The sequence below is a fragment of the Homalodisca vitripennis genome, chromosome 2 (assembly GCF_021130785.1).
Source record: "Homalodisca vitripennis isolate AUS2020 chromosome 2, UT_GWSS_2.1, whole genome shotgun sequence".
Taxonomy (NCBI): domain Eukaryota; kingdom Metazoa; phylum Arthropoda; class Insecta; order Hemiptera; family Cicadellidae; genus Homalodisca; species Homalodisca vitripennis.
Genome location: NC_060208.1, coordinates 229,080,423 through 229,152,511, shown reverse-complemented (window position 1 = coordinate 229,152,511; position 72,089 = coordinate 229,080,423).

The window sequence follows — 72,089 nt, the reverse complement described above, 5'->3', positions numbered from 1 at the left end:
AAAATTTTTTTAAATTATTTCTTGACATAACACCCCGAGTTATAGGCTTTCCTAACGCTCAGAAAATCCCATTAAGGATTATGCGCTATTATCGATCTATATCTTATTTATATACAAATAAAATAATACAAACTCCTTTTTCTCGTTGGTATCATGGTTACACCTGTGACCGATGCAGAATATTTGTTAACACACAGCCAAATTCCATGAAATGATAGGCACTATCATCGAACTCAATGTTGACATTGAACTGAATTTTGTTTACATAAAAATCAACCTTGATGCACAATTTTAAAATCTACAGCAACTCTCATAATATAAAATTACACGAAATGGTAATTACGTAATTACCTATTCTACATAATTGCATATTCTGAGCTAACGCTCAGGTAATTAAAAAATTGGTTTTATTTATTGTCAGCATTTATCTTTTATGTCCACTTCGTTTTATATTAATATGGCAGTCATTTAAGTTCCAAATTAAAACCAACTGATTTGTTTCGTATCAAAAAAGCTGTTTCACAGGATATATTCATCATTTATTACGATATTACGCAATCTTTACCTCAAGTAAAATGTATTTGTGGGATATAATTTTAACTCCAATGAATACTTAATTGAAAGCCATAATTACTGTATGCTTCTCGGTACAACATAGTAGCCAATATTGTACAACATGGAATATTCAATTATATTAGCTTAACGTGCCGCATTAAGATTAAGATTTATCTCGTGAAGCGTCATGTGACACGTCATCTCATAATCTAATTTCGTTAATCAGTGTAACAGTGTGGAAGTTTAACGTAAAATATTTTAAATAAAACTACAAACGAAGTCTAAAATATTGAATGCAAAAATCAGATTAACAGTTGGGAAATATCGAACCTTAAGTCAAGACTTCGATTTTCAAGCCTTATTCCGAGAACTATTGAATAAGAGATTTATAAACTACAGATGGGTTTCTTGTTCTAATTGAAGCTACATATTGGGTTGTATTCAATCCTGATAATATAACAAAGATTCAGGTACTCAACAAACAAGACTGAATTGTCGGTCAGGAAACGTCTCCGAGGTGGGATATAAACCCCGACTGAACCAGATTTACACCCCCACATTCAACTGGGATTTATCTCTCTAATACCTTTCCTTCTGTAGGTGGAAGACAAATAACGTTCATTATAAAGAAATATCTAGATTATTGATTTGTTTAAAAACCTTCAGATTTTTTAAATGTCAGCTTCACTAGCACTTGATAGTTGTATTAGTATAAATTTTACATGTCAATAATTCGTTTGATGGAATATAACTGGATACATAATTTTTTGTTTGTAAAAAGCCAAAGAAAAAAGCTACTCCCACTTATTGAGTGATACTGGTTTACGAAGACAAATAGTGTCAGAAACAATCTTCTAGAATTCACCATAAATAGTCAGTAAATTCCAGATCTATAATATGAAGATATATAATCCTGTAGCGGAATTATATTATGAATTGATGGAATAATATTCAGTGTCTTATATGTGATATTAATAAATACTATAAACCTTTTTCTGAATAAAATTAGTCACGTTAATCGCTACGTAAAATATAAAACTTGTCAGTATCATATAACACTACGGTGACTCTTATCTTTATTAGACTCTTTTTGTACTACCATCAACTGTGGAATGACCTTAAATGCCACTATATTAAATGAATCTACGCTATAAAATTTACATTACATTATGTAGTACGCTATTGTTGATACTACCATGTTATACACACAACAGATTGTACAAAATGTTGTCGCACCAGCTCACTATTCAGGATATAAACTTTAATTAAAGCAAACTAATTATTTCGCTGTAATTAGTAACAAATTATAATCTACTACGTAATATTAAGTAGAACCAATTACTGCACAAATGCATTACGTTTCACAGCATTTGGCTGTCGTCGACGCTAACTACCAGGGCGACAGGCGATTTAGGATAATCGTTGCTAAGGGCAGTCAGAAAGTACTTTTTATTCTATTATTCATTGGATTAGTAAGCGGATTCAAATTTCAAATTTTTCTAAATTAACTACTAATTTATCATTATTGGATGCGCATTAGTCAAGTCCATCACACGAGGGTTTGGAAAAAATCATTTCTGTCTGTATGTCTGTCTGTCTACACGATATATTGAGAACAAACTGATTTGTGGTCTTGAAAGTTTGCTCGATGCTTAATTTTAATATAATATCTTTACTGAATGATGGTATTTGATAGAGCGTTAGTAAATATTTTAATATTGGCCATTTGGATAATCATAATGGCAACAAAAATATGGTAGGCTAAAATAAATGCGTAAAAACTGACTACAGTAAAACTATATGACATTTTAACCTATCATGACACATAATAACACATTCACACTTTAATTTTTACATGAAACCTCAGAAAAGCCTGTTATTATGTGCTTTACGTACTTCTAACTATTTATGATGAATAAAGAAGCTTAATATTAAACATGTTTTCTGACTTTAGCGAAGTGGAATGATGAGATAGACTCATTGGGCTGGAAAGATTTTATTTCTGTCTGTCTGTCTATCTGTCTATATGACATCTCTAGGTGCATGTCACCCCACTGGATTTGATTTATAAACAAACTCACTACACCCATAAGTGATTCAAACATAAGACATATTTACCCATGTAGTCTAACTATCCAAACACACACAACATTACTTTATTGTTTCTTTATGGGTAGACTTTTTTATAGAAAAGGCTTACATTAAACCCAATTTAATTTTAAAGATTCTGAACGTATTATGTGACAAGATATGGCAAGAATGATTTCATATGTAAACTCGAAATTTTAAACGGAACTTTATTTCTATAAGAATGGGTTATATGATGCTTCATTTTCGTGTTAATTTCATTTTAGTATTATTGTCTGTCTCATCTGTCTGTACGCCGGACTATCGAGGATAAAATGAGCTATGGAGTTGAAATTTTGTATGCAACCTCAGAGAAACCTGACGTACGTGGTGTGGCGTACATCTAATTAGTATTTATTTATGAGATTTTAATCTTGGATTTATCATAAACAAAAAAATTTTATAATTGAGAACGTACCTTTATTTATTTACTTGCCGTTCGTTAAGTAATGAACTCACGGTGGACGCAGTCTATAGAGAGAAGTATATACTGAGTAGAAAAATCAATAATATATATGATCAGTATAATAAAAAAAACAAAAACAGTTTTGGACTCTAAGCTACTTTGATATTGTTCTACTGAATTACTATATTGGAAAAGCCACAGTACAAGTTATCAGAGGTACATAAATGCCCTAACCACCATTGATATGATTTATTAGTACTAGTAATAGCCATATCATTTATAATTTATTGTGTCTCAGATGACTCTCAACTTTGATATGCATGAACCTCCTGGTAGTGACAAATAGGCAACATATTGTTTTTACAAATGTTGGGAAACATGTTAGTTCAAAAGAGTAAAAAGAAAAATGTTCGTTTCATACCTTTGCTGCTATTGAATTATAATTCCCTTATTAATTTCATTTTTACTATAAGATTAAAAAAAAATTTAAGTTTGTAACTAAAGGGAGTTTATCGTCTTAAAGAATAATGTACAAAGTTCAAAAATAAAAATCGTATAACTTATTATATACTTATATAATTTATATTACTAAAAGACTCTAATTAAGCATTTTAAAATAATGCTTAGCAGTAAATTACAATACTTATTAATTATTAATCTACATATAAGGCTACTTGTTATTAAGATCAAAATTAGAAGGCTAAGTTAATATTTCATCAATTATTTTCTCAATTAAGAAAGATAAGGCTGTCGCTTTATTAAATTCCTCACTATATCCTAAATATCAGCTACCAGGATTCTAGTAGTGGTCTAAATGGCCAGGGTTTTGATGGAACCCTTATTTATGGGTATTTGATGGTATTTATTTAAGTTTGCTTAGTAACACACGTTTTCAAAGATATGAACGTAATAACAAAACTCACTACTCCTTTAAAGTTCTGGGATGATTATTCAAGTATTAAATTAATGATTATTACATTTTCTAAAATAAATTACATTACAATTGTTATTAACTTTGCGTAATTTTTACATAACCTGGTGTGAATAATTTATATAAAAATTACGTATCATGTATACAAAAATTACTACACAGTAATTACTAAACAGAAATTTATAAACCAAAAACTAGTATAGACCCATACTGGTTAATGTACCAATAATTAATAAGTACAAACAACAAAACTTACAGCAACAGATGTGGTTCTCCACGTTAAGTAGAATAGACATTAAGTTGGATTGCATCGATTTGGAAATAATCATAAAAGAAGTTTTAGTGGCATTTATTTGAAAGAAAATAAGTTTCTTAGGGCCCCTGAGTTTGAACCGGAAAATCGATTACTTTTCAATACTGAAAACGAAATGTCAGAGGATATTGAGGACAATCTCGTACTATAGCTCTAAAAACGTGTTTCCCTACTTAAAAATGTTTAATCTTTTTCAAGACAATTGCAAGTCATGATATACTGAAGGCTTATAACCTTTTATCATGTATAATTTGATAACTAGTGTTTATTTTTTACGAAACATTCTGTATAATTTAATCCCACTGTATATATTTATTAAGTGTAAACAAGACCTTTCAAATTATAATTGCTTAAAAAGGTGTAAGAGCAAAATTTACTATATTTGTTACTTTAACTTGTAATAGTAATGAATAATGAATGGCTCTTAAAGTTTCATTCGTTTTAAAAGTATATTTAAGCTTTTGTTCTTCACCTTGGCAACAATTTCATCTTATAAATAACAATGAATCGCAAAATCTGTTGCTAAGCGCTAATATTGATAACGGCTGGAAGAATTTGGGTGATTCTTTTTGTGTAACACAAGTCCAAGGAAGGTTTATAAAAAGAGAAAGATTAGACAATTTGCCAGGAATATTTTGCATATCTGCAGTGTTTATATTTTATAGTCCAAACTTAACTGACACTAAACAGGTGTTAGCAGTTTCATCTGAAGTTGGGAGAAAACTTAGTTTACATTTAAATGTTATAAAATATTAAATGCACAGTGCTTCATCAGTAGTGCAATTAGTATAGCAAAATTATTCAATATATAACGTTCAATACAGATTGCAATACCTGTTATAACACTAACCTTAATGAACAAAGCTGTGAATGTTTTGATATAAGACACCCCAAACTGCTTGTTACTTCATAACTTTGTGATATGGCATTTTGATAGTAACTTTCTTTCTTTCTTTCTTTATTCTTTATTCACGAAACAAGAGTTATTATATCGTCATAATAACATAGTACATCACAACATTTATATTAAAGTCATAATCGTTTTAGTTGCCTTCATGATGTAGATCCTCTTGCAGTAAGTATAAAGGTCTCTGTGGTAGCCAGTCGTTGAGGTTTCTGTTGAGCATCTTCTCTGTGAGGTTTCTTATTTCAGCTGGTTTGACAGTTTTAGGCCAATATAGGATGGCTTCTTTTAGTGTAGCGAAAAGTGCGCAGTAAGGGTGTACTGGGTTCTATGCCGGGTGTTATAGCCGTGCAGATCATGGTGCCGGGGCAATTCTTTACTATCAGTATATAGGACTCGTGAGGTTGTTGATCTAGCTCATGAAAGGATAATACTGCACCCGGGGTCGTGCCGGTGCGAGTTGAAGTTTTAGTCTCTGTTAGGTGCTAGTAATGCTTCACCATGTGGTCCTTACAAAACATTATATTTTTAGAGATAAACTCCTCTAAAAATAACTGTGTTGGCGTAAGAGCATTTAAACAGTCAAAAGTAGGCACTTATTAACCGATGTATGCTTCTCTGACCTACGTATATACATATTTTTTCTTCGTCGGGGTGATAAGAAAAACACTCTACTATGAAACTTAAACATTTTACACCAGAAGTACATGTCAAGGACTGAAGAAAGCGCTTTTTGCCCGAAATGGGTTTCAATGATATATTTATTTGTATTATTGATCGGGGTAGCAAGGCAGACTGAGCCTTGGCTTTAGAAATATAATTAATTCGAAAGAGAAATGCTCCTAAACCTTGAAAACATGATATAAGATGCAGATTAAACTTTATTGATAATCTTAAGCATAAACGCTGAAATAATATTTATGTGATGTTGTCTGTTTAAGTGTTAAAAATTTCACAGAACTCCATCATATTATACCATAAGTGTTTTACTATGTATTATAATGACTTTGATTTGGAAAATTGCGCGGGTAACAGTATAAATTAAAAATGTTATAAAATTTCTATTATAACGTACTTTGAGGAGATTATTAGAAATTTATAACACAGATTCAGAGGTGGGGGAGATAACAGATGTGTCAAAGGCTTTCCAGCAAAAGGTTAGGATTCTTAGAGGGAGAGATACAGCTATAATTAATACAATAAAAGTATATTCTATTTGTAGCTATTTAAAAATTATTTTCTTTGTGATAAACTCAACTAAGACGAAAGTACAAAATTAAAATAAGGAGGTAATAAACAGTTTTCCCGAAATACACATAAGGAAAATAATTATGCTAGCTGCAATCGACGATGTAAAAAATGAGAAGTCAGGGTTCTCAGTATTCTTGCTAAAAATTGGTTATTCCTCTTTGCTTCACTGCATTTGGTACACCTAATTAATTTTTTACCGTGCAAGAAAGTATATTTTCAAAGTCCTAATAAATTAAACTTAGTTGACCCTACAGTATATTAGTTGACTTGAGTTATTAGACTAAATTGGCGGTAGTTAACTGCAGTGCTGAAAGTAATCCAAACTCTTAAGACTTTTCTATAACAAATAGAAAAACTTTTAATGGTTAAAGTTTGTGAACACACTAGGAGCCTTTGGAAAACCTCAAATGTTATCGTGTTTTAAGTAGTGTAGTATTCTATTCTACACTTTAAGCCCATAGGACAAAAATAATGAAATTAGAATAATCAAATATGGACGAACGTATCTAAATCACACAAATTTTAATTTATTGAATACCATGCAGTACTCATCTTCATTGTTAAAGCAAAATTGGAATATCGTAACCAGTAATCAAAATATATCTTCGTCGTAGAAATAATACCAGTGACTTTCAACATGTTTGCAATTCAGGAGAATGGCTCACGTTCCGATTGTTATGTGGATCTCTTAACAATGCTACGTGCTACAGGCCACACCACAATACCTGAACAGAACGTCTCTTCTTAGTTAATACATTCTGATGGAATTTTGTTTAGTTGAGACTGTCTCTCTATTTCAGTAATGACGCTAATCCAATAAATATAAAGAATGTTCAATCCAACATCAATACTGGTTATATTTGTATATTTTCAAAAGCCATAATCTTGAAACTGTTGACTTGGAATAATCTTGAGTTTGTCAAGACGACTTGGGATGCTATTTTGTTACCGTGAATCAATAAAGAATGATTGTTTTTTTGGCTGAGCGTTAGCGAAGTCTATTACTCGAGGGGCTAGAAAATTTTAATTTATGTATGTATGTCCCTCCGCGTGATATATTTAAACGAACTGACTTTTAAATCTTTACATTTTGCAGGAAGGTTTATTTCAATGTAGGTAACATCGAGTTCTATGATGGGGTACTTCGTGGTGAATTTCTATGTATGTGGGTACTTCTGTGATGGTAACTTCGTTGGATTTGGCGAAGAGTTAAGGAACGGGTTTGTTTACACTGTTCTTAAGGGTTACCACGATTGCAACAGAGAAATCTTTGTATGAATACATTTGTAAACCGGTTATTGTCCATTTCCCCCCTTTTACTCAAATAAAACCTTATATAAAATTAGATAGTTTTTAAAATTTTAAATGGACAAAATCATATAAACTTATGTTTGCAATTCTATCGTAACAAAAATATGCATAAAATTTTTAAACCCGTTAGTTTAAAATAGTAATATATATATGTTAACTTAACTTTGATTTATTCAGATGAGGGTGTACAATCTCATGTACACATAAAAAATGATATTGCTACTGTGGGCACAGTAAGGCACACTTTTAAGGTGGTTTTACAATTTCTGGGTGTTGCGTTTCAACTTCTGGGTGTTATTTCGAAGCTTCTGGTTATCGTATAATAACCAGTTTAAGGAAACAGGATTTTCTCGGACATTTTCCATCGTTCAGTGAAACAATAAATCAGTAACACTACGTTTCGAGATCTGCAATCTGATCTCTTCTTCAGGTAATAAATAACCTAATACATAATTAACAACCAACAAGACAAACAAACAAAGAACCAGTTTAAACATCAATGAACGCTTGTTTTTTGAATGAATGATCGGTGACTGAATCTAACGTACAATATACACCTCTGAAATTTAATTATTGCAGGAAATATAATACCATTTGATTTTATATTGACTGAACACTGAAGACAAAGCACAATAAAGTTACAAATTTATTTTCGTTAGTTACTTTGTAATCTAAGCAGCAACAGCAACTCAAATAGCCTATGTTAGTCTCTCGAATATACATATTACAGAAAGCTGATCGATGGGCACTCAAGACAAATCTTCAGGGAGGTTGAAACTTTTAACAAGTCCACTTTATCAACGCCCTACATACGAATTTCAACTTAGACTTTTCTTGTTCTTAAGCATAAACAGGTTTGAATGATTGCCAGTGTTTATCAAAAAAAGTTTTATCTCTCTTTATCAACAAAAAAAGATATTGCATATATACATTTATTTTCCTAGCATTATTATATCTTCGTTGCCGATATTTTCTTACCATCCTTTAAATGTGTTGCACAAAATTGAAAACATGACATTATTACTCAGACTAAGCAAACGTGACAGTGAAATAACTATTATGTCATCTGAAGTTCTGTATGAATGGTTGAATAAGACCTTGATTGCAAATAAATCCTTTTGGACAATCAAAATAATCAATAATCCTTTGGACCGTAGATGGTAGGCTCCAATTTCACTATTAAGGAACATCGCCATTATTCCCAGATGCAGAAGAGAGTTGCATAAACCAAATTAAAAGTTCTTTTTATATTTTCAGGCAAATTGAAATTAGAAAGCAATTACAGACAGCTAGAATTAAATATATTTACGTTGCAACAGCTGAATTTGCTATGCTGCCCCGACTAAGAAAGTACAAATAAATAGGTTTTAGATACCTATTTCGGTCAAAAAGCCTTTAACTCTAGCCTTGAGAAATTTGGAAGGTCTAAAATATTTAGGTGCCATAGTAGAATTTGATTTCTATTTGTAGTCGTGATGGAGAATATATTCATACCACGTAGGACTGAGAAGCTTATTACGATCTAGGGGAAAATTCAATTTTCTCCGGCATACGAGGGAAGGCATTTTTCAGTTCATGCAAAATTTCAAAATAATCTTACAAATTATTAAAATCTACTTTTTCGCACTGTATTCTGTTAATGAGTTGATCATTGACGTATGTTATTGTTTATTATCTGCTTTTCCTTAACCACTGTCTAAATCCCATATCGCAGTATGAAGGAAGCCCACCAGTTTCGAGTATATAATGTGAAAAAATTCAGAGCTTTATTCATTAGGCTGGTTTTATAACAGCGTTCATACAATATTTCCAATAGATTTAATAGTTTAAATGCGTCACTAGCGCAATCTGTAGTAAAAGTTAGAAATAACCTTTATCATCGCTATATGCATCATTATTGACGAAGGCCAGTTCTAAATTGTAAAAACATATTGTTCCCTCTTTGATAGACTTCAACTGAAGGTAAAAACAGCTTTTTAGTGCCAATTCAATATGGAATATGAAACAAAATATATTAAAGTTTTTTCTGAATTCTTATATATTCCAGGTAACATAAGATATTTCCAATCATATAAATCTTCATCGGATCATACGAATATTAAAAAAAGAATTAGCCATATTAGTGCAGCCGTTCTCAACATTATTTATTTATTTTAAATTTATTTTTAAAGATAAGATTGACTGTTCTATAGACTATTATTACAACATATTTCACTCCTTTGAGTTTGTGAATTTGAACAAATTCACTGTTAAATTTCTTCTGTTAAGTATACAAAAAGTATTAAAAACATAATCTTCGTCTCAGGAGTGGTATTTTTCTTGGACTTTAAAGCTACTTTCCTGACTTGCTGAATGATTAATAAATTTGTTGTCATGTGTCAAACTTTGGGGTTAGTTTACACCAGGTAGATTAAATATTCAGCGGTAATCTGACAGTCCCGACCGAACAAGGTGTACTTTGCTGTACACCTGGTGGCTGTCATCATTAATACAGTGTACTGTCTATGTAGTAAGAATATGTTACATTGTACAAAATTGTATATTCTAATGACATTTAAGTGAAATTTATTATTCCTCTTACAAGCTTTCCTCTAAAAATCTAAAAAGCTTGTCACAAAATTGTATTATTCTTACACAATCAATGTTGTAAAACTTTACTTATAGGACCAATATAAAACTATTCAACAAAATTCCTTATAGCAACCGATTGAGATATCGTGTATATATACAGACGGAAATAAAGGTTTTAGGCCCCACAAGTCATTGTCATCACTAACGCTCAGAATATTGTATACTATCGTCATTAACTCCCGAATCTCTCTTGGAACAATTGTTTTATTTACGCTTATAATTTAATTTCGAATGTGATTTTCCTACTATAGACTCTTTTATTTGTTTTTTCTTATATTTAAATAAGGCAAGATATGTTGGTAAAACTATAAAGTTAGTCCAAATAATAAGACTGAATTTAGACGTCTTTAATAACCTACTTATTCCTCAAAAGTTAAGACTCCAGGTTTCAAGATGCACAGATAGAGAATTTCCAAAGATATTTGTTTTTATTCCACCAATTAATATACGAACGTAGCCAAATTGCAGACTCAATATTGCGCCAGAGATTCTGGTACTCAACAAACAAGACTGAATTGTCGGTCAGGACGCGTCTCCGAGGTGGGATATAAACCCCGACTGAACCAGATTTACACCCCCACATTCAACTGGGATTTATCTCTCTAATACCTTTCCTGCTGTAGGTAAAAGACACATAACGACTATTCAAAATCAATATCTAGATTATTGATATATCAAAATAGGGTACTTTATTTTTAAATTAGATTACAATAAAACTTCCACACTAATATTTTCAAAATTTGTTTAATCCATATGAAAAAGTGCAAATTTCACTAATATGTCTAACGCAATTAATTATTTAATGTTACCACAATGTATAACTATGTATTTATTACAGTGACGGTATTGTCCATTGATAGTACATTCTACTGGTATTTCTATCAGATTTTGTTTTTAACATTGAACACAAATTCTCCACCATGTCAAAATAACGTAGGTTGTGTGCCTTTTTCAATGCAAATTGGCTTTTGGCTCCTGTACTGTGGAGACTCGTGTCACAATAATGACCTGGCAGTGACGTATACCGGGTGGGATATGGCGCGCCAGACATTTGTTGTAACAACCATCTAACACAACTAAATATACTTATATTGCATATTTAACATTTAATTGCTTATAAAACTAATTATGAGATTACACCTGAAGTTATCCAATTTTTATTGTAGCCTACATGAGTAACATTATAGTAGTTCTGTCACGTCACGCTATTTACAACACTTTGTAATCATTTAAAATACTATTGAATTTCTACTACTAGTAACTATTGAATTTCTAGATATATATTTAAAATTGTACTGATCAAATTGTATACAATATATCTAAGTTATGAATGCTATAAAGTTTTGGGTTAATACGTTTGACACGCCTTAGAAACGTTCCCAGTGATTTTGTTATTTTCAAAAAAAAAGAAGCAAAACAAAACTTAATTCAGCATACACAATAAATTATAAATACTCCATATACGTCTTCTCTGTAATATATATTTTTATATCTAAGCAAGGCTGGTAACTTACATTAAGATTCGGGTATTAATAATACTCATAGGAGAAGAGTAAACAGTTATCAATATATACTATCGATAAGAAATTACCTTAGATATACTTTATTTGTGAATTAGTAAGCAGTATTAAATCTGTAATTGTAGCAAAAATTTTTAAAATAAACGGGAAACTTTTATTTGGATTTGGGAGTCAATACAGTGTTTTAGATCATTTCAATCTCCGTACTCAATCCTGTACTGTCTCCAGAATTTTTTTTTATTTTCCCTCCAGTTGGGACCTCAATCTGAAGCCGAACATGTAAAATTATGATTACTGGTATTTCTGTGATTAGTTCTATTAATTTCATCTCTAGTTAAACAAGTTGTGTTTCTATCTTTTACAAGTAGCTTTATATGTAACAATTTCAAAGTGATTTCCTGATCAGATGCTCGCCCAACCATTAAGAAACTTAAATTTTAACACCTCTGGGGCAGTCCTCTTCCGTTTAATAAAAGTGTCATTACATTCAGTCATTAGTTTCTGTGGACATAAATAAAAAGCATTGTTGGATTGTATAACCTCCAAAATTTGAGGTAATTTACAAAATAAAGCTAGCGTTTTTAGTATAGCAAGATTTACCGAAATAATAGTTATTCCTAATTCTTAAATTAGGAATAACTATTATTTATTTTTATTTCAACATTTGTTTTATTTCCTAATATTTTTTTTATATTAATGTGTGCGTCATTTATTATTATTAGATTGTAGTATCATAGTCAATGCAGTCCCAATTTGGAGCTAGTACGTCTAAATTAACTTCTTTGGGCTTTCATTGGAATAAAAGGAAAATTATCATTTCCTTTAGAAGTAATATCTTTGCCTTCAACAATATTTAGTGTTGAATGTTTTGAGGTAAAACCGACAAAAAATCTGTTCCAAAAATGGGTACGTGATTTCCAGCTGAAAATTAGAAATAAGAATGTAGAAAAAGAATAGTAATAAATAAATCAAACCAGAATAGGCAATATCAAATATGTCACCTGTAAACATGTAGAAGATCTAGAGGAGACACCTGTGGATGTGGGCAGCACCTGCCGTCAGCACCTACGTACTGCATTGTGGGAGTCGAGAGGGAGGTTCACATACTAATATTTAACAGAATATTATTCACAACTATTTAAATAAAAATATGAGTAAAGTAAAATTATTTAACTAATCTAATGTTTCTAATATTAGTTTATAATATTTACATGAGTAATTGTAATGTATTTAAAAATCTATTTTTGTACTAGAGTTTTGAAACCATTGGAGATAGAGACAAACTTTAAATGTACAAAATGTTTATTTTTTAAAGAACGTTCTAATGATGTACAACACAACCTAGGTTGCTATTTGATTTTTTTTAGATTGGGGCGCTTAAGTATTTCAAAATTCTATGTATTTTTAAAATGTGTAAATTTTGGGTTAGGGTGGCATTTGATGATATTTTTCGATAAGCTATCTAATCATTATTTTTCAATAAAAATATCGTCTCTCTACGTTTGTGCGGGTAGTTGCAATAAATTTACCCACAAACCCCTGATTTTTTAACATTTTGGTGTACCCTGTATATAAGCGGCAAGATATGTTCAAAAATTTTGCATCGAAATAATCAGTAAATAAATACCTTTAAAATTAGGTATAACTCAACATACCTTTACATTTGAAAATTTTCCAAAAACCTCCTCTACCCCCCAAAAACTACCCTTTTCGGAAGTTTTAGAGATTTCAAAATAATTTATCCGAATTCTTAGGGGTGGAAATAGGGGGGTTTAAGTTGTTACGAATAATCTACCTCGTTTGGTACTGTACGGGTGGTATGCCTCACCCTGATGATCGATGCTTTACCAGGTTTAGTGCGCATTAGTTATAATTAAGTGGTGCTTCAGTGCTTGGATATCAAATAATTCCTCTCAAATTATAATAAAAGAAAGGCGACAACGAGGAAGAGAAACAATATACTTATAACAATGCTTATAGCATGAGATTCCTCGAGCGTTAATAGCATTGTTTGGTTAAATTAAAAGAAAAACAAGTATCCTTTTTTCTATAAAGGATAAGACTAATGTAATTAATTGTTCTATTTTTTTAGTCATGATATTAAATAACGAGGAATAAGGTTTGTCAAGTGACTGCGGACTAGAGGAAATAAATAATGAGTATGTGTGCTAAGACTGTTTTAAGCAACAAGTATGATAAAAAAGGTATTTGTATATTATGATTAAAGATGAGAAAGCTAGAAAAAGGTTTGGAGGAAGTTATATAGCTTTCCTTTGCTATATACACATACTTTGAATTTTCAAAAATGTTAGAACATTCGAGTACTTGAATATTAAAATTAAACTTGCATTATACGAATAATCGTAGTGTAAATGGAATAATTACCTAAATAATTTCAAAACAAAACTGGAATAACAGGAAAGTTTTAAATTAAGAAAACGACTGGTATGGAGGAAATTTTGTATGAGGACATACAATTTTAACTAGAAAGAATTTTGGGGTAAAAAATTAAAATTGAATCATGTTCATATTAAATTTATCTTATAAAATTTACAAAGGGTTTAGTATAAAATTCTTTTTCAAACTTTTTAAAAAGACATCTGTCAGTTTAAAGTAAAAAATATAACATATTAAATTGCTAAAAAGTATTCTTTGTTACCAAGCCAAACCACTGGGGCTTTATAAAAAGGGACGATGAAATATATACGACGTTACAACATTTATGAAGCAGTAAGGTCTGTGACAGCTTTTACAATAAGATACATCTATTTAAATAAATTTACATGAAAAACGACAAATATTTTTCACACATTTCCAGAAATTTGTTGTTTTTGTTAATGTAACATTCATATGTCTCTCATTATATTAATGTAAGTACTGAGCATGATAACATGTCAATACGAAAAATTCGTTTCAGTTGTATTGATAATATTTATGTAACACATTAAGAACCAACGTTTATAAATAAACACAATATATTTTGTTGTCATATCAAACTCAAAACATTTTCTCTGAGTTCCAAAGGTGGTTAATTAATTTCCTAGTGGTTATTTTTTGACATCAAATAAAAACCCTCACTTACACCGCAAAGTAACTTGTAAAATATGCATGATAGTACTAAACATTAAGTATTTTTATAAAATCTGCGTATATTAATTGTGCGATATAATACATTTACTAGTCTACTAATTATTTCATAAATCTAAAAAGTCTTTTCTCTAAAACAAATAAAAAATAGATAATACTCCGTAATGGTACGTAATGTAGTAATTATACCGCTACTTACAAAAAAGCAAGTATCTAGGTAAATTCAAATATTAAATTTCTTTAAGTCAGTTTAGTCAATAATAAATCAATTTTTCTTTTTTTGTTCTCTTAGGACAATAAAGTTAGAAATTGCACCTATCCCTGTAAGGAAATTATTGGACCTTTGTGCTGCTTCCGGAGTGACAGAATGTTCTGGATTGGTAAGGATGGGGTAGGAGCCGCCTCCTATTGAAATCCATAAGGAAGAATTTAGGGAACTAATCTCAAGTAATGATCCCTCAGAAGAAGGGGAAGCTACCTCTCTCGCGAAAGCATGCAGTGGGCGGCACACCCTTATGACTAGGCTAGCAAGAACCTTTGAAAATTAGGGAATAAACCCCACCAATTCCAACAGTCATCTCTCGCAGAAGACTAGACCTATTTATTTACCCTTGCGCCTCAGAATCTCAACATTTACGGTTAGTGATGTGCCGCTCCTGTACATCCATAAGATTGCCTAGATTTAAGTGACAAATCGGGTTTTGCTGTGCCCCTTGCGGGTTCAACTGACAGGTACAAACCAGCCAGAAGTAGCCCATTCAGGGTTAAATCAGTATTTATTTAAACTTCACGTAACATCACGTAGGCTTAGAACGTTTTAAATGTGTAATAAAGTTAGGAATAAAACTCATAACTTAGATAAAAAAATGAAACGTAGAAAAAACCCTAGTTAAAATATATATTTTGCTTTAATTCTATTTGATGATTACAATAGCGTTTTCTTCCATAAAAGTGAAGTTATCGGAAACAAAAGACAGAAATAAAGCTCTCCAATCCTCAACTAACGAGGATTTGGCAAAGTTTCCTCTCTGTCTGTCTCTAACAGTACAGGTAATAGCAATTACTCTGACTAGTAGTTGTCTGTCCAACAATCCAAAGCTCTCGGTATTGCATTGTTGTTGACTGTAGAATGTTGCAGAACCAAATACACCTCTGCTCGGTTAGTGATTTAACCATAGCATTGAATTTTCCTCTTGGACACATACGATTTTAATCTCTTTCGAGGGCTAATAACGATATGACGTACTCCATTGTTCCGAATATACGCCCGTTGGTATTCAAAACCTTAATGTATTCAAATCTGAAAAGGTAAGGTTCCATGAAGGTGATCAACGTATGTAAATATGTAATTTTTTAACATTTGAGTTTTGTATGTATGTAGAAGCTACAAATTGAAATAATATTCTCATCGGTACAAAAATCACTTATTTCGTCTTTTTAACATTTCATCTAAAATATTTTTGACTTTTTAAATAATATTGATTAATTTTGAGTCTCCCAAACAAAGTAATTATAGTTCCGTCTCTCCAGAGGTAGATTCATAATATTAAAATATCCATGATTTAATTGAATAGTTTATTTCAGAAACCCCCTAACCGACATTTTTTTTTTTAATTTGACTTTTTGTTAGAAAACTATAGTATTAGTATAAACACACAGTTTGGTGTAGAAACCCCTTATCTGTAACCTCTATAACCAACACTAAAATGCAAGTGAATATTCTGTTTAGTGCAGAAACCCCTCAAGTGACAACACTTGAGGGGTTTCTGAAACAAATAGGGGATAATTTAAATTTATGAGAAATGACAGTTGGTTAAACACTGAGCCAGTAGCATTTTCCCACTCATTCAGTTCTGGTCAGCTGTTGTTTGTTTGTTAATACTGCTTATTTAACTAACCTAAACCTAAAACTTGTCAGAAATCTGAGTTAGTGAATAGTGATCACAGTTTTTGTTTATTAACTATACGTGTTTGTCACAATGAGTGAAAGTTCTGATGAGGAGCAACAAACCACCAAGGAAGAAAAGAGGAACAACACGACCAGAAAGTTATAAACGTTATATCATACGTGATGCCAGAGTAAAGGGGGGCAGGTTATGTTTCCTACAAAGGTAAGCAGGTGTCAAGTAAAGTGTTTACCGAGGATATAGTTTGTAAGTGTCCAATCAAATGTCATCGTAAGATAAACAATGAGTCCAAGAAAAACATTTGGATCTTTTTTTACTCCCTGGAAACAAAAAATGCTCAAGATGTCTACCTTCAAACACTTGTTGAGGCCAAAGAAATGGTAGGCGTTCCAAATGTGGACAAAATATTGAATCAATGAGTGAAGAACCAAATGAGCTAATGGAAAACAGGACACTAGAAGTTTCAAGAGAAATCATACTTATGTTTATCATTTAAAAATTAACGGTTGTCTATACCTGTTTGCAAAAGTGTGTTTTTAAAAGTCCATGGAATTTCAAGCTGATCGTATGAAAAGGATTTGTCAGCTTTTGCTCCAGGAGAAAAGTCCACGTGACTTGAGGGGCAAAACCCGAAGTGGAAAACGCCATACCAGGAAATATCTGTATACTTATTGATCAACATATAAAGTCATATGAAAATAAAGGAAACTCATTATGGTGGTAAGCCAAAGAAATACTTAGATGCTCGGCTTACTGTCAAGAAAATGCATGAAATGTTTATAGATAAACATCCTGATCTAGAAAAAGTTGTAAAATACAACTTTTATTACGGCTACTTTAAGGAAAATTTTAATTTCTCATTTGGTCGTCCTCAAGTTGACGTATGCTGTCGTGCGAAAGTTTTTCCAGTAAATTAAAGGATCCCCTTATGTGTGACAATGCTAAAACGTAATGTTGCTGCTGAGCTAATTCTTCACAAAAAGGAGAGCAAAAAAAATTTTATCATTCCTTACAGTTAGCAAGTGAAGATACAAATGATGACACTGTTGCTATATGTTTTGATTTTATGCAGAACCTCCCCCCTGCCCCACATACCCGTACAGGAGGTAATTTTACATGAGGCAATTATGGGTAAACAATTTTTGTATTCATGATTTGAAATCAAATAAGGCCAAGATGTACGTCTATCACGAAGGGGAAGGAAACAAATCTCCCCAATGAGGTGTGTTCTTTTATTTTTTGACTATATAAAAAACGGAGATCCCAGATTCTGTACAACATTTGATCTTATTCAGTGATGGACCTTTCGGCCAAAACAAGAACAACACTGTAATTAGGTTTTTTAATGAATTTGTGTGACAACTGCAACCTAGAGACAATCACTTACAACTTCCCAGTACGAGGGCACTCGTACTCTCCTTGTGATTAGGGATTTTGGTTGTATAAAGCGTCTCATAAGAAAGGTAGACAGGATCTACACCCCTGAAGAATATAGAGAACTTATTTTGAGGGCTAGTAATACAGGCCGCTTTTCAGTTCACATGGTTAAAACAGATGAAATCTTGAATTTCAAGGACTGGTGGCCACTTTCTTATAAAAAAGTCCACTTCCTGCTTCTGATGAAACTTCAGGAAGGAATGTTCCGAAAAAAGACAAGGAGCCCTTCAAACTTTCAACATATAAGCAGTTTTGTTTCAGCTCAAGAACAAAGGGAAAAGTAGTAGTGAAACCGTTTATATTGATGGTATGATTTCATCTACATTTCACCTTCCTGAAATGTGATAAGCCTCCAGAACTACCAAATCAGCCGGCCTATCCCCAAGGAAAGGTAAGCCTAAACTTATTTCTTAAAATTTGTTCCACTAAAATTTAGACTAACTCCATGAGAATAATGTAAAGGAATGATAAAATTAGCAAACAAGTTTTTGTTATTTTATTTCTCATCAGTAAACTGCATTTTTTTTATAAAAGTGGAATGGTTTCAGGTACCCATTAACAAGAAAAAGATTACAGGATTTGAGAAAATTAACTGAGTACACGAGAGGTTATGAACATTTTTATAATGCAATCCTACTGTGGCCTACAACTGACTCTGAAAACCCTGAGGAAGTGGATCAAGGGTGTGAATAAGTTGCACTTCTGTCTTTTTTATTTGCAAATAGATGTTTTCTCTGTAATAAATAATCATTTTTGACACTTGTTCAGTGTGTAATTTATTTTAACTACACCAAAAATACCATAAATAATATAAAGACAATGAAAAGTGTATATGGAACAACCATTTGGTGCAGAAACCCTTCAACTGATTTTTTTTAATAATTTTTTTTCTACAAAAATGTAATATGTAGAGAGATAAAAACACAACTAAGCAATTTCTAAATGTAGGTGGAACCAACGTAAAAAACCTAAGATAAAGAAAAAAAAATGTGTTTGTAGAGGAGAGTTTTTTATTGTTTTCCTAAAAATTTACTTTTTGTTAGTTAGGGGGTTTCTGAAATAAACGATTCAATTATAAAATTATTTTTAGACAGTGATGCTCACAAAGTATTATTTTTAAAACTCAACAAACAGTATTTATTGAAAGAATACCACACTTTCGAAGTCTCTATTTGATTCAAGTATTTTTTTAAACATTTTATTAATTCAAAAAATGACTACTGCTCTAAGAGCAGTCCTTTTCTATAAACCAGCCTTGACGGGACAGGGCATGGAGGGTGACTGCTTTGTTTTTCTTGACTGACTTTGACACGTCGGAAGTCAACAGAGTAGATCCCCATATCCCTGAAACAGTCGATTACACCGACATCCGATTGTTAAGAGGAGACCTATAGTATATGTCCCTTGCAACTGCACACATTGATTCAACTTAAAAGGTTTCTCCTCTAATATATTGAAGTGTTCAGTTTAAAGTAATTTTGTTGAGTAAATTTTGAGAGAACTGCCATTCTGCACAATTTTAGCTCCAAATTGAAGCAGATAAGTTTTTAATGTTTTCCTAAAATAGCGTTTAGCGGGATTTTCAATATAATTTAATATATTATCTACTTATCTATCTATATTTAAAGACATCGCACCCTTTATAACACTTAAATCTACAGAAAATTATTTCTGAGAGAAATTTTAAATTGTAATGTATTTCTTGAATTGAAATACCTTGCCAAGGGACAAATTCACAATCCATTATTTGGCAGTGTGCATTCATTCATATGCCTTAGATTAAAAATTGATGGTAATAAAAAAAATAGTAATATCAACCTCATCACAGGCAATATAAATATAGTAAATATTTAAAATAATTATCTGGGTAATCACAATGAAATTTTTCCTGTAAGGGCTGGGATAACGTTTTTCTAACATGTTTCGTGTTTTGACCCTTATTAATCCAATGAAAATTAAAATAATCTTTCTGGTTGACTTTGTCAATTTTCGTCGCCATGGTAACATTACACACACTCGGATACTGTGAAACATTCGTGCGGTAATTAGTTCCACTTAATATTATTTATTAGAATATAATTTGTTAGCAATTACAACGAAATAATTAGTTTGCTTTAATTAAAGTTTATGTCCTGAATATTTGGCTCGTGCAACAACATTTTGTACAATCAGTTGTGTGTATAACGTGGCAGTAATAGCAATAGCGCACTACATGTATACATTGTATAGCGTAGATAGACTGAAAATAGTGACAATTAATGACATTGCTCAATTTATAATACTATAAAAAATGCCTCCAAATGAAACTTCTCATTATAGAGTGCAAAGACTAAAATTTGTTATATTTTAAGTGATAGTTACGTTTTATGTAACGTGCACTAATTTTTAGAACTTGTATATCAGTGTGTGATTCTGTAAACTGCCGAATATATTTCGACTCCTAACTTTCCTAATTTAATTTCGTAACATACAGGTATTTTGACTATTCCTACTACAACCACATAAATGAATTCTTGCCCAGCAAAAATTTACAATAATTTTTACTGGGTAAAATTTAAATAAATTTACGACTTTCAAAAAAACTATTCTATAATTTATTTTTACTAATATAAATTGCGAATTGGTATATAAATTCGGGTTCCCCCATTTTTTAAATGTGTAATGGACCATCAGAAGCTAATATTGAATAAATATCTGTCTTACAGTTTTTAGAGAATCCTGTATTGCTTATGATAAACTTAAAAAAACATTAAAGGGTTTTAATATTTTATTTTAAATTAATCCTACGCTGTTTACTACAGAGTAAAGAAGGAAAACCCCACATGACATGCCAATATGAATGGGGGTTGGATTTTTCCACCATAAACTTTAAAGCCAACTGTCATAATACATTATGAATGAAATAAACATTAAAAATTGAAATTGGAATGATTATTAAAATTTAAAATTTAAACAGAATGTATATTATGGTCAATATATTTTCCGAATGTTTTGACTACACGTAAAATGTAACAGACATATATATTCCAGAGACTAAGGAGATCCTGACGTCGGTTAGGGCGAGGTTTAGGACTTAATTAACCGACGGGGTATGAGGAATCCACAGCTAAACACTGTTATGTGGACTGCACAATTACAATTCGTAAATATCTGCCTACTCCACAGCCAGGTATGTGATTAACACTGTGCAAATGTTGTAGTCTTATCTGTGAGATATGTTCAGTCGTATTCAGGATTATCAATTATCAACTAATACAATCCCATAAAGTCGATACAGTTTCATTGTGGAATATGCAGATGCAGCTAAATATACTTATATTTTAACTATGTTGGAATCGTATAACACTTTTATTTATTTTTTATTTATTTATTTATTTCCACGGCAATCGCCACTTTTACAATACCATTACATAGTAAAATAACAATATAGAATAAGAATGCAACAAGCGAATACAACAACTGATACAATTTGATAACAATAACTTGATAACGACTAAATCAATAGATAACAATAATTCAATAACAGCAACAGGTAACCATTTGACAATATAACAAGAAAAGTTTGGAGATTTAAGATGCACAGAGAGTCAAGCAAAACAGGGTTGATTAAACAACAAATCAACAAGAACAGGTACATGAAATAATCAATAAACTATAAAATACAACAACAACAATATCGAACAATTTAAATGCAAAGACTATAATATATAACAAAGTACTACTAAAAAAAAGGCGAGTAAAAACAGAAAAAAAAGGTATAGTTTGAAACAGAATTATAGAGTGCCATATAACTAATTTGATGATTTCTTCTCGAAATCTAGCAGGGCTGGTGGCGAAGAAGTCAACAAGATGTCCCATCTCATTTTCGCTGCGTAGAAGTCGAGGTATCGTACTCTGTTGTTGGGTAGGTCGTTGAATAGTACAGTCTTGCAAAGGTGTCTCGCAGTCTCGTATGCCCAGGAACATGGAAGTAGATTATGTTGAGTAGTTGCGGGCAATCAATGCTTTCCGATGATGATCTTGTGGAGAAAGATAAGATCATGTAATCTTTCTACGAGCCTCAAGAGGAGCAAGGCCATGCTGTAGTTGATAACCAGCAATTGGAACATTCATGTAGTGGTGGCCATCTCTGAACCCAGCTGTTCTGACAAGACGATGCTGAACTCTTTCAAGTTGTGTTTTGAGTCCTTCTTGGGAAGGTTGACCAGATGGAAGAGTTGTATTCCAGGAGATGACGAAACAAGTGCTTTGTAGAGGATCAGCAGGGCGTCTACTGAAAGATTACGAGTAGAGCGGAAGATAAATCCAAGAGTTGAGTTTGCTCTATTACAGATGTATTGGATGTGCTCAGCAGGGTGAAGAGTTGGTGTTGTGATGACGCCAAAGTCCTTTATTTTATCTACTCGATGAAGAACGGTGTTGTAAAGAGAGTAGTTGAAGAGACAGGGTGTAAAAGATCTTGAAAAGGTCATCACAGCGCATTTAGATATATTAAGGTCCATAGCGTTCATAAGGCCACCATTTTTCGATATGGAAAAGTGCTGATTGAAGCAGTTGGTGATCAGTAAAAGAGTTTTTTTCTATGAAAATCTTTGCATCATCAGCAAATAGTAGCAGCTCAACTCCAAGGCAGTGGTCGATATCGTTTATTAAAGAGGTTTAAACAGATGAGGCCTGAGGAGAGATCCCTGGGGAACCCCTGATGAAGCACTTAATGACCAAGAAATAGCGCCTCCACATCTAACCTTGAGTGTACGATCTCTGAGATAGGAATGAAAGAACGTCAAAAGAGAGTTTGAGAATCCCCATGGCATCAAGTTTAGCCATAAGGTGCTTGGGGCTCACTCTGTCAAATGCCTTAGAGAAGTCTAAGAATATGCAGTCAACCTGATTTCCGTTTGAGAATGCAGATGTTTATGTAGTGGTGGAATAAGGCAAGATTAGTGGTTGAAGATTTACCACTCATAAAACCGTGTTGTTCAGGAATAATTGTGTGTTTCAGCTCAAACTTCAGGCCATCCATTATGAGAGATTCAAATACTTTTGAGAGAGATAGAGGATAAACTATGGGCCTATAGTTCTTGGCTTCTGTGCGGTCACCGGATTTAAATATAGGTGCAATAAAAACCGGACTTTAAGCAGGAGGGAAATATGCCAGAAGAGAAGAAGCAATTCCAAAAGATGGAGATATGAGGAGCGAGAATTGAGCTGCAGAACTTCAGTACAGAAGGAGGTATGTTGTCAGGACCAGCTCCTTTGTCAGGGGTTGAGATTTTTTAGTTTCCTCTCGACGGTCACAGCAGATGTTTGCCAGATTGATATGTTCTTTGACTTGGTGTAGTTGTAAGTTGGGGCTCACTTCCTGGTTCCTTGAAGATTGTGGAGAAGTAGTCAGCAAAATAGGTTAGAGATAGAATCGGAGTCTTCAGCCGTCCTACCTTCGAAGGTAATCTTGGTGGGGAAAGATGATACATTTTTAAAAGTAGTATTGCATAGTTTCTATAAAATAAAGCATGAGAAATATATTACCAGCTTTAAATGTAAAATCAAAGCAATGCTATATTAATTTCAGTATTTGTTTTGCTTAACTTTTTATTTTAGCGATTATTTAACAGTACGGTAAATTTTATAAGTACTGGACGGTTAATTTAATTCAATTAAATTCAAATGACTTTATTTGTATCATATATACAAAAGGGCGAATTTAGGGTGATAAGGTCCTGTCTTACAATTAACCCTAATAAAAAAAATATTTAAGTCAAATAAAACCACTGCATATAAAATAAAACAAAATTATATAATAAAGGTCTCTTTACGAGTTTAATACACTTTAGCTTCTTAAAAAGTATTATAAGATAGTGACCAACTGCAATGTTCTGATTCTGCGCAATCTAAGACCAAGAAGGAATGTGGAACTAAACGTGATTACATGAATTTATTTCTCTGCTAACAGTTTTCAGTAAGAGTAAACAAATCGTCTTTACTCAGGTTTCTACTTCAGTTCAGACCTCAATGTGACAACTCACAAACAATGAAGATATAGGTCAGAGTAAAGTAGAGGGAGAATGTGGAACTGAATGTGATATAATGAATTTATTTCTCTGCTAACAGTTTCCAGTAAGAGTTATACACAGTGAACAAACCGTCTTTACTCAGGTTTCTACTTTAGTTCAGACATCAATGTGACATCTTTGTTACAAGCAATGGCGATGTAGGTCATACGAGAGTAAAGAGTAAATGGTGGAACCTTTGAAACCTAACGAATACATTCCTATGTAAATAATTTTCTGTAAGAGTCGTCCACACTGAATGATGCTGGAAATTAGTACAAATGACAATTTTAATTCTTTTTGTGAACAAATATGTACATATTTGTGCAAAACAAAGTTAACTAAATCTTTAATTATGACTGATGCGTTATGTACTCTTCTTCTCTAATATGCAGCTGATTGTTTTTAGGATCCGATGAGAATTACTAAATCTCTTCCAAGTGCTTGTAAACAGCGTACTTTAGTACTTCAGGTGCTATTACTTTTCACAGTGTTAAAAGTGTCTTTACTAATCAATTATCTAGATATCGCACTTGAATGGACATTATGTGTCTTCTACCTACAGAAGTATTAGAGAGATAAATCTCAGGTGAATGTGCGGGTGTAAATCTGGTTCACTGGGGTTTATATCCCACTTCGGAGACATTTCCTGACTGTCAATTCAGTCTGGTTGTAGAGTACCAGAATCTCAGGTAAAATATGAGGAATAAACTACTATCCAGCATGTAAAATTCATTGAATAAGAAACGTGTGTGTAGTTTCGAAAACCTGTAAGATAAAAATACTTCTGAATAAATCATGAACATCGTCTTAAGATAACTGTTCATCTGATCGTTGTATTTAATATTGTAGACTTGTTTTTCGTTTAATTATTAATATTGTACCTCAAATTTCCGTATTTGAAAACAAAATAATATAGACACTGGTACACTGATTAGCGGAAATATATTATGAGATTACATGTTAAATGTTTCACGAGAGTTTGTATGTATGTGCTATGTTGAGCTAATTTAATAGAATATTCAATGTAGTAATTTATTGTCCTCTACACAATACCGAGAAGGTCACGATGATTATGATTTTGAGTAAAACATTAAAATTGTACCTCAGTAATAAGTTGTATTTGTGTTGGTTAGGTTTTGCAAAAATTGTAATAAATAAAAAATGAATAATTTAAAACAGTTTTTTACAATTTAAAACTCCGGCATCCCTTCTTTTATTGGTTCCTATAACATCAGATATCTCTTGTGTATTTTGACGTCAAAGATCCAGGTGCCAGCTTCACTTTTTGGCACGGAATATTTGTGGAAATATAAATTGAAATCCATATTGAAATCCATCTTTAGGACAATCAATTAGCATTTATTTATACCTCTATATAAAAAATCCCCACTTATCACTCATTCTTTAATCTCCCAATGTCTCGTAAAGTTGAAATTCGACACACTTATGCCTCATGACGTGAACAGAAGTAGAAATAAATAAAAAGACTTTTTTCAAGCATTAAACATTTATACTTTAGCAAGCCCTAGAAGAAATATATCTAGTTTTCAACTTCCCGTTGGCCTATAACGATGAAATGTCTAAGGCACTTTCTTTATGCGTTATGCTCAATGTCGAAGCTTTGAACTTTCTTAGTAAAAGCATTTACAATCTAAAATGGTGTGTGAAAATAGGAAGCAATGTCCTTCGTCGATTCTATATAATTTAAAAATTGCATTTAGTGTATTATTTATTACTTTGTGATTCCACTTCCAAATACTTACGGTTACACACACAATTTCGTATGATATTCAAGTAAATTATATTTCCGAAGCCAATACTTTTTTCATCCACGGTTCATTTTTACTTCATTTCCGATCAAGAAAAAATATATGCATACAGGTCTGAGAAGCCTACATCTGTCAAAAGACAATTAAATGGGTTTTATAAGAGTCTTTAAATTTTTAGTAAAAGTTAGATAGTAACCCTTTCTGTTTATATCTGCCTTTCAGTACTGACCAAATACTGTATACCTAATATTTGCTTAAGTTTTACAGGTAAAAGTTTATTTAATTTTTAATTTTTAACTGGATATTTTCTTACTCTGTCCTCAGCAGCGTTTGCATAAAAGTTTCAAATAAGAAGTATGTTACTACGGCACCTAATATATTTAAAAAAATTTATTTATGAAATTTATGAATTATATTATATTTATGAAATATACATGTAAAAATGTGAAAGCACTCGTCCAATGAATTAAACATATTTTATACTGTGCACAATATTTTTTGAACAGAACATTTGAATATATTTAACAGGCTCTTACAATTTATCTGTTTGCTGTAATGCAACTTTAGAAACCAGGATGGGGTTTCTCGCTTCTTTTGAGACTAGTAGGGATTTACGAAAAACGTGCGTATATATTCAACAGAAATTGATAATAACCAATAAAATCTATATGCCAAATTTCGTTAAGATTCATAAAAAAGCTCTCAACGTAATACGTTCCGAGAGTGGTGTTTTATCTTGGGACTCTCCCTCAGAGTCCAACTAGGCTACATTCAGAGGCAGGTGCGTGCGAAATAAAGAGTAAGCCGGGCAGGAAACATGACCTCGTTGAGTTTACAGGCTTAACATATTTAACTGCATATTGAGTGTTACGATTCACTTTGATCAGCAAGTAACGTAGCATGTTATACAACTATGGAACCTATCCAATCCATCATATAAAGTGTTTTTTTTTTTTTCAAATAAAAATGTGATTATAACTAACCTAATTATTATGTTCTAATTGTAGGACTGTATATGCATGTTATTATTTTCATTGCATAGTGAATATTCTAAACATGTTATTTTTTTTAATAACTGAGCACCTGTTAAAAATATGCTATAAGTATGACTGTACAACAATCTGTAACATAGCTGGATCCGTAGGTTGTTACGCGTAACATAAGATAGCGGCGTAACAGGATTCGCTGAAGTTGCATGCAAACTTTCATTCTTGAGATGCAAAAGTCAGACAGACTTTTCATGCAGAAAAAAATGCTACATCCCGCCGGTAGAAAAAAGAGAAATTGATCCAACCTACTTAATGATAAGCTTCAATTACACTCAGCCAAATCCCATTGATGAATTCACCATAAATATTATTCAAAGTGTAGAAATAAAATTTAAATCGACGTATCTAACAGAATGGTTATGCGACATGTTTCACTATGCGACATAGTGAAATTTCATATATTTGTAAACATTTTGTTTAAAAAATAATGTCTGTGCTATTTTCTGATTGCCATCATGGTTACCATAAAACAATATAAATATAAATATGCTAGTCCTCATTCCATGAAGTGGCATGTACTATCATTGTACGGAATATTGTTGGTATGAAAATGAAACTTCGTTCAACATTTTGTCTTTAGGTAAAATGTTGAAATACATTTTGTATCTGACAGTAGGCCTACAATGGAATAAAGTATGAAATCAAACATAATATCATTCGGGGTTGAACATTGCTTTGTATTTTTTGTTTCCTTCTCCCTTCAATATGTAAAATAAGTTTCAGTGCTTATTTTAACAAAAGTTTTTTGAGCTATTTCTATAGTGTTTATATGAAGTTGCACATAATTAAAATTAAATATTTTTTTACATAGGTTTGCCTTCTTCAACGCAAAAGCATTACGTAATTGGTTAATAATTTTATACTGGAGTGAAACATAATTTAATTTTCTACTAGGTCCATTTACAGGTTGTTTTTATACTTGATTTTGTTGGAAAGTCAAAATTAAATAAATTAATAAGAAAAAAAACCAATATAATTTAACACTTACTTCCCTCATAACGTAATAATTTAATGGAAGTAATATGATAGTATAATTGCTACATAATATGTCTAGGAGTTGACTTTTTGGCACTATAAAATTTTACGATAGTCCCAGTTAGTAATACAATCCTAAAACAGTGATAGGACACAAAGTACCTCTATTGTAACTGTGCAGTTCTTCGTATTGTAAACGTTGAGGGAAGAATCATTGTGTCATATTGCTGGAAGTTGTTACACTGTTCAGTATAAGTGCTATTGAATGTGACACAATAAAAAGCCGCTATCGGCATCAATGACACTTAATTAGGTGGTTTGTCGACGTAATCAAGGTGTTTATTTGCAGCGTAAAGCTATAAAGCCTACTGAAAGCGTTCCATAACAAAAATTATTCCAGGAACGCTATTCACTTTATTCACAACAGATATGTCCCTTGTGGTACATTTAACCATTTCTGATTAAAGATTTTGAAATTGGACAAACTTGTCAAAACATGTATAGGAAACTAAATTTCCTTAAATTCCTAACAATAATACGAGCAAGTGGTGATAGTGGACTATTATAAGAAATAATTTATTACTTATTGGAGATAACATTTATTTCAGATTGTTCTTATTATCACTAGTTACTCCTGTGGGTCAGGTGTACCAAGTTTGGTCTGAACCTATAGATAACTAATCGTGTTCGCAATGTTTTCCCACAAAGCTGTAAACCAGTTAAAACTTTGCACATCCGCTATCTGGAAACCATACAGGATATAAAAAAACACATAATAATAAACATTGTAAATTACCTGCCAAATCTAAGACTGTTTTTTGGTCTAATGTATTATAATTTATACATACACACACATATAAATACATAACAGAATGGATTAAAACATTTTTCTCAATGTAATTAACAGCCCTGTTGAAAGGTTTTATTGGTTAAGACTGGCTAACGAACTTCTTAAACACTTTTTGGGTTATAATGCATAATACCTGTTGTTTTTATTTTGTTCTAACTGCTGATGCGTAATGAAAGCGTTAATTTTACCATTCATTAGATTTTAACTACCCAAGATCTCAACATTTGATCAATCCTCATTTGAATAGCATTTAAAGATCCAAAAGCCAGGGGGCGGAGTACTAATGATAGAGCTCTTTGGAAATATAGAAAGACGCCCCTTTACAGTGAGATCTATTACATGTCATATAGAACAATACAAGCTGTTAATAAATCCGGGAGTGATAGAAATGAAGTTTCATCCAACATATCCCTGCCCATAAATCCTTAGTTTATTAAATACTAGCTGTTTCCCGCGGCTTCGCACGCTTTTCATAAGCTTTGTCCGTGTAAGAGAATTTCTGGTTCAAGTAAATTATATTTCCATCGCCAATGTAGAGTTTGCCTTGATGTCACGATAATGAAAATCTATCAAAAGTGTATTGTAAAGTACATGTCCTTTATTATAAAGTGGTCTAACACTCAACCTTTAATTTCAAGCAGAAACTTATTTTAAAGACAAATGTACTACATCGTAACTTAGCGCCTTCAAATAGTATTTGGCAGTTAAATATACGTAACTGCCTTGCAGTTGCAGTTTATATTGTGCAGGCGATTTGAAAACTTTTATCTTTTGCAGCGCCGTCTGGTGGCGAGATAGATATTGGCTGGAGGAATGATAATCCAATAGATTTTTCAAATAATACTATTTTTTTTTTTTTTTGAGACCACAGGTGGTCAATCTTTTGTTTTCATCCAGCTTATTACGCTATTCAAATATCGTATATTTTTAGTATGGAAATACCCACTATAGAGGAGGTGCTAAAAATCCAGAGGAAGTGTAATACTCCCGACAACAAAATTGATACAATACATTTACTGTTGTTTGGTCAACATTCTCCTGTAAATCTAAAGTCGCTGTTGGATTTTACGGTTTTCTTACCTAGTACATTACCACGGGAAAAGTTCAAAGATAGTATTTTACTAACTATCAAGGTAGAATATTTCATTGCAAGAGTACATTATGTACGTTAATTGAGATGATATACATTTTGAAGGTTATATGCTTCACGATCTGATTAGATTTGGATGTTGAAGGATGCGAAGATTGGAATTACATACTATTATCATCTTTAACCATGCAGTAAATATTTCATTGTCAAATAATCCTGTTCTGTCACCCTCCTTTTGAAGGCTACCTTCTTTCAGACCTGAAACATTGAGGTTATTACTAACACCAAAGTTTTGCGTTTCACCAAAATTTAAAACTCACGCAAATCTTGTGAGATTGGATTATTTGCGGGTATTGGAACTTAAGAAGATACGTCTCTCAATCCGGAATTACTAAATGACGTTTCTCTGATGGTGACATAGTGGTCGGTGGGGTTAGCATTATGTATCTACATAAATTCTACACCGAAACCTTGAATATTAAGTATACACTAGTGAAATAGCCGCTGACAAATGGTAGACAGGATGCACCCTGTTCTCATAAAACTCGAATTTTTGCTAGCCAAAGTACATAAAAAGTTTTCACACTTCATTGATGTATAGTGTGGTCATTTGTATACCTTTATTTTAGATTGCATTTTTAATAGGTATATATATATATACCTAGGTATATATATAGGTATATATATAATAATAATAATATATATATATATATATATATATATATATATATATATATAATTATTATATTTGTAAACTTGTAACTTGTATTTTATTGTATTACTTGTATTGTAACTTCTCAAATCATTGAATAGCATAAATTAAAATTTTCTGATATTCTGAAACGGTTTTAATTGTTTTCCTTTAAAAAATACAATTAAATCTTCAAAGAATGTTTTTTATTAATTACAGTAATATGCTACTCTTCATTGGCAATATTTTTATTATTTTAAAAATATATTATAATCTGAGAATTACCTTATAACTATTCCTACCTACCTACAATCTATTACTATTTCCACTATAGCCTTGTAATGTTTCTTAAATACCACTAGTTCTTAAAGTGCTTTGGATCTATGACACGTATATAATACATCGCAACCTTTGAAGTATAAGTGAAAGCATAGGGAAATTGACTCCTAAGCTAGCAGACGAACCGCACAGTATAAGCTCCATAATATTTGACAACTACATTAATTTCCCTGTTAATTTCCTTTAAGCACTTAGTCGGTATGTATAATTTGCTGGTAAAAGAAGTGCTCACAAAAGGCAATGTAAGCCACATTATTCTAAATTAACTTATTGACAGTTTTTGATAACAGATGTTTGCAGTTTTTCTTGACATATACGAATTCAAGAAATCAGAAAACTATGGACGTACAACACTTGCAACGAAAAAATTCCTACAACAATACATTGAATATTTTATTATTATTCATACGTCAAAAGGGAGCACCAGTTAGTAATGGTTGGTTATTACAAATCTGTCAGTCCGAAACTACTCAGAATCCCCCCCCCCCACCAACCCGACTTGTCCCTTGTATTGGAGTTTCATAGCACAACTCCATTCCACACCCGCTTGTCCCAAGACAAGTTATATCGATAAATGGTTTCTCTCTAGCTATTTGGGCTGCTAGTTACATAGTAATACTGCAATTTGTATTAAGATGTGGTACCCACATAAAACACCTTATTTGTGTGTTAGGAGTTGAATACTTCAAGATAATGTTGGCTATATCCCACTTATAAACTACAAAGATTGTTTCAGAACATTTATAGATTCTGTAAAACAAAATCATGTACTTATGATTTTCTTAAGAAATAAGGAAATTTATTGAATTTAGCAATTTTGTTAGTAATTTGTCCAATGTAAGTAAAATATGCCTTCTATACTCGTACATTTGTGTCAAACTGAAAATGATGAATCACAGAGTAAGGAATCCTCTGAACAACCTTTTAACGATATAAAAGTCTTTAGGAAGTATTTTTTAAACTGGGTGCTAATAAAGTACGTTGGTAATAAAGATATGCCATTACTCTATACCATTTCAATTGACTGAGTTGTTTATGAATGAATGTTGCTAATAAAAGTCAATTTGATTAACATACATTTCATCTCATTTCCTGGTGTTTAGGGTGTAAGTAAATTATCAAGAAAAGTCATATGACATTATTTATTTCTTTACAAGGGTTATATATCCGGCAGGGTAGACATAACATTGTAGGGCAGACAACTCACTGGGAGCTTTTATATTGTATTAAAGACTTATTTTATTATATTATATTCATAAAGTATGGGAATCGATATGAAACTCAAGCTGTATTAACTACTCAAGCTCAAATATGTATTAACTACGATAATACATATTTCAAAGCTATTATCGAAACATTTTATTGGTTATCATTTAATTAATTGTTTATCTTCTTCCATAAGCAGTTTTATGCAGTAAAGTTACAAAAGGTTTAAAGTTTTTTTTGGAGGTATTAAAGTTTTATTTTTTCTGAGTTTTTGAAATAGTCATAAATAAAATAGAGTCAGTTTTGTGTTTAAAGGTAATTTTTTTTAAAGTAAAACAATTTTCTACATTTGGTACTAGATATTTTGGTGGTTAACACAAATCTTCCAACATAAATCTTCCAGATAAAAATTTGCTCTCTGTTAATTGGACAAACATAAAGACTTGTTCATGTTAATTTAAATTAAATTTTAACAACCAATAACTTAGTACAGTATTCAATAATAAAGTTTCGAAGTCCCAATTAATGATTCTTCTACGAATATGTATACTGGCCTAAATTAATATTCGTGTTGCATAACATCTTTGAGATGATTCAATCAAATATCATTGAAAACTTAAGTTATTTCATTGGTGTATAAAAACCGTTTCACCGTCGACTTAAGGTCCGAAAACATTATTTAAACTTAAAGTCCCATTATTCTTAAATTGATCAGGAGACTGTAATGTCTTCCAGTGACCATCCCTTGTATTAGGGGTTTTAGCAGTGTCATTTGAAAAGGATATGCCTGTCACTTAGCTGGTTTTCAGCACGAAATTGCGTGCGTAAATACGGGTAACTATAAGTTTCAAAGATAAAACAATCTTAAAACACAACCAATTTGGTGGACACATTTTTTCACCAAATACTTATTTTGCAAAGGAAAATGTCTATTGCTACAGGCTGTCCCGTAACTCTCTGGACAAATATGTACCACGTTATTGCTTAGGTCAAGACATACCTAATTTATTACAAAGTAATAAATTATTTGGCTCAAATTTTTATGATAATAATATCATTTTTTTAAAAATATAGCAAGAAATTATCTTTAGTATTTTCACTACGCTTTTACATAACAAATTTTAAACTTTGAATATCTTAAAAATCAGCAATATTTCTCAAGAATTACACGAACAACAGTTTTTAGTATATTTTATTTCAAATGTAATGCCACAAAAATTATATAAATCTAATAATAAATAACTGATTTATAGCAGATTAACTGTGACATGACGTGACCCACATTGAGGTTCTCAGCGAGTGATCAACAACACAAAAACTGAATAAACGGCAGCTCTCAATGTGGGTCACGTCTTGTCACAGTAAACCTTTTGGTTTGGAATGTATTAAGAGTTTAAAAGTTTTAATGGCCGTCATTTTGAAAATAGTAAATGTAATTTCTTGATATGTTTTCAATTAACGGTTATTATCATACACATTTGCACGAAATTTGGTATAACTTAATTTCTTATTTCTTAAGATATTAATTTTTTATAAAAGCAACATACAGCCATATATATGTGAAACTGCGCACCGGAGATCCATGTTAATATTGTGAAATTTTGTCTTGACCTGAGCAATATCGTGGTATACATTTCTCCAGAGAATTACGAGACACCCTGTATATATTTAATAAACAGTGTAAATAAATGTTACCGATTTGCGAGTATCGAGAGAGTCAATCACGTGTAATGACCGATATCTAGGTAAGGCGCTTCATTCAATTACAAAGTTACGTCGAAGTAATCAATAGGTATCAGTTTGAGCCAAAGTTAGTTCGCGCCCGCTACTTGATATCATATCATTCAGTACATGTTTAATTATGAGTATTGTATACAATACTGCTTAAATTGATTTCTCTTTTACTATCTCTCTCACAAAGCGCATTAGATTCATTATAAGTATTTCGAGTTAATTTAATGAATTAATCGCTTTCTTCTTATAACTATGCTAATGTGTTAGGAGGGGATTCAATGCCGCAAAAATTAATGATAAATTAATGTAACGTATTTTATGGTTTCCACAACAATTGGAACCATAATTTATAACCACTAAACACATGGTACTAGACACGAAATGAGAATATCTGTTAGTACTAATTCCCTTTTAATTTTCTAACAATAAAGAAGTTGGAAGAAACAATGCTCTACATAAAAAAACAAGAAGAGATATAAATAAATTTTGGAATGTGGTAACAGTCTGGGAGCCAAGATCCAATTTATATTGTATGCTTCAGCAACCTAGTTTATCTTGAAATCAATGGAGGAGTGTCCTCTAATAAAGGAATAGATAGTCGTCGCTCTAGTTTTGCAGGGTTGGAAATGGGAGGGTAAAAAAGGGTTCTAATATAAAACAATATTCTTTCGCAAATAATATTTTTACTACATTGACATACATCAAAGCAATCATTTGACAAGTGCACCTCAGCTACTTTACTGTTCAAAAAATAGATAAGAAAGAAAGTCGTCACGTTCAAAATCTATATATGACAAAATTATAATTACTTCATTTTCAGAGTAGATTTTAATTGTGCCAAGTTTGGAAAATATGACTTGAAAATAGCAAAGCCTCCTTTGATTGTCTATGGAGCTTCATTTTTATTCTACGCTGCTCAAAAAATAAACGCCCAAAACATAACTCAGTTTGGAATTTTATTTCAAGATCATTGTACCTGTATGCAGATACCCGTTGCCTTATGGCATCATGGTACCCTTAAGACCAATGTAAAAACATTAGCTACCACTCATCCAATACTCATAAAGTGACATGTAGCATCATAGAACTCAGAGTTTCCAATATTTACAAGAATTTTCATGTAAATTTCAAGTCCGATAGGCCAGTTAGATTTTGGGTTATCGTGCAGACAGATTACCATATAGACAGACAGAAATTTAATTTTTCTAGCTCCACTAGTATTACGATTTACTAACGTTTAGCTAATAAAATAAGTCATTTTTTTACAATATACAAAATGGTGGCAACATGTGTGCTTTTTATCATATATATATGTTATTATATATTTTATATATATGCGGTAAGAACGAGCATACATTTTTGTTGTAGAGTCAGCTAATGTTATAGTCCCTTTACCTCTCGAATTTTATCACCTTCAAACGTTCATTTTCTTCATGGATACGAACTTACAACAAAAAAGTAAAGAAAAATCGGTAAAAACTTAATTTCACTCTCAGTTGTGCTGTTTTTCATGGATTTTCAAATGACTTTCCTGACTTGCTGAATGATTAATAAGTTCGTTGTCATGTGTCAAACTTTTGGGTTAGTTTACACCAGGTAGATTAAATATTCAGCGGTAATCTGACAGTCCCGACCAAACAAGGTGTACTTTGCTGTGCGCCTGGTGGCTGTCATCATTAACACAGTGTACTGTCTAGGTTAATAAGAATATGTTAAATTGTACAAAATTTTAAATGCTAGTGACGTTTCATTATTCCTCTTACAAGCTTTCCTCTAAAAATCTAAAAAGCTTGTCACAAAATTTAATTATTCTTACACAATCAATGTTGTAAAACTTTACTTATAGGACCAATATAAAACTATTCAACAAAACTCCTTATATCGACTGACGGAGATATCGTGTATTTATATGCAGACGGAAATAAAGGTGTTAGTCATTGTCATCGCTAACGTTCAGAATATTGTATACTATCCTCATTAACTCCCGAATTTATCTTGGAACAATTGTTTTATTTACGCTTATAATTTAATTTCGAATGTAATTGTCCTACTATATACTCTTTTATTAGTTTTTCCTTATATTTAAAATATGTTGGTAAAACTATAAAGTTAATCCAAATAATAAGACTTAATTTAGACGTTTTTAATAATCTAATTATTCCTAAAAAACTTAAGACTCCAGGTTTCAAGATGCACAGAATGAGAATTTCCAAAGATATTTGTTTTTATTCTACCAATTAATATATGTACGTAGCCAAATTGCAGACTCAATATTGCACCAGAGATTCTGGTACTCAACAAACAAGACCGAATTGTCGGTCAGGACGTATCCGAGGTGGGATATAAACCCCGACTGAACCAGATTTACACCCCCACATTCAACTCTGATTTATCTCCCTAATACCTTTCCTTCCGTAGGTATAAGACATACAGCGACTATTCAAAATCAATAACTAGATTATTGATATATCAAAATAGGGTACTTTATTTTTAAATTAGATTAAAATAAAACTTCCACACTAACATTTTCAAAATTTGTTTAATCCATATGAAAAATTGCAAATTTCACTAATATGTCTAACGCAATTAATTATTTCATGTTACCACAATGTATAACTATATATTTTACTACAATGACGGTACTGTCCATGATAGTACATTCTAATGGTATTTCTGTCAGATTTTGATTTTAACATTGAACACAAATTCTCTACCATGTGAAAATAACGTACGTTGTGTGCCTTTTCAATGTAAATTGGCTTTTGGCTCCTGTACTGTGGAGACTCGTGTCACAATAATGAGCTGGCAGACCGGGTGGGATATGGCGCGCCAGACATTTGTTGTAACAACAATCTAACACAACTAAATATACTTATATTGCATAGTTAACATTTAATTGCTTATAGAAATAATTATGAGATTACTCCTGACGGTATCCACTTTTTATAGTAGCCTACGTGAGTAACATTATAGTAGTTCTGTCACGCCACGCCATATACAACACTTTGTAATCATTTAAAATACTCGTAATTATTGAATTACTAGACATTACATATTAGTGATATATTTAAAATTGTATTGATCAAATTGTATACAATATATCTACGTTATGAGTGCTATAAAGTTTTGGGTTACGTTTACACGCCATAGAAACGTTCCCAGTGATTTTGTTATTTTCAAAAAAAAGAAGCAAAACAAAACTTAATTCAGCATACACAATAAATTAAAAAAACTCCATATACGTCTTCTCTGTAATATATATTTTTATATCTAAGCAAAACTGGTAACTTACATTAAGATTCGGGTATTAATAATACTCATAGGAGAAGAGTAAACAGTTATCAATATATACTATCGATAAGAAATTACCTTAGATATACTTTATTTGTGAATTAGTAAGCAGTATTAAATCTGTAATTTTAGCAAAAATTTCTAAAATAAACAGGAAACTTTTATTGGATTTGGGATTCAATACAGTGTTTTAGATCATTTCAATCTCCGTACTCAATCCTGTACTGTTTCCAGAATTTTTTTTATTTTCCCTCCAGTTGGGACCTCAATCTGAAGCCGAACATGTAAAATTATGATTACTGGTATTTCTGTGATTAGTTCTATTAATTTCATCTCTAGTTAAACAAGTTGTGTTTCTACCTTTTACAAGTAGCTTTATATGTAACAATTTCAAAGTGATTTCCTGATCAGATGCTCGCCCATCCATTAAGAAACTTAAATTTTAACATCTCTGGGGCAGTCCTCTTCCGTTTAATAAAAGTGTCATTACATTCAGTCATTAGTTTCTGTGGACATAAATAAAAAGCATTGTTGGATTGTATAACCTCCAAAATTTGAGGTAATTTACAAAATAAAGCTAGCGTTTTTAGTATAGCAAGATTTACCGAAATAATAATTATTCCTAATTTATGATTTTTATTTCAACATTTGTTTTATTTCCTATTATTTTTTTATATTAGGAAATATAAAATTATATTAGGAATATGTGTGCGTCATTTATTATTATTAGATTGTAGTATCATAGTCAATGCAGTCCCAATTTGGAGCTAGTACGTATAAATTAACTTTTTCTGGCTTTCATTGGAATAAAAGGAAAATTATCATTTCCGCTAGAACTAATATCTTTGCCTTCAACAATATTTAGTGTTGAATGTTTTGAGGTAAAACCGAATAAAAATCTGTTCCAAAAATGGGTACGTGATTTCCAGCTGAAAATTAGAAATAAGAATGTAGAAAAAGAATAGTAATAAATAAATCAAACCAGAATAGACAATATAAAATATGTCACCTGTAAACACGTAGAAGATCTAGAGGAGTCACCTGTGGATGTGGGCAGCACCTGCCGTCAGCACCTATGTACTGCATTGTGGGAGGCTAGATAGGGATCACATACTAATATTTAACAGAATATTATTCACAACTATTTAAATAAAAATATGAGTAAAGTAAAATTATTTAACTAATGTTTCTAATTAGTTTATAATATTTACATGCGAAATTGTAGTGATTATAACACTTTGAGTTTTAGAAAAATGTAGATTAAGGTAAGTACGGTTTGTTTACATACTAACAATTCAAACGTACTATAAAATCTTATTGAATAAAATATTTTTTAATCTAAACATTTGCATTGGAATCGTAAATTACAACTTTATTAAACAGATTAAAAAATCTTATAAAAACTAGTAGTCAAAGACATAATTCTTTAACCAATTTTAAACAGACAATATAGGCAGATATCTAAATTCTGTTCTATTTAAAAACAGAAAATAGCATACAAAAATTTTTGCAGTCGTAATCTTGAAATTTTGAACTGAATTAGGCTTGGTAATAAACATATCTAAGACATAAGTATATATGATCGATGCTTTACCAGGTTTAGTGTGCATTAGTTACAATTTAGTGGTGCTTAAGTGTTTGGATATCTAATTCCTCTCAACCTACAAATAAAAGGAAGACAACAACGAGGAAGAGAAACAATATACTTATAGCAATGCTTATATCATGACATTACTAGAGCGTTAAGAGTAATGTTTGGTTAAATTAAAAGAAAAACAAGTATCCTTTTTTCTATAAAGGATAAGATTAATTTAATTAATTGTTGTACTTTTTAAGTCATGATATTAAATATCGAGGAATAAGGTTTGTCAAGTGACTGTGGACTAAAGGAAATAAATAATGAGTATGTGTGATAAGATTGTTTTAAGCAACAAGTATGATAAAAAAAGATATTTGTATATTATGATTCAAGGTGAGAAAGCTGAAAGAGGTTTGTAGGAAGTTATATAACTTTCCTTTGTTGTATATACATAATTTGATTTTTTTTAATTTTAGAACATTCGGGTACTTGAATATTAAAATTACATTTTCATTATACGAATAATCGTAGTTTAAACGGAATAATTACCTAAATAATTTCAAAACAAAACTGGAATAACAGGAAAGTTTTAAATCAAGGTAACGACTCGAATGGAGGAAATTTTGTATGAGGACATAAAGTTTTAACTAGAAAGAATTTTGGAGTAGAAAAGTAATCTAGAATCATGTTTATATTAAATTTATCTTAAATTATTTACAAAGACTTTAATATAAAATACTTTTTAAATTTTTTTTAAATGACATCTGTCAGTTAAAAGTAAAAAATATAACATATTAAATCGCTAAAAAGTATTCTTGGTTACCAAGCCAAACCACTAGGGCTTTATAAAAAGAGACGATGAAATATATACGACGTTGCGACATTTATGAAGCTGTAAGGTCTTTGACAGCTTTTACAATAAGATACTTCTATTTAAATAAATTTATATGAAAAACGACAAATATTTAACACATTTCCAGAAATTTGTTGTTTTTGTTAACGTAACATTCATATGTATCTCATTATATTAATCTAAGTATTGAGCATGATAACATGTCAATACGAAAAATTCGTTTCAGTTGTATTGATAATATTTATCTAACACATTGATATATATATATATATATATATATATATATATTGATAACACATTAAGAACCAACGTTTATAACTAAACACAATATATTTTGTTGATATATCAAACTCAAAACATTTTCTCTGAGCTCCAAGAAAGAAAATTAATTTCCTAGTGGTTATGTTTTGACATCAAATAAAAACCCTCACTTACACCGCAAAGTAACTTGTAAAATATGCATAGTACTAAACATTAAGTATTTTTATAAAATCTGCGTATAGTAATTCTGCAATATAATACATTTACTAGTCTATTAATTATTTGATAAATTTACAAAGTCATTTTTTTTAAACAAATAAACAATAGATAATAATCCGAAATGGTCCGTACTGTAGGAATTATATCGCTACTTATATAGAAATCAAGTACCTATTCCTATAAGGAAATTGGACCTTTGTGCTGCTTCCGGAGTGACAGAATGTTCTGGATTGGTAAGGATGGGGTAGCAGCCGCCTCCTATTGAAATCCATAAGGAAGAATTTAGGGAACTAATCTCAAGTAATGATCCCTCAGAAGAAGGGGAAGCTAGCTCTGAACCAAACTCTCTCGCGAAAGCATGCAGTGGGCGGCACACCCTTATGACTAGGCTAGCAAGAACCTTTGAAAATTAGGGAATAAACCCCACCAATTCCAACAGTCATCTCTCGCAGAAGACTAGACCTATTTATTTACCCTTGCGCCTCAGAATCTCAACATTTACGGTTAGTGATGTGCCGCTCCTGTACATCCATAAGATTGCCCAGATTTAAGTGACACATCGGGTTTTGCTGTGCCCCGTGTGGGTTTAACTGACAGGTACAAACCATCCAGAAGTAGCCCATTCAGGGTTAAATCAGTATTTATTTAAACTTCACGTAACATCACCACCGCTTAGAACGTTTTAAATGTGTAATAAAGTTAGGAATAAAACTTATAACTTAGATAAAAAAATGAAACATAGAAAAAACCCTAGTTAAAATATATATTTTGCTCTAATTCTATTTGATGATTACAATAGCTTTTTCTTCCATAAAAATGAAGTTATCGGAAACAAAAGAGAGAAATAAAGCTCTCCAATCCTCAACTAACGAGGATTTGGCAAAGTTTCCTCTCTGTCTGTCTCTAACAGTACAGGTAATAGCAATTACTCTGACTAGTAGTTGTCAGTCCAACAATCCAAAGCTCTCGGTATTGCATTGTTGTTGACTGTAGAATGTTGCAAATACACCTCTGCTAGGTTAGTACTTTAACCATAGCATTGAATCTTTCCTCTTGGACACATACGATTTTAAATCTCTTTCTAGGACTAATAACGATATGACGTACTCCATTGTGTCCGAATATACGCCCGTTGGTATTCAAAACCTTAATGTATTCAAATCTGAAAAGGTAAGTTTCCAGGAAGGTAATCAATGTATATAAATATGTAATTTTTGTAACATTTGAGTTTTGTATGTATGTAGAAGCTACAAATTGAAATAATGTTCTCATCGATACAAAAATCACTTATTTCATCTTTTTACCGGTTTATCTAAAATATTTTTGACTTTTGATTAATTTTGAGTCTCCCAAACAAAGTAATTATAGTTCCGTTTCTCCAGAGGTAGATTCATAATATTGAAAATATCCATGATTTAATTATAAAAATATTTTTAGACAGTGATGCTCGCAAAGTATTATTTTTAAAACTCAACAAAGTATTTATCGAAAGAATACCATACCTTCAAGGTCTCTATTTGATTCAAGTATTTTTTAAAAGCATTTTATTAATTTAAAAAATGACTACTGCTCTAAGAGCACGTATAATATCATTTCTATCAACCGGCCTTGACGGGACAGGGCATGGAGGGTGACTGGTTTGTTTTTTCTTGACTGACGTTGCCGCGTCGGAAATCAACAGAGTAGATCCCCCTATCCCTGGAAAAAGTCGATTAAACCGACATCCGATTGTTAAGAGGAGACCTATAGTATATGCCCTTGCAACTGCACACATTGATTCAACTTAAAAGGTTTTTCCTCTAATTTATTGAAGTGTTCAGATTAAAGTAATTTTTTTGAGTAAATTTTGAGAGAATTGCCATTCTACACAATTCTAGCTCCAAATTGAAGCAGATAAGTAGGTATTTAATGTCTTCCTAAAATAGCGTTTAGCGGGATTTTAAATATAATTTAATATAATGTCTACTTGATATTTAAAGACATCGCACTCTTTATGACACTTCCATCTAAATCAAAATTATTTCTGAGAGAAAGTTTAAATTGTAATGTATTTCTTGAATTGAAATACCTTGCCAAGGGACAAATTCACAATCCATTCTCTGGCAGTGTGCATTCATTCATATGCCTTACATTAAAAACTGATGGTAATAAAAAATAAATTAGTAATATCAACCTCATCACAGGCAATATAAATATAGTAAATATTTAAAATAATTATCTGGGTAATCGCAATGAAATTTTTCCTGTAAGGGCTGGGATAACATTTTTCTAACATGTTTCGTGTTTTAACCCATTATTAATCCAATGAAAATTAAAATAATCTTTCTGGTTGCCTTTGTCAATTTTCGTCGCCATGGTAACATTACCAACACTCAGATACTGTGAAACATTCGTGCGGTAATTAGTTCCACTTAATATTATTTATTAGATTATAATTTGTTAGCAATTACAGCGAAATAATTAGTTTGCTTTAATTAAAATTTATATCTCATATAGTGAGCTCGTGCGACAATATTTTTTACAATCAGTTGTGTGTATAACGTGGCAGCAATAGCAATAGCGCACTACATGTATACATTGTATAGCGTAGATACACTGAAAATAGTGACATTTAATGACATTTCTCAATTGATAATACTATAAAAAATGCCTCCAAATGAAACTTCTCATCATAGAGTGCAAAGACTAATATTTGTTATATTTTAAGTGATAGTTACGTTTTATGTAACGTGCACTAATTTTTAGAACTTGTATATCAGTATGTGATTCTGTAAACTGCCGAATATATTTCGACTCCTAACTTTCCTAATTTAATTTCGTAACATACAGGTATTTTGACTATTCCTACTACAACCACATAAATGAATTCGTACCCAGTAAAAATTTACAAGTCGACGTTCAAAAAAACTGTTCTATAATTTAATTTTACTAATATAAATTGCGAATTGGTATATAAATTCGGGTTCCCCCATTTTTTAAATGTGTAATGGACCATCAGAAGCTAATATTGAATAAAAATCTGTCTTACAGTTTTTAGAGAATCCTGTATTGCTTATGGTAAACTTAAAAAAACATTAAAGGGTTTTAATATTTTATTTTAAATTACTTCTACGCTGTTTACTACAGATTAAAGAAGGAAAAACACACATTACATGCCAATATGAATGGGGTTGGATTTTTCCTCCATAAACTTTAAAGCCAACTGTCATAATACATTATGAATGGAAATAAACATTAAAAATTTAAATTGGAATGATTATTAAAATTTAAAATGTAAATAAAATGTATATTATGGTCAGTATATTTTCCGAATGTTTTGACTACACGTAAAATATAACAGACATATATATTCCAGAGACTAAGGAGATACTGACGTCGGTAAGGGCGAGGTTTAAGACTTAATTAACCGACGGGGTATGAGGAATTCACAGCTAAACACTGTTATGTGGACTGCACAATTACAATTCGTAAATATCTGCCTACTCCACAGCCAGGTATGTGATTAACACTGTGCAAATGTTGTAGTCTTATCTGTGAGATATGTTCAGTCGTATTCAGGATTATCAAGTATCAACTAATACAATCCCATAAAGTCGATACAGTTTCATTATGGAATATGCAGATGCAACTAAATATACTTATATTTTTACTATGTTGGAATCATATAACATTTTTAAACGTAGTATTGCATAGTTTCTATAAAATAAAGCATGAGAAATATATTACCAGCTTTAAATGTCAAATCAAAGCAATACTATATTAATTTCAGTATATGTTTTGCTTAACTTTTGATTTTAGCGATTATTTAACAGCGGTAAATTTTATAAATAATGGACGGTTAATTTAATTCAATTAAATTCAAATGACTTTATTTGTATCATATATACAAAAGGGCGAATTTAGGGCCATAAGGTCCTGTCTTACAATTAACCCTAATAAAATAATATTTAAGTCAAATAAAACCACTGCATATAAAATAAAACAAAATTATATAATAAAGGTCTCTTTACGAGTTTAATACACGTTGGCTTCTTGTAAAGTATTATAAGATAGTGACCAACTGCAATGATCTGATTCTGCGCAATCTAAGGCCAAGAAGGAATGTGGAACTGAATGTGATGTAATGAATTTATTTCTCTGCTAACAGTTTCCAGTAAGAGTTTTCCACAGTGAACAAACCGTCTTTACTCAGGTTTCAACTTTAGTTCAGACCCCAATGTAAGAACGCTAACACAAACAATGAAGATATAGGTCAGAGTAAAGTAGAGGGTGAATGTGGAACTTAATGTGATTTAATGAGTTTATTTGTCTGCTAACAGTTTCCAGCAAGAGTTTTCCACAGTGAACAAACCGTCTTTACTCAGGTTTCTACTTTAGTTCAGACCTCAATGTAACAACTCTAACAGAAGCAATGGAGATATAGGTCAGAGTAAAGTAAAGAGTGAATGTGGAACTGAATGTGATTTAATGAATATATTTCTCTGCTAACAGTTTCCAGTAAGAATTTTCCACAGCGAACAAACCGTCTTTACTCAGGTTTCTACTTTAGTTCAGACCTCACTGTAACAACTCTAACACAAACAATGAAGATATAGGTCAGAGTAAAGTAGAGGGTGAATGTGGAACTTAATGTGATTTAATGAATATATTTCTCTGCTAACAGTTTCCAGTAAGAATTTTCCACAGCGAACAAACCGTCTTTACTCAGGTTTCTACTTTAGTTCAGACCTCACTGTAACAACTCTAACACAAACAATGAAGATATAGGTCAGAGTAAAGTAGAGGGTGAATGTGGAACTTAATGTGATTTAATGAGTTTATTTCTCTGCTAACAGTTTCCAGTAAGAGATTTCCACAGTGAACAAACCGTCTTTACTCAGGTTTCTACTTTAGTTCAGACGTCAATGTAACAACTCTAACACAAAAAATGAAGATATAGTTCAGAGTAAAGTAGAGGGTGAATGTGGAACTTAATGTGATTTAATGAGTTTATTTGTCTGCTAAAATTTCCAGCAAGAGTTTTCCACAGTGAAAAAACCGTCTTTACTCAGGTTTCTACTTTAGTTCAGACCTCAATGTAACAACTCTATAACACAAACAATGAAGATATAGGTCAGAGTAAAGTAGAGGGTGAATGTGGAACTTAATGTGACTTAATGAGTTTATTTCTCTGCTAACAGTTTCCAGTAAGAGATTTCCACAGTGAACAAACCGTCTTTACTCATGTTTCTACTTTAGTTCAGACGTCAATGTAACAACTCTAACACAAAAAATGAAGATATAGGTCAGAGTAAAGTAGAGGGTGAATGTGGAACTGAATGTGATTTAATGAGTTTATTTGTCTGCTAACAGTTTCCAGCGAGAGTTTTCTACAGTGAACAAACCGTCTTTACTCAGGTTTCTACTTTAGTTCAGACGTCAATGTGACATCTTTGTTACAAACAATGGCGATGTAGGTCATACGAGAGTAAAGAGTAAATGGTGGAACCTTTGAAACCTAACGAATACATTCCTATGTAAATAATTTTCTGTAATAGTCATCCACACTGAATGATACTGGAAATTAGTACAAATGACAATTTTAAATTCTTTTTGTGAACAAATATGTACATATTTATGCAAAACAAAGTTAACTAAATCTTTAATTATGACTGATGCGTTATGTACTCTTCTTCTCTAATATGCAGCTTATTGTTTTTAGGATCCGATGAGAATTACTAAATCTCTTCCACGTGTTTGTAAACAGCGTACTTTAGTACTTCAGGTGCTATTACTTTTCACAGTGTAAAAAGTGTCTCTACTAATCAATTATCTAGATATTGCGCTTGAATGGACATTATGTGTCTTCCACCTACAGAAGTATTAGAGAGATAAATCTCAGGTGAATGTGCGGGTGTAAATCTGGTTCAATCGGGGTTTATATCCCACTTCGGAGACATTTCCTGACTGTCAATTCAGTCTGGTTGTAGAGTACCAGAATCTCAGGTAAAATATGAGGAATAAACTACTATCCAGCATGTAGAATTCATTGAATAAGAAACGTGTGTGTAGTTTCGAAAACCTGTAAGATAAAAATACTTCTGAATAAATCTTGAACATCGTCTTAAGATAACTGTTCATCTGATCGTTGTATTTAATATTGTAGACTTGTTTTGTGGTTTAGTTATTAATATTGTCCCTCAAATTCCCATTTTTGAAACAAAATAATATAGACACTGGTACACTAATTAGCGGAATTATATTATGAGATTACATGCTAAATGTTTCACGAGAGTTTGTATGTATGTGCTATGTTGAGCTAATTTAATAGAATATTCAATGTAGCACTTTATTGTCCTCCACACTATACCGAGAAGGTCACGATGATTATGATTTTGAGTAAAACATTAACATTGTACCTCAGTAATAAGTTGTATTTATGTTGGTTAGGTTTTGCAAAAATTGTAATAAATAAAAAATGAATAATTTAAAACAGTTTTATACAATTTAAAACTCCGGCATCCCTTCTTTTATTGGTTCCTATAACATCAGATATCTCTTGTGTATTTTGACATCAAAGATCCAGGTGCCAGCTTCACTTTTTGGCACGGAATATTTGTGGAAATATAAATTGAAATCCGTATTGAAATCCATCTTTAGGACAATCAATTAGCATTTATTTATATCTCTATATAAAAAATCCCCACTTATCACTCATTCTTTAATTTCCCGATGTCTCTTAAAGTTTAAAATTCGATACACTTATGCCTCATTACGTGAATAGAAGTAGAAATAAATAAAAGAGACTTTTTTCAAGCATTAAACATTCATAGTTTAGCAAGCCCTAGAAGAAATATATCTAGTTTTCAACTTCCCGTTGGCCTATAACGATGAAATGTCTAAGGCACATTCTTTATGCTTTATGCTCAATGTCGAAGCTTTGAACTTTCTTAGTAAAAGCATTTACAATCTAAAATGTGTGTGAAAATAGGAAGCAATGTCCTTCGTCGATTCTATATAATTTAAAAATTGCATTTAGTGTATTATTTATTACTTTGTGATTCCACTTCCAAATACTTACGGTTACACACACAATTTCGTATGATATTCAAGTAAATTATATTTCCGAAGCCAATACTTTTTTCATCCACGGTTCATTTTTACTTGATTTCCGATCAAGAAAAAATATATGCATACAGGTCTGAGAAGCCTACATCTGTCAAAAGACAATTAAAATGGGTTTTATAAGAGTCTTTAAATTTTTAGTAAAAGTTGGATAGTAACCCTTTCTGTTTATATCTGCCTTACAGTACTGACCAAATACTGTATACCTAATATTTGCAGGTATACAGTATAAGTTGTATAAGTTTTACAGGTAAAAGTTTATTTAACTGAAGCTTTTAATTTTTAACTGGATATTTTCTTACTCTGTCCTCAGCAGCGTTTGCATAAAAGTTTCAAATAAGAAGTATGTTACTACGGCACCTACTCTATTTAAAAAAATTTATTTATGAAATTTATGAATTATATTATATTTATGAAATATAAATGTAAAAATGTGAAAGCACTGGTCCAATGAATTAAACATATTTTGTACTGTGCACAATATTGATTGAACAGAACATTTGAATATATTTAACAGGCTCTTACAATTTATCTGTTTGCTGTAATGCAACTTTAGAAACCAGGATGGGGTTTCTCGCTTCTTTTGAGACTAGTAGGGATTTACGAAAAACGTGCGTATATATTCAACAGAAATTGATAATAACCAATAAAATCGATATGCCAAATTTCGTTAAGATTCATAAAAAAGCTCTCAACATAATACGTTCCGAGAGTGGTGTTTTATCTTGAGACTCTCCCTCAGAGTCCAACTAGGCTACATTCAGAGGCAGGTGCGTGCGAAATATAGAGTAAGCCGGGCAGGAAACATGACCTCGTTGAGTTTACAGGCTTAACCTACGTATTTAACTGCATATTGAGTGTTACGATTCACTTTGATCAGCAAGTAACGTAGCATGTTATACAACTATGGAATCTATCCAATCCATGATATAAAGTGTTTTTTTTTTTTTTTTAATTAAAATGTGATTATAACTAACCTAATGTTCTAATTGTAGGGCTTTATATGCATGTTATTATTTTCATTGCATAGTGAATATTCTAAACATAGTATTTTTTTAATAACTGAGCACCTTTTAATATGCTATAATTATGACTGTACAACAATCTGTAACATAGCTGGATCCGTAGGATGTTACGCGTAACATAAGATAGCGGCGTAACAGGATTCGCTGAAGTTGCATGCAAACTTTCATTCTTGAGATGCAAAAGTCAGACAGACTTTTCATGCAGAAAAAAATGCTACATCCCGCCGGTAGAAAAAAGAGAAATTTATCCACCCTACTTAAGTTCAAGTTCTAGTTCAAAAAACCTTTATTTATTTATGAATTTACATGTATTACTACATTTCATATGCCAACATGGCACGTGCGAAATGAAAAAAAAAACATAAACAAATTTTATACAATTATATTCATCAGAGTCCTTCAGCTGGCTGCGGTTTTACTTTCAGTCTCTAATGTATTGTGTACAAGAAAAACATACACTCCCACCCAAACATTCATGTGAATTACAGGACGGTAATATACCCATACCTCTATTAAGTATAATAACTAACAGAATAACATATAAATAAATACTAACAATAAATAAATAACTAATTAATGTATATAATCCAACATGATAATAAATAACTATAAAGACATAACATAACAATAATGTAACAATAATTAAATGAATTTATGATATAATTTTTGTAATAGTTAATAAAATAAATAATTAAATAAATATCAAACAAACATAAGTAACTAATGACCAATACATATCTAAAATCAAAACCTGCCAACAAACTCCAAAAATCCAATAAATAAGCATCAACAATTATACCTCATATCCATTATCAACTATTAATGTATAAACCGCAATTCTTGCAATAAATTTATCTGTCTCTATTGGTGTCATCACATCAAACCCAAGCTAACTATAAATTCCAAGGCCATCATTTTAAATTTAGGTTTCCTCTCATACAATATGTTGTCGCCACACTCTAGTACGAAACGGTTAAACCATGTTATCCCTGAGTAGCAAAACTGTCTACGTCCGATTTCTTTAAGATAATTTGGAGTCTCTATGACCATTCTAGCAGATAAACTAGTGTCACGATTAAACTTTTGTAACTCATAATTTATTAAATGTTTTTTCATATACATTATTGCACTCAATACATATAGCTGAGAAAAAGTCAAAATTTTCTTCTGCTGAAATAAGTGAGACACACTATCAAATTTTAGTATATGGTACACATTCCTCACTAGAAACTCACTAAAAATTTACCAACCCCAGTTAGTAATACAGTCCTAAAATAGTGATAGGAGACAAAGCACCGCTATTGTAACGGTGCAGTTCTTTGTACGATATCATAAACATTGAGGGAAGAATCATTGTGTCATATTGATGGAAGTTGCTACACTGTTCAGTATAAGTGCTATTGAATGTGACTCAATAAAAAGCCGCTATCGGCATCAATGACACTTAATTAGGTGGTTTGTCGACGTAATCAAGGTGTTTATTGGCAGCGTAAAGCTATAAAGCCTACTGAAAGCGTTCCAAAACAAAAATTATTCCAGGAACGCTATTCACTTTATTCACAACAGATATGTCCCTTGTGGTACATTTAAAAATTTCTGATTAAAGATTTTGAAATTGGACAAACTTGTCAAAACATGTATAGGAAACTAAATTTCCTGAAATTCCAATAACAATAATACAAGCAAGTGGTGATAGTGGACTATTGTAAGAAATAATTTATTACTTATTGGAGATAACATTTATTTCAGATTGTTCTTATTATCACTAGTTTATCCTGTGGGTCAGGCGTACCAAGTTTGGTCTGAACCTATAGATAAGTTATCGTGTTCGCAATGTTTTTCCCACAAAGCTGTAAACCAGTTAAAACTTTGCACATCCGCTATCTGGAAACCATACAGGATATAAAAAAACACATAATAAGAAACATTGTAAATTACCTGCCAAATCTAAAACTGTTTTTTTGTCTAATGTATTATAATTTATACATACACACACATATATAAATACATAACAGAATGGATTAAAACATTTTTCTCAATGTAAATAACAGCCCTGTTGAAAGGTTTTATTGGTTAAGACTGGCTAACGAACTCCACATTTCTTAAACACTTTTTTGGGTTATAATGCATAATACCTTTTGTTTTGTTCTAACTGCTGATGCGTAATGAAAGCGAACTTTACCATTCATTAGATTTTAACTACCCAAGATCTCAAAATTTGATCAATCCTCATTTGAATAGCATTTAAAGATCCAAAAGCCAGGGGGCGGAGTACTAATGATAAAGCTCTTTGGAAATATAGAAAGACGCCCCTTTACAGTGAGATCTATTACATGTCATATCAAACAATACAAGCTGTTAATAAATCCGGGAGTGATAGAAATGAAGTTTCATCCAACATTTCCCCGCCCAAAAATCCTTAGTTTATTAAATACTAGCTGTTTCCCGCGGCTTCGCACGCTTTTCGTAAGCTTTCCCCGTGTAAGAGCATTTCTGGTTCAAGTAAATTATATTTCCATCGCCAATGTAGAGTTTGCCTTGATGTCACGATCATGAAAATCTATCAAAAGTGTATTGTACACGTACATGTCCTTTATTATAAAGTGGTCTAACACTCAACCTTTAATTTCAACCAGAAACGTATTGTAAAGACAAATGTACATCGTAACTTAGCGCCTTCAAATAGTATTTGGCAGTTAAATATACGTAACTGCCTTGCAATTGCAGTTTATAATGTGCAGGCGATTTGAAAAAAAAAATATCTTTTGCAGCGCCGTCTGGTGGCGAGTTACATCAATGGCCGTAGCATATAAACCTTCTCAGCGGAAAAATACATATAAATTCAAATTTTCATAATGATCGGCCACATATTTCACGATTCCATAAAGGACAAACACACAAACATTTATTTATATATATAGATATTGGCTGGAGGAATGATAATCCAATAAATTGTTCCAATAATAATATTTTACTTTTGAGACCGCAGGTGGTCAATCTTTTGTTTTTCATCCAGCTTATTACGCTATTCAAATATCGTATATTTTTAGTATGGAAATACCCACTATAGAGGAGGTGCTAAAAATCCAGAGGAAGTGTAATACTCCCGACAACAAAATTGATACAATACATTTACTGTTGTTTGGTCAACATTCTCCTGTAAATCTAAAGTCGCTGTTGGATTTTACGGTTTTCTGACCTAGTACATTACCATGGGAAAAGTTCAAAGATGGTATTTCACTAACTATCAAGGTAGAATATTTCATTGCAAGAGTACATTATGTACGTTAATTGAGATGATATACATTTTGAAGGTCATATGCTTCACGATCTGATTAGATTTGGATGTTGAAGGATGCGAAGATTGGAATTACATACTATTATCATCTTTAACCATGCAGTAAATATTTCATTGTCAAATAATCGTGTTCTGTCACCCTCCTTTTGAAGGCTACCTTCTTTCAGACCTGAAACATTGAGGTTATTACTAACACCAAAGTTTTGCGTTTCACCAAAATTTAAAACTCACGCAAATCTTGTGAGATTGGATTATTTGTGGGTATTGGAACTTAAGAAGATACGTCTCTCAATCCGGAATTACTAAATGACGTTTCTCTCTGATGGTGACATAGTGGTCGGTGGGGTTAGCATTATGTATCTACATAAATTCTACACCGAAACCTTGAATATTAAGTATACACTAGTGAAATAGCCGCTGACAAATGGTAGACAGGATGCACCCTGTTCTCATAAAACTCGAATTTTTGCTAGCCAAAGTACATAAAAAGTTTTCACACTTCATTGATGTATAGTGTGGTCATTTGTATACCTTTATTTTAGATTGCATTTTCAATAGGTATATATATATATATATATATATATATATACCTAGGTATATATATATGGATATATATATAATAATATATATATATATATATATATATATATTATTATTATATTTGTAAACTTGTAACTTGTATTTTATTGTATTACTTGTATTGTAACTTCTCAAATCATTGAATAGCATAAATTAAAATTTTCTGATATTCTGAAACGGTTTTAATTGTTTTCCTTTAAAAAATACAATTAAATCTTCAAAGAATGTTTTTTATTAATTACAGTAATATGCTACTCTTCATTGGCAATATTTTTATTATTTTAAAAATATATTATAATCTGAGAATTACCTTATAACTATTCCTACCTACCTACAATCTATTACTATTTCCACTATAGCCTTGTAATGTTTCTTAAATACCACTAGTTCTTAAAGTGCTTTGGATCTATGACACGTATATAATACATCGCAACCTTTGAAGTATAAGTGAAAGCATAGGGAAATTGACTCCTAAGCTAGCAGACGAACCGCACAGTATAAGCTCCATAATATTTGACAACTACATTAATTTCCCTGTTAATTTCCTTTAAGCACTTAGTCGGTATGTATAATTTGCTGGTAAAAGAAGTGCTCACAAAAGGCAATGTAAGCCACATTATTCTAAATTAACTTATTGACAGTTTTGATAACAGATGTTTGCAGTTTTTCTTGACATATACGAATTCAAGAAATCAGAAAACTATGGACGTACAACACTTGCAACGAAAAAATTCCTACAACAATACATTGAATATTTTATTATTATTCATACGTCAAAAGGGAGCGCAAGTTAGTAATGGTTGGTTATTACAAATCTGTCAGTCCGAAACTACTCAGAATCCCCCCCCCCCCACCAACCCGACTTGTCCCTTGTATTGGAGTTTCATAGCACAACTCCATTCCACACCCGCTTGTCCCAAGACAAGTTATATCGATAAATGGTTTCTCTCTAGCTATTTGGGCTGCTAGTTACATAGTAATACTGCAATTTGTATTAAAATGTTATCATTGATGGTACCCACATAAAACACCTTATTTGTGTGTTAGGAGTTGAATACTTCAAGATAATGTTGGCTATATCCCACTTATAAACTACAAAGATTGTTTCAGAACATTTATAGATTCTGTAAAACAAAATCATGTACTTATGATTTTCTTAAGAAATAAGATTGAAATTTATTGAATTTAGCAATTTTGTTAGTAATTTGTCCAGTGTAAGTAAAATATGCCTTCTATACTCGTACATTTGTGTCAAACTGAAAATGATGAATCACAGAGTAAGGAATCCTCTGAACAACCTTTTAACGATATAAAAGTCTTTGATTAGTTGCAGGAAGTATTTTTTAAACTGGGTGCTAATAACGTACGTTGGTAATAAAGATATGCCATTACTCTATACCATTTCAATTGACTGAGTTGTTTATGAATGAATGTTGCTAATAAAAGTCAATTTGATTAACATACATTTCATCTCATTTCCTGGTGTTTAGGGTGTAAGTAAATTATCAAGAAAAGTCATATGACATTATTTATTTCTTTACAAGGGTTATATATCCGGCAGGGTAGACATAACATTGTAGGGCAGACAACTCACTGGGAGCTTGTCAATTGTATTAAAGACTTATTTTATTATATTATATTCATAAAGTATGGGAATCGATATGAAACTCAAGCTGTATTAACTACTCAAGCTCAAATATGTATTAACTACGATAATACATATTTCAAAGCTATTATCGAAACATTTTATTGGTTATCATTTAATTAATTGTTTATCTTCTTCCATAAGCAGTTTTATGCAGTAAAGTTACGAAAGGTTTAAAGTTTTTTTTGGAGGTATTAAAGTTTTATTTTTTCTGAGTTTTTGAAATAGTCATAAGTAAAATAGAGTCAGTTTTTGTGTTTAAAGGTAATTTTTAAAAGTAAAACAATTTTCTACATTTGGTATTAGATATTTTGGTGGTTAACACAAATCTTCCAACATAAATCTTCCAGATAAAAATTAGCTCTCTGTTGATTGGACAAACATAAAGACTTGTTCATGTTAATTTAAATTAAATTTTTACAACCAATAACTTAGTACAGTATTCAATAATAAAGTTACGAAGTCCGAATTAATGATTCTTCCACGAATATGTATACTGGCCTAAATTAATAAACGTGTTGCATAACATCTTTGAGATGATTCAATCAAATATCATTGAAAACTTAAGTTATTTCATTGGTGTATAAAAACCGTTTCACCGTCGACTTAAGGTCCGAAAACATTATTTAAACTTAAAGTCCCATTATTCTTAAATTGATCAGGAGACTGTAATGTCTTCCAGTGAACCATCCCTTGTATTAGCAGTTTCAGCAGTGTCATTTGAAAAGGATATGCCTGTCACTTAGCTGGTTTTCAGCAAGAAATTGCGTTGCAACATACGGGTAACTATTAGTTTCAAAGATAAAACCATCTGAAAACACAACCAATTTGGTGGACACATTTTTTCACCATAAAACTTATTTTGCAAAGGAAAATGCCTATTGCTACAGAGTGTCCCGTAACTCTCTGGACAAATATGTACCACGTTATTCCTTAGGTCAAGACATACCTAATTTATTATTACAAAGTCATAAATTATTTGGCTCAAATTTTTATGATAATAAGATCATTTATTAAAAAATATAGCAAGAAATTATCTTTAGTATTTTCACTACGCTTTTACATTAAAAATTTATAAACATTGAATATCTTAAAAATCAGCAATATTTCTCAAGAATTACACGAACAACAGTTTTTAGTATATTTTATTTCAAATGTAATGCCACAAAAATTATATAAATCTAATAATAAATAACTGATTTATAGCAGATTCACTGTGACATGACGTGACCCACATTGAGGTTCTCAGCGACTGATCAACAACACAAAAACTGAATAAACGGCAGCTCTCAATGTGGGCCACGTCTTGTCACAGTAAACCTTTTGGTTTTGAATATATTAAGAGTTTAAAAGTTTTAATGGCCGCCATTTTGAAAATAGTAGTAAATGTAATTTCTTGATATTTTTCAATTAACGGTCTTATTATCATACACATTTGCACGAAATTTGGTATAACTTAATTTTTCATTTCTTAAGATATTAATTTTTTTATAATAGCAACATACAGCCATATATATGTGAAACTGCGCACCGGAGATCCATGTTAATATTGTGAAATTTTGTCTTGACCTGAGCAATATCGTGGTATACATTTCTCCAGAGAATTACGGGACACCCTGTATATATTTAATAAACAGTGTAAATAAATGTTACCGACTAATACTAGATTTGCGAGTATCGAGAGAGTCAATCACGTGTAATGACCGATATCTAGGTAAGGCGCTTCATTCAATTACAAAGTTACGTCGAAGTAATCAATAGGTATCAGTTTGAGCCAAAGTTAGTTCGCGCCCGCTACTTGATATCATATCATTCAGTACATGTTTAATTATGAGTATTGTATACAATACTGCTTAAATTGATTTCTCTTTTACTATCTCTCTCACAAAGCGCATTAGATTCATTATAAGTATTTCGAGTTAATTTAATGAATTAATCGCTTTCTTCTTATAACTATGCTAATGTGTTAGGAGGGGATTCAATGCCGCAAAAATTAATGATAAATTAATGTAACGTATTTGATGGTTTCCACAACAATTTGGAACCATAATTTATAACCACTAAACACATGGTACTAGACACGAAATAAGAATATCTGTTAGTACTAATTCCCTTTTAATTTTCTAACAATAAAGAAGTTGGAAGAAACAATGCTATACATAAAAAAACAAGAAGAGATATAAATAAATTTTGGAATGTGGTAACAGTCTGGGAGCCAAGATCCAATTTATATTGTATGCTCACAGCAACCTAGTTTATGTTGAAATCAATTGAGGAGGTTCCTCTAATAAAGGAATAGATAGTCGTCGCTCTAGTTTTGCAGGGTTGGAAATGGGAGGGTAAAAAAGGGTTCTAATATAAAACAATATTCTTTCGCAAATAATATTTTTACTACATTGACATACATCAAAGCAATAATTTGACAAGTGCACCTCAGTTATTTTACTGTTCAAAAATAGATAAGAAGAAAGAAAGTCGTCACGTTCAAAATCTATACATAATGACAAAATTATAATTACTTCATTTTCAGAGTAGATTTTAATTGTGCCAAGTTTGGAAAATATGACTTGAAAATAGCAAAGCCTCCTTTGATTGTCTATGGAGCTTCATTTTTATTCTACGCTGCTCAAAAAATAAACGCCCAAAACATAACTCAGTTTGGAATTTTATTTCAAGATCATTGTACCTGTATGCAGATACCCGTTGCCTTATGGCATCATGGTACCCTTAAGACCAATGTAAAAACATTAGCTACCACTCATCCAATACTCATAAAGTGACATGTAGCATCATAGAACTCAGAGTTTCCAATATTTACAAGAATTTTCATGTAAATTTCAAGTCCGATAGGCCAGTTAGATTTTGGGTTATCGTGCAGACATATTATCATATAGACAGACAGAAATTAAATTTTTCTAGCTCCACTAGTATTATGATTTACTAACGTTTAGCTAATAAAATAAGTCATTTTGTTTACAATATACAAAATGGTGGCAACATGTGTGCTTTTTATCATATATATGGTAAGAACAAGCATACATTTTTGTTGTAGAGTCAGCTAATGTTATGGTCCCTTTACCTCTCGAATTTGATCACCTTCAAATGTTCATTTTCTTCATGGATACTAACTTACAACAAAAAAGTAAAGAAAAATCGATAAAAACTTAATTTTACTCTCAGAAGTGTTGTTGTTTTTCTTGGATTTTCAAATGACTTTCCTGACTTGCTGAATGATTAATAAGTTCGTTGTCATGTGTCAAACTTTTGGGTTAGTTTACACCAGGTAGATTAAATATTCAGCGGTAATCTGACAGTCCCGACCAAACAAGGTGTACTTTGCTGTACACCTGGTGGCTGTTACTCATTATTACTGTGTACTTTCTAGGTTAGTAAAAATATTTTATATTGTACGCAATGTATGTACTAATGATATTTTATTGACTTTTCATGATTCAAATAGAATAAATTTACTTTTCGAAAGTAATTACAATCAATCACAACTAAAATAATCTGGAAAACCTATAAAAAAGAATTAGTTATAGAATGATTTACAATTACTCATACTTAATTTACAACTTATCGTAATTTAAACATAAATACTATATATATATATAAAACTTAAATCAAATACACTAATTCTAGTATATATATATAGACTAGAATATAAAAATATCTCTATGTAATATTTAGTTATCTCAAATAGAGAAATACACGTAACCGTTTCTGTTTGTATTAACTGTCAATGTTTGTGTACCTGCGTGTTAAAATATTTAAGATAAAATCTAACATGTCAGGGTGCGTAAAACCAAATCAAACATTGACAGTAATAATTGAATTTTTAATACATTGGCAATTTTATATCTGATTGAGTTTTGTTATATTTGAATCGATTCGGTTGCACAAGAATTTGTTACCCGATCCAATTAATCTAGTTTTATGGATAATTGATTTGGTTCAGGTTAATTATTCCTGTATTAAATAGGAATTTCACGATAACTACTTTAAAATATAGCAGCCGTCTCCAGTTGTATATTTTGATTATTTGCAAAACATAACTTAACGATAGTAATACCGATGAATATATAAGTATATTTCACAAACAATCAAAATATAAAATGTTCATGATTGTAATTATATGTATGTTTTAAAAGTGCACTTGTGTGTGTGTGTGTGTGTGTGTGTGTGTGTGTGTGTGTGTGTGTGTGTGTGTGTGTGTGTGTGTGTGCGTTTTATTGTTAAGTAAAATTAAAATAATGCTTAAGTGAGTTTTGACAAATCTTCAGTAAACATTGAATATTATTAATGAGATTGTTTAACAATTTATGTAAGGCACGTGTAAGGTTTTGTAGTTTGGTTTAGTTTAAGATTAAGGTTGTGACATATTATGAGCAAGGGTTGCTGTGAGAGGATTGAATAATATGTTAGATTGGCAGTACAAATACCCTCAAATGAAACAACACATATTTTATTTTTGACAACATCTCATTAAATTGATAAAAAATTTTAACTAACAATAGATTGCGTCAATCGACATATTAAGCACAAATGTTAATACCTTAATTCTTTGAAAACATATTTAATATTAAATTATTCATTACAATTTATTTTTAACTTAATTCATTAAAACATTTACTAGTAATTTTGTAGTGTTGCAAAAATTGTGAGTTCATGGACTAACGTGAGAAACTTGCTTTTAAATAGCTAAACATTTACATGAATTTACATTTTCGAAATTGTGAACATTTAAATAGATATGGAATTGAAAATGATTAATGAAACCTAAAATATACTAAGTTCTTAAAATTACTTACATTTTATTTCACATCACACTTATTACGCCTAGAGATATTTTTCCGCACACGAACACCAACACTAGCACTCCCGGACCTCGCTTTTCGACTTCCCGTCCTCGACTTCCTCGTTCTTCAGTTTTGATGTTCTTCTCCCGCCAGCTCATGACCACGCCTCTGCCAAATCTCTCCATCATAATTGGTGAGTACCAATTTTTCATATCAGCATGGCTGCCCCTTACATCGTCGCACGGTTTTTTTATATATACGCATTTCCGCTGCTTAAGCAAGCATTTCCTGTTTGTTCACCATCGGCGTCTGGGCGGATGTCCGTATCCACTTACATCCAGAGGATGTTTGTCTCGAATTGTAATACAAGACTTCCTTTCCAGCAACTATCTATACATCGATTCTATGAATTTTATCTTACTAATAATTACATATGTCTTACACACGTTATTGTACGACATATATTAAGTAATCGTTTTTTTAATTAGTACTTAAAGATGAATTCTTAACTCTATGATAAATCATTCCTTTTATTGTATAAACAATACTATTTACAAACCCATGTAAGAAAAAATACATGTCAAACTTAAAATTTGTAATATAGAGAATTTCTCTCATGGTCATTTAATCTCACTACAGAGGTATTTTTTAATTTGGAATAAACACTAGTTAAGATGTAGTGGCATTGTCTTAGTCCGCCAAAGAGTCTCTGAGCTTTAAGAGTTTTACTTGGTTGTCTCAAATCAATGAGTTCTTGGGTCTCATACTTTGGTTCCTAGGGGAAATTATAACTAGTATACTACGAGACCGCATATGAACTTTCGTGAGACAACATCAGCACAAGGGCTGTGAGACTGTGCGGGTTCAGGTAATCCATTTACCCATCCCTCGGGTATCCGATGGATTCAAAGGATAGTGTGAGCACCAGCACCATTTGCATCATTCCTGCTTCCATTATTTTCTTATCAATTTTTTTGTGTAATATTTCGAAAATCTTTGATAACATATTCATTAAAACGTTATTATTTAATCATTTGCGTTTGCATTGCATCAATTTTGATGACTGGTACGACTGATAAGCATTCAGACTTTGGAAGTCTCTGTATTGGTGTGGATATAGTACCATAGTATCAACACAAATAGGATTTTTCACGAAAACTCTTAAGAAATTGCACAGGTTTGAATAGATCCTGGTGCCGCTAAAGTCTCACATTTTCTTCTTGACTGAACTCTTTACTACAAAGAGATTTTAATCGTAGTTCTTTACAAAAGTTTAACGCAGTTTTCATTTATTCCGTTATTTTTATTTGTAAGTTGGTAGTATTATAAGCGACTATAGCTGGATAAAATGATGCCATATTTTCCACATGAAAAGTTTTCTAAAACTTTAATTGAATAAGATAACTACTTATTAAGTAAGCAAAAATATCATTTACAAAATAATACTAATAATAAGAAATCTAAGTGAAAACTATTTCTATAGTTAGTTAAACTCCATTTTTCCCAGCAACTATCGCGTTATTTGGTTTAATAATTGTTTCATAAATATATACACTCAAATACGTATTATTTGTGTCATCGATGTAACTTCGTTTTAATAGAATAAAAATTTAATTTAATTGCTTGAAAATGTAATCATTATATCAAGAAAGCCAATCGTAAAATAATTTACAGAAGTACTTTGAATAGTTCTATGACAAAAATATGTTGCCTTTTATCTAAATATATTTAATGATTTTCTTAGGATAAAGAGTGTTTGATGCGTGTCCAAAAAGTTCTAGAATCTGAAATATAACGAGGGTTATGGCCTCATCCAAGGTCAGAACATTCCACAGGTTAGGAACTCTCTAAAGACTAGGAAATTGTATAGGATTGGGACTCTGGATCCAAGAGCTTCTTAAATGGATAATCATCCAGTAGTAGGAAGATTTAAGTGATCAAATCCAAACAGAAGCGGGACGTCAATTCTAGTGCCTAAATTCATCTTAGAGTCCGGGAACATTTAGAGATGTAAACTTTAAGAAGTTAGTAGCTTCCCGATTACAGATAATCCCACGGCCAGGGATGCTCTCGATACTGGAAGGTGCAGAATCAAGTTTAGATCTTTGTTACTAAATATTAACAAGTAATATCTTTGGTTTCGCGGCAAACTCAATGTAATTAGAAACCAAAGTTTTCTGTTGTGAATATTGTAATACACCAATAAACGATATGCAGGCTGATTTATTTTGGACGGAAGTTATTGCTTGGAACTTATCCAACACATAACTGTGGAAGCGTTGAAGGTAAATGGTAGATGACGGAAATGGACTCGATACAAACATAGACTACACACTATAGAGCTACAAGTATGTTATGAAACCTCGCTCTGGCAACTATTGTGAAGCATTCAAGATCATACACTATCTTTAGTATTCTGAATTAAGAGTTAAGTTCCATGTAGTTGGTGAATTATGCAAAATTGATAAAATTTGTGGTTTTAGATAACCGGTTGGAAACTGGGTTAGACAGGGCGGAAGCAATCTACTCTTTTTGCATATTCTTGAATTGAGTCCTAATATTATCAATTATGATAACAAACTAAGATTAAAATATTGTAACTATCTAAACATCTCCTTGTTTGTTACAGTTATATTTTATTAAACACGCTCTGTTTTATATTTATATAATTATATTATATTTATATTTATAATTTATATTTTTTTATAAATATCAAGTACTTAATAATAATAATTGATTCATCAAATGTTTTAACCTATTCAAAGTCTTTAAATAGCCACTCATTATTTTACATTTGAAGTTTGTTTTTGACGATGGAAGGATCGTGAAGGTAACAGGATTTTTCCTGATATTTGCAATCGTTTAGTGATACAAAAAATCATTTTTTGTGATTTATTGTATCACTGAACAATGTAAATATCGGGCAAAATCCTGTTTCCATAACTTTATAGTTTCACTTTACCTCCTAATGGATAAATATAATCTCTGCCATATAATATACACTTTTTAGTTGTTGAAAGAATTACCTACATTAAATTTCGTGTTTAGTGCTAGCATACTCAGGTAGACTTGTTTCAAGAATATATGAACCTTTTAGAACCAAGAAAATATGAAAAGTTCCAGTTACTGCAATGCATTCTTTTACCACGTCATAAATTACATAAAACTATGATTTTTCTACCAACCTAGATAAAAGCAACCCCGGAATTTTTTACACTTTTTGCTAATGATGCAATAAGCAAGTAAGTGTATGTGTTACTAAATTAATAAATTTTAAGTTTGCATTAAAATAATTACACTTTGACAATTAATTCATTCACACACATTGTGAGAAGCTTATCTTAAAATCTATTTCACAGCTGCCTGGGTGGTGTAAGATACCATAACATGCATGGCCGCCTCTAACTTAGTCAGTGAAGTAAACTCACTCCCTGACCTGCCGTAGGCTTCGAGACTTAAAGTTAATTACACAATTAACTGCCATACAATTACACACTTTCACGTTCTGAAGCTCTTATAAGATTATAAATATTTTTCTTGGGCACTAACAATTTAATAACTTACGATACATAAATATTCTAAGTTTAACTGAAGCAAGGCATGATACTTTTTCTCCAGACTGCAAATCTACTAATTATCTCTGGAGTATTAGCAACTGCATTAACTTTGTATTCCAGGGATTAATTGTTTTATATAAGTTTTAATATACGAGCGTAGTGCCCTGCATCTAAATGTGTAAAAGGTTGAGGGAACCCACGTTGATCATTTACAACACCACAAAACCAAGTTACTATAAGTACGCAATGAAGGTTCCTGGCGTCTTTTAATTACAATAAACGAGGTCTAATATTTATACTCATAAAGGCTTTGTGAGGGTTAGCGAAGATTGACACTCGATATGCTGGAACTATTGTGACTATCTGCTGTCTGGTTGCATGGTATCTCAAAAATAAATTAATCCATAGACGAAGTTTCATTTCTATATAATTAATATATTGAGTGATGGCGTGATTGAGTGATTGAGTGATATATTAAGATTTGGCTGAGTATTAATGAACATTTTTACATTGGGCTTATCAGTAATCATGATGGCGACGAGAAAATCATAGAGTCATGAAACCCGTAAACAGACTTGAGTACAATCATATGTCATTATAACATAAGATATTTAGTGGACCTTATTGTAATGTACCCACACAGCCGAGTATCATAATACTCCATTGTATGCAATTATTTGTGTATATTAAAATAGTGTTTTGTGAATATACGTGCCTCGAGATTTGACAGAGCATCAGCAAAGCCTTTGATTAATACATCAAGGATGAGCCACACACTTATATGCTTCTTCACTAAAGCATGTTACATGACAATTGGTGTGGTGCAATTACCTCTGATAACGTAAACGAAAACATGTGACCGCATACCACTACGACCTCCAGATTTGTTCATTCCAAAGTTATACTAAGGCCATCTTCGCAACGTGACGTTGTGTTACGTTCATATTAGTTTATAATCAACCAATAATAAATGTATTTATGTTTAATAAAACACATTTGTTCATTCACAGAATACTTTTTTCCTTCATAATATTTTGGTAAATAAAAAGTACCTTGGAACGTAAATGTAAATGTAAAAAGGAGAATTAGAACTGAACTGTTTTAAATTGAGTTCAGTTTATAGATGAAAATCAGGCAGTTTTATGATGGAAGAAGGAGCAGGAATTTGTATCGAAATCGCTGCTGACGGTGCCGTGACGATTGTGTTGCTGACGGTGCCGTGACGATTGTATGTGTTAAGAATCACTTCATACTCCACAATATAAAATTTGTCCACGTCTATAACACTACTATCCCAACTAGTATTTTAAATTAAAACTAATACTATCTGTGTGATCAATACACATATAATCTTAGAACTAGAAACAAAAAAGTTAGGAATATAACAAAAGAAGTAGACATTTATATATACATAGTTAACAATTAAAAAATCTGTTCGTATTATTTTTATTACAAAACCATTTCTGCTGGGTTAATTTAAATTATTTTGTATCGCTTTAATCCACATAAAAGAAGTAAGTTCTATTCAGTTACTTAAGATTTTCTGTGCCCCTTAACATCTCATTTCCAGTGAAGTAGACAGCCAATGAGATCATTATCAATTTGTTTCTGATTAATTAGCCTTCTTTCAAACCTGCTATCTTTCACTTCGGTTTCTGACTTTGCTAGTATTACAGTTATCAGTGCGAACTTTTCCTGATGTAATGCATCACGTTGCAGGTTTTAATATTTATTAAATATTAAAGAGTCAAGATTTAATAAGAAATAAGCTTTATTTTTGTGATAAAAAAAATTCAGAATGTCATTTTAATGTAAAAAATCTCGTAGATTACGTTTAAATTTAGTTTTTTCATGTATATATTTTAACATATATTTAATATATATAATATACTTGCATAAACTAATTTGAAAGTAGAATATGCTAAACCCGTGAGATTCAAAATAACATGCTCTAAATTTATTTAACTCTTTTTTCATTAGCAAAAATAGAACACAAAACGTTGAAACCTGTTAAGTAAGGATAAAATGCTGCCTTTAATAACAATTAATGTAATATATTGTTTTGGAGTATAAGTTTTTTTAATAAAATTTTGAATTAATTGTCTATAACTTAACAAAATTAAGTCAAATAAAAATAAAATAATGACTTTTTTTGTCAAGAACTACAGTTGTAGCCAACCCAAAAAAAAATTAAGATGTGATAATAACTGTTTTTGCAAAAACCAATACGTTCTGTAAATGTGGATTTTTAAACAACGCTATAGCTATAGTTTTATGGTAACATTTTTAGTGTTGAGTCTTCTCATTCTTAATTACATGAAAAATAAATAAATAAAAGACTACAACACATTTTTTATAATGTTTATACAACAATGTAATTGATAAAAATAAACATTATAGACTTGTTTAGAATTTTGAGAGTGTGGCTTAATCGTCAAAGATACGTATGTACTTAAAGAGGATATAATTTGTAAGTTTACATATACTTACAACAAAATGACTCTTTCATAAAATCGTATAGACAAACAAATCTTGCAAAGATAATAGTGTCAGAACATGATTTAGCTCACTGAACAACATTTGTCTTTGTGTGACAAATTTGAATCGTAAACAGAATCACGTAACAAGTTCAAGTTGTTCTAGGCACTCATTAGCTCGTTTTCAATGCATTTCATTCAATCTCAAGCATCACTGCAAATTATGATAATTACATAACGTCCCTGTAAGCTGTTTACTTTTTCGATTAAATTTACTAAGACGCGTTATTGGAATGTAATAACAAGTAATACACTAAGGAACACAACCCTTGCTCCAGAGTTTGCATTTTGCTCGTCAGGAGGGTTGTATAAATATATGCTTTTTGGAAGTAGTTATAAAAACTACTTGACACCAGGGTATTCCAGCATTATAGGTACTATTAATAAGGAAACTAAAAACCACAAAGCGAAGTAATTTTGAATTCTGGTGGTAAAAGTATTTAAAAATATCAGTGATACTAGCAGCGACCCTGGCTTCGCACACAATTTAATGGGCTTTGCATGTGAGAGGGCACTTTTGGTTCCAGTAAATTATAATTCCGAAGCCAGTCTTGTTGCCACGATAAAACAAAGTCATATAGTGGCCATTTAGGGCTATTATTATTTTTGTCTCATAAATGATTTTGCCTTATTTCTTTATTAAGAAAACATTTATACACTCACAAATCGGAGAAGTCTACTTCAGTCAAAACAAAACAAATAAGACGGGTTTTATAACAGTCTTTAAATATATAGCAAAAGATAAAGTATTAGCTATGTATTTTATATACAATACGTAGTATTTGCTGGAACGTTACAGTTAAAAGTATACACATTCGTACTTTGTACTGTATATCTACATGCAATAGATAACTACCATAACAACATACGTAATTTTCTAGCATGACTGAAGTCTACCTTTCCAGAGTCGAACAACTAACCCCTGTCTTGTTTTCTCGTAATATTTAACTAAAATCTAAGAATCAAGCCAATAAGTTTGATATGGTATTCCATTGAAGCCACTTTAGGGTAGGGTACGATAAGCGGACCCGGTTTTTGATATCGAAGAATGTAATCATCGATACCTAATATTTGCATCTCAAATCCTAGACTATCAATCGATATAAAAGTATCTATAGTCCTCAATAACAATCTTATGTTATAATTAAAATATGAATTTAATATTTGCAGTGATCAAACAAATTATTATAACCAAAATTAGGAAACCTGAAGACGACCATATTTGTTCCTCTCACAGTTACAGTTTTTTTTCCAACAAATGTCACATAATGGATTTTTTGGTACGAGACCAACATGTTGAAGCCACGAAAAACGTCTTATCATCTTTCAAAGCAATGCAGTTTTCTAAAATTGACTGCCATTTTTAATAATCAAATGCTACTTATGTAAAATTGAAAATATTACCTTACGTGTATTATTTGAAAGTGTTTACAGCTGTTGATATAGATTATTTAGGTTAAATGTTCAAAATCATTAATCAGTATCGATTGATTATATCGATGGTTATGATTAAGTAATATCGTTTGCCAATTTCGATATAATAAAACCGAAATTCATAGCAGTACTGCAGTTTTAAAATATTTTTATATTTCTTTGATACAGTCCACTTTTCCAAAAGACTCTACATCAATCTCATTACAACATTGAATATTTAGTACCTTCTTCCTATAGTGGGTTATCTTCATAACTGGATACCAAGTGATTTGAAAATAAAAAAATCGACATGTATCCAAGAGAATAATGAATTTAAACAAATAGCCTGAGGCTGCTCGAGAAACATAGCCTATCATTGCCATAGGTATAGTAGTATTTCAACCTTGTAGCTTTAACCTATCCAATTAACTATAGAATAGGCTATTCTAACTTAACAGTTCTCCCATATATACATAGCACATAATAGTTCTCCAGTTTATAAATAGCAACGTTCCAAGGTCAATAAATTTGATTATCTACTTATTCTAAAGTGGAAGTTGTATTGACAACTAGACGTGATGAACAGACTGAAAGTTAGCGACGCATATTACTCTCAAGTTTAAAACATAGCATTTCTATGAAATTGAGGATGACTCGTAAAAAAAATTTATAGAAATTTCAAACAATAATTGAGTTAATATCAGACATTTAATACACAGGTACAGGTATCTACTCCCAGGTTAAGTGTTAGAGAGGCCTTCTTAGCCCTAACTTCGCCTGGTTAAATAAGACATTCTTTACTTTTTTTTGCATTTTTAATTTAATTTTTGTCTTAGGAATATTTTTTCCAATGGCGCAGTGTAGCGGTTACAACGGTTATCGCAACGTCGAGCGTGGCTGCTGCTTGGATGGGTGACCGCTGAGCGATCCTGTCCTTGCAAGCAGACCGCCTGCCCAGCCATTGGTGGTGGTTCGGAAGTCATCTTTACGCCGTTGGTCCCTAGGTTAAGAGTAAGAGAGGTCACCTTTGCCCTAACGTTGCCTAGTAAAATGAGATATCTTTACTTTACTTTATGCTTTTTCTTGAATGTTGCAACATTCCACTTTCTTCACTTCTTTAATTATAAATAAGGTCGGTGTCTTGTATCAAACTTTGCGGTTAATTTACATCAGGCGAGTTAAATATTTAGCGGCAATACAACTGCGCTGACTAAACAAGTGTACTTTTAGTGTACACCAGGCGGGTGTTAAACATAAAAACATTTAACAGCACAAGTTTATATTTATTAGTAAATATGTAAAATAGAATTTTAACAATAAATATATACAAAGTTTTGTACCACTACATACATTGCTAAATACTCGTATTCCATTACAAGATAAATATAATCAATTTAATTACATTTGAATTTCTCTATTTAAAACTTTTAAGAATATTGTTACAAGACAGTTGACGACTTGCAATGAAAACTGTCAACTGTTATAATCTATAGCTCTATAGATTTTAAATTAAATCTTGGATGTGTGAAAGAAATCACACACGCGCGCGCGCGCAAGCAAGCAAATTTATTTATCTGCAAATATCAGTTTACTGTTCCAATACAATGTTACTACTAAAATTGAAGAAACTGCTTGTTTAATTTTATTCTATTTTATAGATTAGGTGTTGTACATGTTCCTTTCCTATCACATAATTGATTTTACTTGCATTTTAATAATACTTGGCATTAATAATATTATTTCAACTGACCATTTGTTTCAAATATATTGTTATTCTTATTGTACCTGAAAGCTTGTAAACATTGGATTTCTTGTTTGATAATAAAATTGCGATGTAGAGAAATTAAACCATCTAATATCCTTTTACTGATTGGTGCCTACTTTTAATTAAAGCCCAACTGATGTATAACAAAGTAAAAATCATACAAAATCCAAAAATTGTAAAATTAATATCACCTAAGAAATCGTCGGCAGTATCGGATTTTATTAACCATTGCAATGTTTGGGATAACGCTTAGTCTCAGGATTTGATGATAGATAGAATAATAATTGGATATATATTGCCTAAATTCTGCAATGTACAAACTTTTGTACAAACCTTAATCCTTTACACGAAATGGAATACTCACGGTATTTTTAACCTCTAATAATAAGAATCACACTTTATGGACTTTTTATCAGAACAAAATATGAGAAAAGAGGTCAGTGGGCTATAAACCAGACGTTATAAAACGCAGCCCATGAATAAGTCATGGCATACCAAAACAGAATGAACCCTAGACTCAGCTAAAAGGTAACTGTTTCAGTACTAGCGTACGCTCAGAACGGGAATATAAATAAGAAGTTGGCAACAAAAGCATTTTTACTTTTACGATCAACTTATTCCTTAAAAGCTGTAAAGAATGTTACGAAATGCTCATAGAGAGGTGATAAAAATTATGCCGATGTGCTTAGGCAGGATGCCCACTGCGACCGAAATAGCCTAGCCAACCCGGCTCGGATTTCTTTGTAAGTCAAGATACATGATTTGAACCCATGTCCGGTACGATCCGGTCAGCACGTACGATGGCGTACGTATAGTACGTGCTGACCGGACATTAGTTATTTCCATTTTGAATGTACATTGTGCAACAGTCTTGGTAAATCTGTGCATAAATACAAAAGGCTGTTGTATTATAACTTTTAGTCCGTATTCACAATTATACTTTATACGACAAAATTCCATTTTCACACAATGAATTTCACTAAAATACACTGTTATACACATGTATGTTTCTGAATATAGAAAGATCTAGACATGTAAATATAAAATGAGAATTATGAGTGGTTACGGAATCGTAGACCAAAAAAGGCAATAAGCCTTTCCTAATGCAAAGAGGGTGATTGAAATTGACAGAATTCCTCAATTGTCCATACTTAATTAAGCAGGTACGAGTATGCCAAACTTCGTCTACCTAACAGGATTCGATGAGTTTGACTTATGCTAAATTTGAATTCTATAGCCCATTTTAATCTCGAGATGTCTTGCAGACAGATAGGCAGGCAGTCACACACAAAGTTAATTTTTACTTTTCAAAAGACAAAAGAGAAATTGTATCGGTCTACTGTTCCTCAGACAAATCCCATGGTTCAACATCATAAAACTCATTCTTGTCTATGTAAAAGTGAATGTTCAAGCAGAGTTTAAATTCTCGGGTGAAATTTTTCTCATGACATCTTGCTTCATGATTTGTTTAAATTATTTTCATTGAGTTATTTTTAATTTCAGTTTTTAAAGTAATAAAAGTTCCAATGAGATATTTGTACTTTATTGTTTAGCATTATATTTAAGGGCAAAAGCAAATTATATGAGAACGTGTAGTCATGAAAATTGGTGTATTCAAAGAAATGGACTTATTACAATATTATTAGATAACTATATTAACATTAACTATTATTTACTATTATTCATTCCTTATTAACTAAACCAATATATCATTTTACAATTTAGAACTATAAAGGAAAACATGAAAATAATAAGTAAATTTTGCGAAGAACAAAAAAAATTTAACTAATTTCCACACACTTTTTACAAAAGGCTGACAGTAGTTATATAAGTAAAATATAGATTTCAGATCATATGGACCAAGAATTTATGACATTTTATGCTGTAAAATCTCAACGAACTACAATTAACTATTGAAAAGGATAGAAAAAGAAATCGTTCTTATCTTAACGACAGAAATCTCATAATATATCATATAAAAATTAAGTTCTTTTAATGAAAAGACTAAAGGATGAGGTTTCAGAAGAAAATAAAACAGCCTGTAAAGACGAAATTTTTAAAAAGTAATTATGTTCTTAATTAATTAATTTAAGTATTAAAGGTTCTAGGTTTTGAAACTAATTAGGGAACATCCTATAAAGTCTCGTTTACCCACTCCAGCTTTGGCCATCACACATCAGCTTTATCTATCAGGGACGTATGTAATAATAAATACAATTTCAGTGAAATAATAATTTGATATGCATGGTGACAATGAGAAACCTAATAACATATCCATCGATAAGAAAGATATTGTTTGTAGAACAATAAAATAGCTGTTTTCATACTTGAACAGTGCATGATGTTAGAAAGCCAATATTCTCATCTTCCATACTTCTGCTTATCTGCTATCCAATAAGGTTAAAAGATGGATCGAGTGTAAGTCAATTGCTTTCTTCCGAAAGAGCTTTGTTCTCGTTATTCCTCAAAGAGAGTTTTATGAAAACAAAATCAACCGTGGAATTGATATTTATTGTTTGAAAATTGTACTTCTAAGAGTATTTACTTTAAGAATTTCTTTTGATTTTATGCGATTCACATCTTAATGTTAAAATTGTGTTAGTTATTTCCATTTCGAATTTATGTTATGCAACAATCCAGTTTAATCTGTGTATAAATACAAAAGGCTGTTGTATTATAACTTTTAGTCCGAATTCACAATTACACTTTATACAAAAAATTCCATTTATATTCAATCAGCCACACTAAAGATTATGTCAGCCTACTGAGTGATACGTTTCATAGGTACTCGGACAATTTCCAGGGTTGGACATCATAAACCTCATTCTTGCCTATGTAGAAGTACATTTTTATGCAGAGATCAAAGTCTATATGGAATCTTTCTCGTAACATCTTGCCACATGACACACACATTATTTTCATTGAGTTATTTTTCATAGCAGTGTTTTAATAATAACAGTTCCAGTGAGGTATGGAGGGTACAAAAACGCAAGTGCGCTGAAATTAGGTCTTGTCACAAAATGTTATGATTAACTTTCTTCTCTATTAGTTTTATTTTTACTGTTTGAATAGGCAAAATGTGTTGATGCGTGTTAAAAGTCTCGCAATATTGTACTCAGCCTATTTACAAAAATATTTGTTCAGGTATTTTCTCGTTGCCATCACGGTTACCCCTTAGACCAATGTACAAATTTTCGTGAACGCTCAACCAAATCCTGTACAGTGACATGAATAATCATCAAGCCCAGTGCTGCTTATTTGCAGCTTCGTGCAAAATGTGAAGTATATTATAGGTAATTCCACTTTCGGAATATCGTGCTGACAGACAGATAGACAAACAGATAGTAATGAAATACTCCAGCCGCACCAGTGGTAGGATTCGGTGATGATAAACCAATAATGTTTAAATGATACAATATAGTGAATTATATCATACGAGAGTCACATCAAATTGGTAAGTGAAAGTTGACTCATCAAACACCAGGGAGCGCAATCAGAACTGAACTGAATCCTCGGTTATTGAGTTTTATCGGCTGTTCGTAAGCAAAAATATAGCTGTTTTATTTTTTTTTATGACTATTCTCAAATATTACATGTCACCAATACCAATATTAATCCCTAATAACAAACAGTTGTATTTAAAATTAGTATAATGCAAATTTCCAGTATATTTCTAATCTATTACAACATTTAAAGAAACCATTCTTGCGTAAACTTCTTCCAAATTACGACATCCACTTCAAATGAGATGAGACTAAAACATTACATAAATTACTATTATACACAGTAGTCGTTTTACCGGTTGTCAAATAATTCATTATGATATATCCGTTATTGCCTTCTTCAATTGTAATATCATAATGCATGTCATTGTGTAATGCGTTTAGTGAATTAGGATTTAAATAATTGTACTGTACTGTTTAACATTTTATTTATAAAAAAGCAAATTATATAAAAACGTGTAGTCATGAAAATGTGTATCCTAAAAGAAATGAACTTATTATAATATTACTGGATAACTACATTAA